A 71,147-nucleotide genomic window follows, 5' to 3' on the forward strand; every position below is an offset into this window, starting at 1 on the left:
ATTGTGTATATTTATGGGGTACAATGTGATTGATCTATGAATACATTGTAGAAAGTCAATCAAGCTAATTAACATATCCATCACCTCATCAACTTACCAATTTTTTTGTGGTGAGGATGTTAGAAAGCTATTCTTTTAGCAATTTTGAAATATACAATACATTGCACTGAATGGTGACCACAGTTAAAAGAGTTTCTTTTTAATACAGAAAGAAAAAGAGCAGTCATCATCAAGTAACAGAGTTTAAAAATACAACTCATGTTTTGTACCCACATAATTGAAATTGAAATACATTAAAGTAACAGAAAAAATATACAAAATGCTGCCATTGTTTACTTATGTCATGTGTGGCCTTCAAATAAAGGCAATTTTGTGTCATAGTGAGGAGCTATCCGCCAGACAGTGACAACCAGTTCATGTCACTTTTGACAAAACTCTGTGTAAATTCTGTAGGTTTGTGGTATAAAAGGAGACAGATTAACATTCCTTAAATTCAGTCTCAGTCTTAGAAACATGAAATGCTGAAAAGTTATTTTTTAAGCCCAGGAATCTTCTCCCACCCATTAAGCTATCAAAATGGAAACATCCAAAATGACCAGGTGTATTTGCTCAACTAAAAAAAAAAGTGTTTCAGTTCTGCTTACCGCAATGACAGCTTGTAAAGCCTTCATCAAAGGAGGCTTTACAAGTTACAAAGCAAGGCTTTGTAAGTTGCTTTTTCAAATTATGATTAATGGGCCTACTCTTTTCATAGCCAGTTTCCGATGGAAAGAAGATTCAAGTAATATTCTCCGTGCTACTGTGGTCTGTTCTTAGTGGTGACTACTACAAGCCTGACTCAGTCAATTTAGATTTAGAAAAAATAATAAAGCTCCAGTCTCATGCCTGTGAATGAATGGGGAGTAGAGAAAGGGATTTTTTTTAGTACCTGAAAAGTTCCAGCAAAACTAAGCCTCATTGCCGAGGGTGTGTCAACTGTTCAGGGCAACACCCTTCCTGCAGTTAGGGAGTACAAGAGCACAGACGTCAAGTATTATTTGGTGACAAGAATAGAACATTATTCTGAGCAAAAAAGTGTTATTCAAATTCTACCAAAGCACACAGATGCTGTGACATGGTAATTATTCTAAGAGTGATTAATTTAGAAATTACCTAACCTTTTTGGTTTCTATTTTCGATGACATTTGTAATCTAAATGAGCAACAAACCTGTGCCTCTCTGGCTTTTACAGCAAACTCCAAACCTGATTTCCACTTTTATTTTAGGATCAGCAACTCATTTATTAGCATCAGTCTGTATCTCAGAGATACAAGGCCATTCTAGGGCCAGGTGATCTGCAGACAAGGAATGGAGAAGTAAAAGAAATTACTGCTATCGTTTTCGAGCAAAGCAGGAGAGTAACACGTCATCATTTGACTGTCGCCTTTCTCTCCCGTGCTGCCCCTAGAGGTCTGAGCAGAAGAGGAAGTCATAGAATGGCTGATCTTTGCTGAGTGTTGGGACTTTGGCCTCTTCCTGTGAATCAACAAGATAATCAATCCAGCATTGGTTGTACTTAATTAAGTTTTAGATCCTCAGCAGATCCGCTTATTAATCCATTCTTTTAGCAATAATTTTTCTAGCACCTGTCTCTACTGGGCTCTCTGTTAAACTATGGGTATACACAGAATCATCAGAAAGGGGCCCCATTCTCAAAGAACTTACCATCCAGTGATACTGGTATTAGTTTCAGTTATAGGAATAAGCAGCATGCATTTAGGAAATGATTGACAGGAAATATGTACAAATGATCATAATAGTTAGATGAAATCGTGGGTAATTTTTAAAACTTCCCCAAATTCCTACAATGTTATCATATTCCTATAATTATATTCATCTAATGGTTTGAATTTAAAAATACAACAGTAATCTCAAGCCCTAGTATTGAAAATTGAGTGACAAATTTTGATTTCTTCAAATAAAACTACTTTAAGTAATATAACCTCCATTATAAATTGTAAAAGTTACTTTTTATAAACAGACATCAACTATTTAATCATAACACAGATTCTATCTATCACAGCATAACACAGTTATTACAGCAAATCCACTTAAGTCTTCCTGGGACAAGGGAAAAGGGCATATGTGAAAACCACAGAATAAAATATCTTGGACTATTTTAGGCCTTCCAATGACAGCAGTGAGATGAATGGCCCTTTTTAACCTCTATACAAACCATGTTGTCGTTTACCATGCACCTATGATGTAGTGGCTAGGCTTACCAGAAAACACTCTTAAGCAGCCTCAGAAATGTTGAGTCATTCGTACATGTAGTCTACCTCATAATACTGAGAAAACTACTTGAAATGTCTCAAAAAAGAGAAGTATTAGTATAAACTTGTAACAGCTACAGTGGTCATCAGACCTGGACCAACTGTAGTCAATGGTTTTACCCACAAGCCAACTTGTGAGTCAGAATCCCACTTGTTTTCAGCTGAAAACACAGGTGATAGGAATTCAAGGCCTCTACTCAGTGCTATGAACACTATGAGTACTCTCCAGATGGGAGCTATGGGTATTGTCCTTCAAAGATAGTATAGAATAAATGTTGAGGTGTCGTTTTGACCATGAAACCTGATCAGTTCTATCCTTTAGCTACATGCCTTTCTGATGCCTTCAGAGTATAAATACCCAGATGGTTTGAGTATTTAAAAGGAGGCTTATCAAAAAAAAAGAAGGGTTGAAAAGAAAAGGCACTTATTGAGTTCTTCAAAAACAACAGTTGAAGTGAATAAACTGTCATGGGTGCTTTTAATATGTAAATTTGCAAAGTCATATGCTTATTTCTGTTATCAGGAAGTAAGTGAAAAAATTCCTTTTAAATTCACTGAATCAATGCAGATATGATTTGTTTTGTTTTGTTTTTGGGGGGGTTTTTTTTGACACAAGTTCTCGCTGTTGCTCAGGCTGGAGTACAGTGACACAATCATAGTTCTCTGTAACCACAAACTCCTGGGCTTAAGCAATCCTACCACCTCAGCCTCTCAAGTAGCTAAGACTACAATGCTATGCCACCAAGCTCAGCTAACTTTTGTATTTTAATTTATTTTATTTTAATTTAATTTTATTTTTTGGTAGAGATGAGGTCTCACTATGTTGCCCAGGCTGGTCTCAAATTCCTGGACTCAAGCAATCCTCCTGTCTCGGGCTCCCAAAGCACAGGGATTATAGGCATGAGCCAGCATGCTGGGCCCACAGATAGGATTTTTATAGACTTTTCTCATTTTTGTCGTTCCTGTCTCTGAAGTTTTGAACTTTCGTTTATTCAAGCATATTTACTGATTTCCTACCATGTGGCAGACATTGATCTGGTGCTTAGAATACATCAGTGAACAACAACAGCAAAAGATCTCTGTCTTTATAGAGGTTACATTCTAGGTAGAAGACATAAAACAAACTATAAACACAATAAGTAAATAATTTCAATAGGATATTAGATGCGATAAATGCTTTGGGAAAAGGAAATGTTAGACCAGGGTAAGGCATCAGGAGTGCCGGCTGTGGAGAGGGAAGGCAAGTCCAGTTTCAGCTAGGCAGCAGGGGAGGCCTTGCTGAGAAGGTGAGAACTGAGTGAACAGATGATGAGGATGAGGGGTGGGTCATGTGCTGTGGGGGAAAGTATCCCCGGCTGAGGGAACAGACATAGCTGGGGCAGTTGAGGAACAGACATAGCTGGAGTGTTTGAGGAACAGTCAGGAGACCAGTATGGCTGGCATGGAATGAGTGAAGGTGAGGTTAGCAAGAAATGAAGCCAAAGAGGTGATGAGGAGTTGGTCATCTGAGTGGTGTAGGCCTTTGTAAGGACTTGTATTTACTCTGAATGAAAGAGGGCACTATTGTGAGTTTTCCAGCAGAGGCATGATATGATGAACCTACACATCTGAAGCATCTCTCTGACCAAATCCCACAGTGTGGCAAGGGTAGAAGTGGGGAGACTTGTGAGGAAGTGAATGTGATCACCCGAGAGAGATGACAATGGCTTGGAACAGATTGGTAGCAGTGGAGGTAGTGAGAAGTGGTTGGATGTGGGATATATTTTGAAGAGGAAGCCAACAAGATTCGGATGTGAAAAAAGAAAAAAAGAAAGAGGAGTCCAGAAAGACTCGAAAGGTTTTGAATAGAGTCACCATCGACTGATGGGGTGCAGACTGGGAATGGAGCCAGCTTCAAAGGGAAGAACAGAAGTCCAAGTTTGGACTTGTTAAGTTTGATACATGAAGCAGGCAGCTGGATAAAGCTCTGGAGTTAAGGAGACAAATCTGAGCTGGAGGCGCACATTTGGCAGCTTCCGATGATATTTAAGGCTATGAAACCAGGTGAGATCACCAAGAACGTGAGTAAGGAAGAGAACAGGACTAAGATTATGAGGTCAGAGGGAAAAGGCGGGACCAGCGAAGGAGTCTCAGAAGGAAGTGAGGAGGAGGAAAATAAAGAAAGGGTGTGTGCTGGAAGCCAAGTAAAGAAGCTGTTTCAGAGACAAGTCAGTCATCACTGTGTCGGATGCTACTGACATACACCTCAGATGTTGCCTGAGAAGTGAGCAATGGGCTTAGAAAAGTGTAGGTCAGGCCAGGCGCAGTGGCTCACACCTGAAATCCCAGCCCTTTGGGAGGCCAACGTGGGCAGATTGCTTGAGGCCAGGAGTTTGAGACCAGCCTGGCCAACATGGCGAAACCCTGTCTCTACAAAAACATACAAAAATTAGCCGGGCATGGTGGCACATGCCTGTAATCCCAGCTTCTTGGGAGGCTGAGGCAGGAGAATCACTTGAACCCGGGAGTAGGAAGTTGCAGTGAGCCGAGATCATGCCACTGCAGTCCAGCCTGGGTGATGGAATGAGAATCTGTCTCAAAAAAACAGAAGAAACGTGTAAGTCATTGGTGACTTTGAAAAGACAAGCTTCAGTAGAGGATTCATGGGAGAAGAACTTGTTTGGAGAAAGATTAAGAGGTGATAAAAAGAGAGAAATTAGAGGCAGCAAATATCGATAACCATTTAGAAAAATTCTGCTTTCAAAAGGAGATGCAAAGAATTGGGGCTGTAGCCCCATTTTTCTGAAGTGTTTTTGTTAGGCATTAGCATGTAAAATTAATACTTGCTAAATGAATGTCCTGTTTTTTCAGACAGGCAAACATGTCTAATAAGTGTCTACTAAATACCATGTAATTAGTAGAACATTATGGGAAAATTAACAATTTACAATGGAATTAACAAACTATGAATTCTCTTTTCTGTACAAGGTCTTTTTAGAGATTATAATATCATCTCCATTATAGAAGAAATTGTGCAGGCCGAGCACAGTGGCTCACGCCTGTAATGTCAACACTTTGGGAGGCCGAGACGGGCAGATCACTTGAGGTCAGGAGTTTGAGACCAGCCTGGCCAACATGGTGAAACCTTGTCTCTATTAAAAACACAAAAATTAGCCAGGCGTCTTGGCATGCGCCTGTAATCCCAGCTACTTGGGAGGCTGAGTCAGGAGAATCGCTTGAACCTGGGAGGTGGAGGTTGCAGTGAGCTGAGAATGCCACTGGACTCCAGCCTGGGTGACAGATCGAGATTTCATCCCGGAAAAAAAGAAAGAAGAAAGAAAAGAAGAGAGAGAGAGAAAGAAAGAAAAAGAAAGAAGAAAAAAGAAAGGAAAGAAAGAAAGAGAAAGAAAGAAAGAAAGAAAGAAAGAAAGAAAAAGAAAGAAAGAAAGAAAGAGAAAGAAAGAAAAAAGAAAGAAAGAAAGGGAAAGAAAGAAAAAAAAAGAAAGAGCAAAAGAGGCCTTCTCAAATTGATATATGTTTTAGGATCTTCACTCCCATCCTTCTCAAAATGCTACCATTTATCTCAGCAGGAGCACCTTGTGAAGCATAAGCACAGCAACCTTTGCTACTTATACCCAAGACCTTGCAGCTCTTAGCATCCAATGTCTTACTTCCAATAATACTGTACAATGGGGAAAGGCAGTGAGTTGGTATGTGGGTGCTGTGGGTGTGAGGAAAATAAAGAGAGAGGAGGAAGAATGTCTTAAAAGTCAGATATAACTCCAGTGACTAATTTTGACTGTAATTTTGGGAACAAAGGCTAACTTCAAACCCAAAGGTGCATGCATGTTTGTTTGTTTTTAAGACTTTTCTTTTTTGGAGAGGTGAGAACAGCAGGAATTTTTTGCTATTTTGCTTTTTCTTCAAACTATACCTAAGCCATATCCTGGTATCTAAATCACTGGTAATATCCTGAAACTTGCATTTTAAAAATCTGATTTAATTTAAATAGCTCTGAAAATATCCTCCAAAAGAGATAACATTTATTGCACCCACAATCATAGTAAAGATCATCTCTAAGTAAAAAGAACATGTTCTATCTTATGCCTTTCACTGACACAGATCATTCCTCACCTAGCTGTATAAGTAGTTTCATTGTGCAAGAATAAATGTTGAAATTATGTTTAATATACTACAGAAAAGAATGTATTCCTAATGTCTGTGTGAAACTTATGTCTGTGTTAGCAACGTTCCAATTGTAATATAGCAGAATGGTTAAGAACACTAGTTTTGAGACCTGCAATGACAGTGATGGCCCAGGAAGTGCCGATGAAGAGGGAGGCGTGCCCTCCTGAGTTCATCTGGGCACTGGAGGGACAGGTATTGCACAGGGTTGGGTCTAGGAGGTGGCAGAAAGACAGAACATGAGGAGGATGCAGGGCTTCCTGCTCCCATGCAGCGCTGGCTACCATGGGGGCAACAATGCCTCCATGCAGCAGAAAAAGTATTGCAGGGAAAGCTGCATCCTCAGGCCCTGGTGACCTGCAAGTTGAAGAAGTTCCAGGACCAAACAACCCAATGCACCTGCAACAACACAGTCAAAGAATTGATGGATATGGGGAGCAAGAGTGTGGATGAGCACATAAACCATATCCATGGTCAAAAATATAAAGGGTTCCCTCTCATCCACTGGGAAATAAGAATCTTTGCCCATGACCATCAGGGGTAAGAACAAGAACTATTTAAAAGAATGAAATATTTTGTCTTTTAAGAAAAATTAAGGAATGAAGAAATCAAGAATTGTATTAAGTTCAAATAATATGTTAACTTGCCACTGGACATTTGGCTCCATTTTACATTTTAATCTATAGGAATAGAAATTGAAGAAAGTGATCATAAATTTTGGGTCAGAGGCCGGGCACGGTGGCTCACACCTGTAATTCCAGCACTTTGGGAGGCCCAGGCAGGCAGATCACTTGAGGTCTGGAGTTCGAGACCAGCCTGGACAACATGGTGAAACCCCGACTCCACTAAAAATACAAAAATTAGCTGGGCATGGTAGCGGGTGCCTGTAGTCCCAGCTACTCGAGTGGCTGAGGCAGGAGACGCGCTTGAACCCAGGAGGCAGAGGTTGAAGTGAGCCAAGATGGTGCCACTGCACTTCAGCCTGGGTGATGGAGTGAAAGTCTGTCTCAAATAAATACATAAATAAATTTTGAGTCAGTAGTAGTGCAAGATTTTTCTAGAGCCAGATTTCATGCAGTAAGAGCTTGTTTTAGCAGTATGGGTTTCCCTGTCACACCAAGCCAGAGCCCTCTGAACCAGTTGTTCTTGGGACACAGGTAGAAATGAACTAGAAAATTCCCCTAATCTACCTGTGGTCTGATAGAATTTGAAGAGGATAATTCTGTTTGTGGCCAAACTCCCATATACCAGGAGGTGCCACCACACCATTTTCCACAGGCCATGAAGAAACCTAAATGACGTCATTTCTAATTTGAAAAGAAAAAATATTTTCAGAGTATTTTTGTATGGTTTGGTTTGATTTTTATGTTTGTTGTGGTTTGAACGTGTCCCATAAAGTTCATGTGTTGGAAACTTAATCCCCTGCCCAACAGCATTGAGGAGTGAGATCTTTAAGAGATGACTTTAAGAGACAGGCCCCCTTCCTCACCCTCTCTCCTTCTCACACTGTCTTGCTCTTCTGCCTTCTGCCATAGGATAACACAGCACACAGGCTCTTGCCAGGTGCAGGCCCCTGACCTTGTACTTCCCAGCCTCCAGAACTGAAAGAAACCTGTTCTTTATAAATTACCCAGTCTCAGGTATTCTGTTATAGCAGCATAAAATGAACAAGGACAACATTCAAGGGATTGAAATTGATTAAGATGTGGCACTTGGAGAGAAGGGTAAGGATTAGAACCTGGACAGACTCCTGATGGAAGTGCCTTTCTTGCCACCAAGACACAGCTGTGCTTTTCTCAAGGTTCTTGCACACTACATCTTTCAGCCTGGACCCCGTGTGATACATGAGAGGCATACATCATACTAGGCATGGGAAGCAGAACTTTTCTCTCACCTCCGTGATGGACCCTGGTGCTTCCTTCCCCTGCTCTTCTGCAGGAGAACAGTGGGAAGGGCAGTGACACTCTGCTTTGAAGGGAAAAGGGATTTTGATTATAATGTGTACCAGTGACTGGGCATAAACACTGAAAGACAGATCCTTGGCTGCTTAATTATGAAGTGTTGCAAAGTACTAGATTTGGGAAGACTTGTTTTTTTCTCAAACAGAATGGGATGAAAGCCTAAACCTGGCGTTGCTTGTTTAGCCCTCTCTAGTTGCAGAGCCACCACTAAGAAGATGCCTTGGAAACAGTGAAGATAAGAAAACCATTATCCCCTTTAGCACAAAAGAGGGTCAGCACCCCCTTTTCCAAATACCACTTTTGATCAAGCCAGGGGCCTCTGGGTCGCGCCACGCTCCTTCCCTGGCCTGGGCATTGTGCTGAATAGGATCTTGCTCTCTTTCTACCACCTGATTATTCGAAATGATAACAGCCTGGGTATTTGCAACTTCAAGGCTATGATATAGTTTCCTAGTGATTAAAAAATAAATAAGATTTACTCCACTCACCTACCCCCAGCCATAATAAAGCTACAACTATGAATCAGACCGACTGATATTTGAATCTCAACCCCTTGACTTACTAGTTAGGTAGGTTTGGGCCATTTTTTGTTTGTTTGTTTGTTTGTTTGTTTGTTTTGAGACAGAGTCTCACTCTGTCACCCAGGCTGGAGTGCAGTGGCGCGATCTCGGTTCACTGCAAGCTCCACCTCCCGGGTTCACGTCATTCTCCTGCCTCAGCCTCTCGAGTAGCTGGGACTACAGGTGCCCGCCACCACGCCCAGCTAATTTTTTGTATTTTTAGTAGAGATGGGGTTTCACCGTGTTAGCCAGGAAGGTCTCGATCTCCTGACCTCATGATCCGCCCACCTCGGCCTCCCAAAGTGCTGGGATTACAGGCGTTAGCCACCGCGCCCGGCCGGCAGGTTTGGGCCATTTTAACCCTCCAGGGCCTTGGTCTTCTCACTGTTTTTGTTTTGTTTTGTTTTAAATGGAATCATTTTGCCTGCCTTCATGGGTGAGGATCAAGTTAAGTCAATGCAGGTAAACTATTAGGCAACTAGTCAAATCTCAACATTTGGTGGTTATCAGAGTTCACTATGTGGATGAAGACAATACAGCTAGGAGTCCTCCTAGACAGACCCTGGAGAGGAAGAGCTGCTGCAAAGTGTGCAGGAGACAGGGGGCACCAATGCAGATTTTGCACCCCCTTTCCTCAGGAACTCCCAGGAACAGCCAGGTCACTCCCCATGCTGCTTCCAGCACCCCCTCGTGTATGCTGGTCACTCCTCCAGTGGAAGTGAAAATATTTAATACTTGGAGAACTTTGCAAAGGTCAACTGTGGCTAATAATCCATCCCCCTGAGAACCTCATACCACAAGAACACAGACACACGTGCACACACGCATGCACAGACACTCATCTGGCTTAAGAGCATCAAGAGTCAAGGAGGTAGAGCAATTCCAGAATATTATTTTCTCTAGATGTCAACTTCCACAGAGCAGGGCCAGAGAGATTCTGGGACCTGTCCCCAGGGGAATTATTTCTTATACCCTTGATAAAATGTACAAAGCTAGGGTAGGAAGTAGCAAGGTGACAGCAGTGGTTAGGTGGAAAGGTTCTCTAAGAGAAAAAACTAATGAATTCATTCAACTGAAGCTTCTTTTATATATTTATTCCTGTCACCTTTCAAGTCAGCAGCTTTTTGCAGGTGACATGGCAAAAGGGCCTGGCAAGTGCACAGGGTTAAGCCAAGGACTATCAATACTGCTCCCTAAAATATTTTCACCTCTGGTTTTGGGGATCTGCTTCTTCTCGGGGTCTCTCCCGCTGCTTTCCTGGTAATAGCACCTAAAAGACCCATGAAACAAATCCCCAATTCAATACAAAGTAGCTGAGTAAATATGAGCATAGACTTTAGGAATCCACAGAATTGGAGCTTTGCTTAATACCAGCCGGGAAAATGTGGTTGTCAGTTAACCTCTCAGAGCCTCTTCGAGGCTTGGTTTGCTCATCTGTTAAATGAGTCTGAATAAGCCCTACTCCTCCAGGTTGTTGCTAGCATCAAATGAGAAATGTATGCAAAGCCCCAGTGCCATGGCTGACACACAGGAAACTTTCAACAACTGGTGCATTTTCACTAAGTAAAAGGAGTAATGATTTCTTTAGTGGTTTCTTTTAACACCGGAGTTTCTAACCATCCCAAATAGAGGAAAGATATTCTAATAAAACAATCATTTATGTGATTTGTGATTACACCGTACAACTCAAGTTCCTGTGGAATGTTTAGTATAATCAATCCAAAGCTCTCAGCAAGCTCCCTGGGCCTGATTTTCAAATCCAATGTTACTGTAGAAAAGAACTAAAGGAGGGTGTAAAAATACACCCTCCTCCCCTTTTTCCTAAAGGCTGTTTGTCCCCTTCTCTTGATAACTCTTCAGTTCCCAGAGAGCAGAGACTCTTGGGAAACAGGAAGTAGCAAAATGCCAGTGAGAAAATCCCCAGATGAAGAGCAGCAATAAGTCTCCGGGCAACAGTGTGGTCAAAAGGGGGAAATCCCCCCATCAGCCCTCAAAAACAGTCCCTCAGGAAAGCTTAGTGAAGGTTAATTTGGGAAATTCCCTCAGAGGCCATAGAACAGAAACGGAAAAACTGCTGTTTAAGAGAAATCTGAACGGAGCAAGCCGGTTCGTGGCTGCCTGGGGTGCTGTCTGCGTAAACCATGCTGCTGCTCCTCCCTGACTTCCCCCTTCTCATCCTGATCCTGAGGGTAACCCCGAAGGGGTCCAGTTGCCAGAGCCACTTGACACCCACCCTGCCCAGGCTCCCAACCCAGGAGAATTAATGCCGTAACACCCAGCCTCTTGACATGAGCTGCTGCTAAAGCAGATTCGCCTCCCCGTTAGGACCTCCTGTGACCCACCCTTGCTCCTGTCCCCATGGTAGGCTAGCAAGCCACAGTCATCATACTGTGAGTGTCCCTCACAGTCACTTGCTATATAACAAGTCCATCAGGTTTTACTGGGTTTTAATCTAAATGTGACCTTAGGATGACATTTCTTAGTGCTGCTAAGCTCCAAGAGGCAGGGAGGAATCCTCCCCACAGAGAAGAAGAAAAAAAAAAATCACATAAACATTGTCCCATGAAAGGCTTAGAATGGAATATCCTCTGATCAGCTGAAGCGGAGAAAGCGTATAAACACTGCTGGAAAGGGGCCTGGGTCAGGGGGAAGTACTGGCTCTACGGAGCCCTGATCTCCAGGTGCAAGCTCTATGGGAGGTTCCCTGCTGCAACCAGCTCTCCGTGAATCATTTCCATTCCCATAGAACTTCTATTTGGTGTTTTGTTTTGTTTTTTATATGTGACTTAAAATGACCATTTCAAGAAGATGACAAAAAGGAGATTTCAGTAGAAGAGAGAGGAAAGTAGACTCCATCGTGACAGCCTAAATTCGTTTTACTGTATACTTATGCAAAATAGGTATCAAATTTTGGAAAAGAGATTTTAAAGGAGAAAGTACTCTGGCTTTAAAATTCTATTAAAAAATATGCTCTACTAGAGCGTGTGTGCCTTTTTTATGTAATCGGGACCCACTGCTGTATGAGTCACAATTATAGATTCTACTTTCAAATATTTTTTGCCTCCTAGAAAACAGCCCTGACAAAAACCACTTTTCTGATGTCTTCAAACAAACAGGTTCTTATTCACTTTCATTCCTGTGGTTTTGTTAAGATTCTTTTCTCCAAAAATTGTAAAGATTCTCAGCCACTTAGTTTTTCCTATGCTTGAAAAAAAGCAATAAACCTCCTCTTTAGGTTTGCATGTTTCCTAGCCATTAGAATAGTCCTTAAATTCATTTTGTATACACAAATAATAATTACAATCATTACATTTAAGCTACTTTCAAAGTCTCCTACACTTGAAAATTCTAGACAGATTGTCAACATACTCTCAAGAAGTATTCTTTCCATTTTTCATCTAGGAAACTAGCAGGTATTCAATTCTTAATTCCTAACAAGGAATATTTTTTATTTCAGGGAAAATTTTTCCCTGGCTTTCAGCACCACTATAGTTGTGAATGTGAAATCAATTAAACGAATATGCAGGTCAGCAAAAAAAAAAAAAAAATCTCTTTAATGCAGGCACAGATGAAACAGATTCCAACATGGGGCTGAGAGTAATAAATAAACTAATAAAAAAAGGAAAGCACGGAGCAACTTTGATAGAAGTAAGCTGTTTGCCTTTGCCCTGGAAAGTTTATAGTGTTTTAAGCAATTGTAAACATGTCAGTATACGTGGATACTGTTTCCATAGCAGCATAGCAACAGTTAGGAGTTTCTCCAAACATATCCAAAGGAAATTAAAAATAGTCTGTCTTTAATATCAAAATACATACGTATACATAATCAGACAACACTACACAGAATGATGTGTAATGAGAAGTTCTGCAAACACCAACCTTTCACAAAAGTACATCGCGGATAGTTTTAAAAACCATTGAGTTGAGTGTTTTTAGAAATGGAGTAGAAACCGGAGTCTGAGGGAAAGCCACATGCCAGGTTGAATTCTAAGATCAGAGGTCCTTGACAACAACTGCCTTCAGCCATTGCTTTGACTGCTCTACCCGACACTGCTTTTGCCCTTAAAGACCTCTGTGCCCTATTCATCTTTGGCCTGTACCAAAACTGGAGTTGAGTATATGATATGATACATACTCTGATCTCCATTTATTGCAGTATTCTCTCATCTTCCTAAGTTTTCTAGCCATTCATTTCTTCTTCCCTATAGAGATTGGACAGCAGCTGCATTTTGTAAAACAATGTAAAACCACAACAAAAATAATGTGAACCAAGTTCACATTTTCCCAATGAAGTGACTTAAACTGACGCTCAGTGACAGAAATAGTGATTCCAAAATGAAGACAGTGTCAAGTACATTTTTGGTCCTTCACTGTTTGTACTTTTTATTTATATCCAAGAATTACAAGTATTTTAAAAACATCATCTAGTGGGAAATATTATTACTAGGATATATATAATTTATCATCTAAAAAGGAACACTTGAGAGTGAAAGGGGGTGCTATTTATACATACATTGGGAAAACAAGTGTAAACCAAGACTGTCTCAGGAAGGCCCAGATGAATGGTCACACAATGTTACACATAAGAGTGTAAGTGTCTTGAGGGCAGGAATGTTTTATTTATTTTTGTATCTTCAGAATCTACTTCAGTGCTTGACACCTAGAAAGAATTCAACAAATGCTTTTTAAATAAATAAATTTTATCATTGGATTATGTTTTTGTAAAACTTTGAAAAGTATTTCTTATACATAATACTAAGCTGAATATATTTCTTTTTTTAGGTCCATAGTCCACAAGTTAGGGTAAAATAAAATCTTATGTAGCACTAAGGGTGAATCTTCTTCATCATCTGATCTTCTCCCTGAAAGTAAAGAGGATAAAAATGGCAAAGTAAAATATATCCATGAGTCATAAAAAAGATAATTCTATCAGTCTGGGATGGTTTATGAAAGCACTAAAGAAAGGTTAGAATATGAATTCAGATAGGAAGCAATTTTATAATCTGATTTCTATGGCTATGATCCTGGTTTTATTTTTCTTTGCCAGGAATTTTGGCCCCTAGGGAGAAATGCAGAAGGAGTAGCAAATGAGCACACTGACTGGAAAGAATGCTATTTGTCTTTCACTATGTGGAGTTCAGAAGAGTACTGGCCATTGGGGAAGTCCCAGCAGTGAAGGTAAGAGCCTCTTCTCTTTCTGCCCCTATCTGCCAGTTTTGCAAGGAGTGCCTTAACACAAATCATTTTTCCATTTGATGGGCCTCTAGTCAGTTCTTGGTTTTGTTCATTTGTTCGTTTGTTTTGTTTTGTTTTTAGATGGAGTCTCGCTCTGTTACCCAGGCTGGAGTGCAGTGGCGTGATCTTGGCTCACTGCGACCTCTGCCTCCTGGGTTCAAGTGACTCTCCTGCCTCAGCCTCCCAAGAAGCTGGGATTACAGGATTTCCTCATGTTGGCTAGGCTGGTCTCAAATTCCTGACCTCAAGTTATCCACCCACCTTGGCCTCCCAAAGTGCTGGGATTACAGACATGAGCCACCACATCCAGCCCAGTTCTTGGTTTTTAAACCACACCAGGCAGGGTGCAGTGGCTCACACCTGTAATCCCAGCTACTCGGGAGGCTGAGGTATGAGAATCCCTTGAACTTGGGACACAGAGGTTGCAGTGAGCTGAGATGGCATCACTGCACTCCAGTCTGCCAGGTATGGTGGCTCATACCTGGAATCCCAGCACTTTGAGAAGCCAAGGCAGGCGGATCACTTGAGGCCAGGAGTTTGAGACCAGCCTGGCCAACATACCGAAACCCCATCTCTACTAAAAATACAAAAAAATAGCTGGGCGTGGTGGAGCATGCCTTTAATCCCAGCTACTTGGGAGGCTGAGGCAGGAGAATCGCTTGAACATGGGAGGTGGAGGTTGCAGTGAGCCGAGATCGCACCACTGCACTCCAGCCTGGGTGACAGAGTGAGATTCTGTCTCAAAAACAAAACAAAACTATAAACCACACCAAAGGATTGCTGGGGGAAGTTATCATTACATTCAAGCAAAGCACTTAGTGATCCTCCTATGAAAAGGGTCTTGCTATCAATCTGCTACCCCTTAGTGGAGAGGCAGCAGAGTTTGGGAGATGGTATTACCTGTCCTTATCATCTCAGACTCTGCAGTCATTCTGTTTGTTTGGGTTTGCAGCCAGATTATTCTACAGGATGTTGCCTAGCATATCTGGATCCCAGTTTCTTCATTTTTCAAAGGGGAAAATAATAATAGTATCCCTTCTGGGGTTATTTGTGAGGGTTAAAAGATATCCATGTAAAACACTTGCGACATGAATCTAAGCTATTATTATTGTCTAGCTCTATATTTCTTTGGACATTTAGCAAGAGTACTACTGAAAAAAATATGTAATTAAAGGCAAAATTTGTACTTTCATGTTTCTAATCCAAATCAACCCAAATGTATGTAACCTAAGGTCAGAAGGAATCCGCTAGGCCTTAGACCACTTAAGGACTAGATCCTATTTTCATCTCTTTGCCAAGAATTCAATTGTTTATTGCTCTCACACCAAGGAGACTTGGCGTTTTATTCTTGTTGTTGTTGTTATTCATTAAATTCCATCAAATTCTAGCCAGTTTGTATTCCGGGCCATACATAGCCACATCATTTTAGGGAAAGCCGAAGGCCTGTCCCAAAAGAATGATATCTCTTCTTTAATACCTAATTTAGAGGATAGGAACATTCCAGATAAGTGAGTTTATTTACAGAATTATGTAAGGCTTTACATTTCATGAATTTCTGATGTCTAAGGGTAGGAGCAGGGGGAATAGGCTCCTTATAAATACCAAATCATGCTGTTATCTACAGTGTGTGTGCCAGTTGGTTATATAGAGCCAAATTCTGTTCAGTTTGATAATTACTAAATTTGACATTCATAGAGGTTCTTTTTAATTCTGGGAATAAGAAATCCACAAACTCATTAAATTATGAAATGTTTCAACCCTATTATCCTAATACAATTACCCCACAGACTACATTGCCACAGGAAGTCTTTGGGACAGCTCCTAAGGGTTAGAAGGCTCATGAAAAGGGATTTGATTCACATAAAAGCCACCACCATGTGTGTGTGGTTTTTTTCTTTTTTTGACAAGGTCTTGCTCTGTCACCCAGGCTGGAGTGCAATGGCACGATCTGGGCTCACTGCAACCTCCACCTCCCAGGTTCAAGCAATTCTCGTGCCTCAGCCTCCTGAGAAGCTGGGACTACAGGTGCACACCACCACGCCCAACTAATTTTTTGTATTTTTATTAGAGACAGGGTTTCACCAAGTTGGCCAGGCTGGTCTTGATCTGATCTCAAGTGATCCACCCACCTCGGCCTCCCAAAGTGCTGAGATTACAGGCGTGAGCCACCATGTCTGGTCTGGTTTAAAAAATAAAAGTGAACATTAATCCACCAGATATAAAGTTATGGTTAACGATTCTAAAGAAAGATATTTTTACTCATGCCCAGCAAAGAGTCTTTATCCAGTAAATCTACACTGGCATTCAAAGTGACAAAGGGCAAAGGAAACAGGATCCAAGCTTCTTTAAGAATATTTGGGGGCAGGAAACTTGGCCATACATCTGTTTCTTTTGAGTAACAATAGCAATAATTTACTTATCTAGTAGTATTGCCATTTATTCCTTAGCCACATCAAGGGAAATCTAATTATTTCCCACAAAATGGGAACTTCTAATGAAACTTTTCTTATTCAATTAATTTAATAAACTATAAAGGTCTAAATAGCACCTAGATTTTCTTAGCACCCTGACTTCTCCAAACCTCTCCTGAAATGTCCACGTACTATGAATGGGACAAGTGTGGCCGAGTGGAAGTACATGAGACTGAGAATAGGAGATATAGCTTCCTACCACAGTCACGGTTCTGTGACTTAGTCGCTATGAAACTGGGTAAATCTTTTGGCATTAAAATGTTGTCAGAAAACAGGAAATTCACATAGCTTCAAAATGACACCCCAGGCCGGGCTCAGTGGCTCGCACCTGTAATCCCAGCACTTTGGGAGGCCGAGGCAGGCAGATCATGAGGTCAGGAGATCGAGACCATCCTGGCTAACACAGTGAAACCCCGTCTCTACTAAAAATACAAAAAATTAGCTGGGCGTGGTGGCGGGCATCTGTAGTCCCAGCTACTCGGGAGGCTGAGGCAGGAGAATGGCATGAACCCGGGAGGCGGAGCTTGCAGTGAGCCGAGATAGCACCACTGCACTCTAGCCTGGGCGGCAGAGCGAGACTCCGTCTCAGTTGCAAAGAAAGAAAGATATCTACACAATGGAGAAATTTGTCCTTCAAAATTAAAGTTTATTCATATAAATACTCCCAGTGGTGGCAAAGATACCTCCTTTAAGGTTGAGTTTGTGCTTAAATGTCACCATTCCCATTCCAACCCAGCCTACTTTTCTCTTCTTGTTATTTCTCTAGCTCAGTCCCTTATCTGTTGCCTTCATACCTCTTATCCCAGCTCTGAAGTGTTTTATTAATTTGTTTGTTAGATGTTGTGGCGGGGTGGTTTTGGTCTGTCTTTCTTATTATATCAGCTGCAAGAGAGCAGGAACTGTTTCTGTCTTATGCATCACAGAATCCTCAACTTCTAACACAGAGCCTGACATGCAGGGGCATTCAATGAGTACTTATAGAAAAAATGAATCTATGGATGAATGAGTAAATGAATAGATTTAATTTTTTTAAATATCCCAAGTTATTTGGAGTTACATCTAGAAGGGAGAAAAATAAGTAATCAATCTTCTGTGTCGTGGCTAAAAATTGAAATAAAACACTAAGTATTTAGTCCCAAGTGGTCTACAGACCCTAACCTTGGTTCTGAAGGCAACTCTAAGATAAAGAGTTCCAAAATGCTTTGCAAAATGATGTCTTTACTAGGATAAGTTCATATCTCCCACTATGATTCCTGGAAGAATAACACTAATTTGAATGTATAAGCTATGCCATCTTTTTTAGTTGTGTCATTTTTTAAAGCAAACTGTATTCCTTACCTCACAGTCCTACATACCCCAAATATCTCACATAACATATGGAGAGGAATTTTCTCACTATAAGTCTCACTTTAGAAAACTCCCTGGTCGTCAGCTGACCCCATGAACAAAGCGTCCTTTCAATGCTGAGAGCAACCACAGCTGAATAGCAGATCGGATGAACCAATACTGCCATGGCTGTAATGACATCCTTAGAAACGCAAGAGTCCTCACTGAAAGAACAAAGATCAATATTTAGTTTCTTGTGTCCCTACAGGCTGTTCATCAATTTTATAGCCTCCTGTTTTGCCACTTCCCTCACCTCTAACTCCAATTTGCTCTTCTAGGAAAAAAGAAAGGTCAGGCTGTAAGTACATAATAGTAATACGAATGCAAAAACACTTCCAACAAAATCCAAAGTTTGAATTACAATAATTGTGCTATGTTGACACCAATATTTGGTATTTTTTAAAAAATAAATCTTTTGCTGTATTTTAAAACATTTCAATGCATTTTAAAAGAATAAATCTTTGGCTGTAGTTTAACACTTTTAAATGCATTTTTGGTAGTAACTAAATGGACTTTATTAACTACCTTACAAATGAAAGAACAGAAAGAAAGGGGCAAAAGTTATCGCCTAGTTGTCTCTTTTTTTTTTTTTTTCAGAGTCTCACTCTATCGCCTAGGCTGGAGTGCAGTGGCAATCTAGGCTCACTGCAACCTCCACCTCCCGAGTTCAAGCAATTTTCATGCCTCAGCCTCAAATGATTTTCGTGCCTCCGCCTCCTGAGTAGTTGTGATTACAGATAGCTGCCACCTTGCCCGGCTAATTTTTGTGGTTTTCTTTAGAAGAGACAGGGTTTCACCATGCTGGCCAGGCTGGTCTCGAACTCCTGACCTCAAGTGATCCACCTGCCTTGGCCTCGCAAAGTGCTGGGATTATAAGAGTCAGCCACTGTGCCTGGCAGCCTAGTTATCTTTATATCCGTTTTATTCCCTGAAGTCCGCAATGCTAAGCATTGCACGGTCTGACTCTTGGCCTCAACCATTCCCAGACATAGACTTTACATGCTGCTGCCACGGTTTCAACTCCCATGATACACTAACCTCCTAATTTTCATACATTTAATTTCTTAATAAAACAAGGAAGAAATTAAGACTAGTCTCGTAATAATATAGTTAACTTTCCACATAAATTTCTTCAAATAAAGTTTGGAGCTGATGGCATGGTTTGGGAGTATTTTTGATGATCAGCCAAAATGGGATGTGATATGATATGCAGTGAGGAGCTAAGCCAGGTCCTTGTCACCATCCACCTTTCCTGTTTAGAAAACATCCATTAACATCACAAAGAGGCTGCCAAGTTAAGTAATCGTAAAAGACTGTCACTAGGGTAAAAATGGAAGATATCTGCCAAATGGAATATGTTGAATGAATGGCCAGTGTCACCCAAGTGAAACCACAGCCAGAGTATGACGTGACAGAGCCAACCAGATTTTTAAAAGAGCTGGGTAGCACTGCGTATGACAAGACCCCCTCATCCCACATTCCTGTGGTGGAGAGCATGGAGGTGACTGAGCTGTTGGTGGCAAACTCATGCCTTCTGCAACTCAATCAGACATCACCAAGGACATTATTATTCTCTAGCTTATGAATAACTATTTTTATGTCTTCACTATTTTTTATTAACTTATTGTTTGTGGAAATAAATTCCCTGGTCATAATGAAATATAGGAAAAAAGAAAAGAATACGACAGACTTTTTTTCAACCAGCGGAGCATATTTTCATTTTTTTTTCTTATGACACCATTTTTAAATTATTTTTTTAAATTACTCATCTCTTATTCATAACCATCCTGTTGATCAAGTGAGGGATAAGAGTAACCTGCCCAAGGTCCCCAGGTATTAGCTGATTAGGGCCTCTGGGCAGTTGTATCACTTTGGTTCCATCACAAGCTTTTCTTTCTACCCCTTCCCACATCCCATCTCCAGACACTCACCAGGTATGCCATCTCCAAGTGTTCTGGAGCTCCAAAATGACCCTGCCCTTTTCTTCAATAGTTAGTCCCTGTGATGGGTTCAGTCTCATGCAAAAATGACAAGTTTAAATGCATCTTTGTTGCATCACCCTATCTGCACCCTTCTGGTATCCTTCTCCTGTGACAGTCCATGAAGGGAGTTGTGGGCAGAGTCAGGTTGTACTGGGGTTGCAGAAACAGAGGAATCTTTATAGGATCATCTCTATGTTTAGGCATCAATCCACCCACCTCTTCAGATTCTACCAAGAACTTTCAATTGGCAGAAGTCAGATAGCTCCATGGAGCCAGAGAGTGGTCCATTACGTTAATGTTGCATTATTCAATTTGTGCTTGAAAATGAATTTATTGGTCTGCCGTTTTACCAGGTTGTGATTTGTCAATTAATATTTAATAATTTTTTTGAGACAAGGTCACACTTATCGCCCAGGCTGGAGTGCGGTGGCACAATCAGGGCTCACTGCAGCCTCAACCTCCTGGGCTCAAGTGATCCTCCCACCTCATCCTTCTGAGTACCTGGGACTACAGGTGTGTGCCACCACACTTGGCTAATTTTTTTGTGTTTTTTTTGTAGAGATAGGGTCTCGCCATGTTGCTCAGGCTGGTTTACTATGACTTTTAATTCCATTAGAGTATTTTGCATTTAATTGTACTTTAAAACAAAAATGTTTTATGATATCTTGTTCGCTGTTACCCACTCCCCAGTTTACCACACACTTAATCCTTCTAGTTTGGTAGGGTAACACCAAATGCTAGCCTAGATAACTATTAAAATGTCAGCGGTTTAGCACAATCTGTTGGTCAGCTTTTGCTAGGTTATTCTCCTGTGACAAGCAATCCCCATATCAACCGCAAAGGTTTATGTTTTGCTATGGAATATGTTGGCTACGTGTCAGTCGCCCCTCTGCTCCACTTGTCTTCTTTATCTGGGATCCAGCCTAAATGCCCCTTCTGTATATGGGATCCAGGCTAACTGCTGTTCTAGAACAGGAGAAAGGATCATGGTGGAGTCATGCAATAGCTCTTGAAGCTTCTGCTGGAATGCGGTCTACAGCACGTCTGCTCACATTCCACTAGCCAAAGCACGTCAGATGACCAAGCCCAACATCAGTGGACAGGAAGGATGCTCTTCCTCCAGAGAAGCTCACCACAGAAGACCCATGTAGCTCTACAGGTAGCAGATACAATTTACCTAAAACTAGAATTTTGTTTCTCATTCATGTAATACTTCAATGCAAGTGTGCCTGGTTTGTAGGCAGCTTTCCTCTGTGTGATTATTTTAAAAACCAGGCTATTTCCATCTTGTGGTTCTCCCCATCTGCATCCAGCCAGCAGATGGGGAAGAGAAAATGAAGATGCCCCCACTCGCTTCTTAAAAGTCTGGACCTAGAAAAAGAGACATGCACACCTTCTGTCACATTTTATCGATGACCACCTGGATGCAGGGAGTCAGGAAGGTAGGACATGCTAAAAAATGTAGCCTCCATCTTAGAAGCCACCTCCCAGCAATAACTCCACTATGAAAAGAGGAGGGTAAAGTTTTGATGAATCATTGGCCATCTCTGCCATACAAAACCTCAAACTCGATATCCAGGGTGTGCCTAGGCTTTATTTCTAGACCCATTTATACTGAAATGGAATGGCCAAAAATATTCCAGATCTTGTGATTTGGGTTTTTGTTGTCGTTGTATTTTTTCATTTTTAATGTAGACCCTACTGAGTCAAATAACAAGGCATAAGCGACTTAGAAAATCACCATGTCCTGGCCAGGCACAGTGACTCACGCCTGTAATCGCAGCACTTTGGGAGGCTGGGGCGGGCGGGTCACCTGAGGTCAGGAGTTCGAGACCAGCCTGACCAACATGGAGAAACCCCGTCTCTGCTAAAAATACAAAATTAGCTAGGCATGGTGGTGCATGCCTGTAATCCCAGCTACTTGGGAGGCTGAGGCAGGAGAATCGCTTGAACCCAGGAGGTGGAGGTTGCGGTGAGCTGAGATCACACCATTGCACTCCAGCCTGGGCAACAAAAGCAAAACTCCATCTCAAAAAAAGAGAAGAAAAGAAAATCACCATGTCTTTTGTCTAAGGAAACTTTCTACCCCATCTATCATGTTCCAAAAACCAAATAAATAATTTTATTTCTTGATAGTTCAGAAAGAAAACATTAGTAATGATTTTCACAGTTGTCTCTTAGTTTTTCCATTTCCCAGTTTGGGGTTACGCAACCACTAACACCGTTGTGTTTGCCTCCAAACCCCTGAATTTGCACATGCAAGCTTTTTGTTGCTTAACTGCCCAAGTGAAAAGAACAACTGGTCATTTACAAGCACAAATTTGTGAGTAGGAAGAGGGATTTCACCAAAACTAGGAATGCAAATACATAAACTAAAATTGAAAATTGACCTCAATGATGACAAATGACTACTTAGAAGTAGCTGCTTCTTCAGTCAATGGAAAACCTCTCTATCACCAAATCCCCCAACTACTTCCACCTGCTCCCTAGCATAGGCCCTTCACTTCTGCCTTCTCTAACATCTGATGGTGGCCCAAATGCACAGGATACTGGCTGAGAGCTCATTTGCAGCCATAGCCTCAGGCTTCCAGAGAACTTTGTTTTTAACTTTTTAATAGCACAGTCACATTCTGTCTTGTATCTTAGTAGTTTGTATATAGCTCTCTCTCTCTCTCCTAGATAATAATAAACCCCTTGAAATCAGAATCCATGTCATATTTGTCTTTCTATTTCCTACAACACTTACCTGGCACATAATCAAAGCTTACTATTTTTTTATTTTGAATTAGGTCAAGTTACAGCTTAATCTGGGCTCAAACCCTGCAACTGAGGCCACCTTCAGATGGTGCTTCCACTAAGTAAGCTGTGGGATGCCTATGTTGTATTCATTAGGTCAGGCACGTCAAGGTCGCTAATTCCTCTCTTGTAACCCCTCCACTTCTGTCTGCCTTTTCACCAAAGATGCTGATGTCATTGAATCTTGCTTTTAGAGTTTCACATGCTAGAAGAGGAACTCGAGAAGGAAAGGGAAATCTGTCCTGCCCTCACCCCTAGCTTCCTTTTTTCCTTACTTAGTTTTCATGTTGGTCATGCGGCAGCATAGGAAGATGTTTTGGGGTTCTCACTCTGAGGCTCTTGAAAACATAGGAAAGCTGTCCTAAACCTCTGGTCTCCTTTTTGGTCTCTCCTATCCCCACTCCAATTCATAAGCCAAAAAGGTCATCCTGCTTCTTTTAATTCTTCAGGAAATTGGAGCCTAAACCCAGACAGACCTTTCAGATTTTTCTATTGTAGATTTAACACATCTCAGTAATATCTGTGAAGAAACCATAATCCTGACTTTACCACAAAGGAAGAAGGAAATGGAGGAAGTGTCCTGGTGTAGTAGAAAGAACCATCCAGCAGCCTGGGCAATATAGCAAAATCCCATCTCTACAAAAAATAAAGAAAAAAATTAGCTGAGCATAAGTGGTGTGCGCATGTAGTCCCAGCTACTTGGGAGGCTGAGGTGGGAGGATCACTTGAGCCCAAGAGGGAGAGGTTGCAGAAGGCTGAGATCTCACCACTGCACTCCAGCCTGGACAACAGAGCAAGCAAGACCCTGTGAAAGAGAGAGAGAGAAAGAAAGAGCAAGAGAAAGGGAGAAAGAGAAAGAAAGAAAGAAAAAGAAAAAGAAAGAAAGGAAGGAAGGATCCATCCAGGTAGGAATCAGAAGACCTTAGTTTTGGGCTCTGGCTCTTTTCCGTTTCACCTGGCTGACCCTGGACAAACCATGTTATGCCCCTCTGGATCTCACTCCTCAGTATAGATGAGCAGGCTCGATCAGGATACCTTTAACATCTTTCCCAGGCCTGGAAGTAGGAGTCACTAAGATGGCAGGTTGACGCTATTGTAATAGAGCCACCGTTTCCGATCTGCTAGAGATATGATTTTCAGCCCAAGCATTCGCCATCTGCCTCCTTTGAGTCTTGGCTGGTAATCCATCAACTGTGCTAGATATAAGATCTTATCCAGTGAATTAAGTGATATTTCTTCCATTTTTCCATTTAGAAGAGGCACAAAAGTACATATACCATCCTAATAAAACAGACTTCCATTTTTTAAAAAATGTGACTAGCAGCACAATACTTTCCTAGCATACCACCTGCCATTATCTCTCCAGGTGTTTACTGTGGGCAGGTGGCTAACAAGGCCTAAGCTTCCTCTTCTACTTTAGAGCTCACTAAAGGAAATAATGACCCCAAGTGAAGAAAAAGCCCCAATTTCCAGCTCCAGTTCTAGTTGGGGTAGAGGGTTCTGTTGTTTGGCAAGATGTTCTAATGGGCTTCTCACAGCAGGAGTTAGGGTGTTATCTGGCAACAGGAGAAAGGGAAATGAAAGTGTTCTGCATAAAAAATGTAAAAGTCTATCTCCATTGTGGGCACAGGAATTTGGACAAATACTCCCAGTTGTATTTAGAAAAAAAAAAAAAAAAGGTTTCTATTCGGTCTCTGAGAATTGTTGCTTTTTCTTTGTGCATGCTTGCATGTGTGTGTTTGTGGTGTCTGTGTGTGGGGAGGGAGGGGTGGGGAGGGAGAGGGAGGTGAAGGAGATGTTCTCATATTCACCCACCCAAAGCTTGCAGGGAGAATGAGAAACTTCTGCACATCTCAGCAGTGAAGAAACCCTGAGGGGACCTTTCCTGAAGGGTTGGAGCTTCCCATTGACTGTCCTGATAAAGTCCCCATGGGGCTATTCTTGACTGAATAACTCAGACCTTGGGCAATGCTGTTGTGGTATCATTAGACTACCTGGTCAGACAAAAGGAGGGAAGCATCTGGTACTGATTTTAATATAATTTCCCCCTTTGGCAGAGTTTCATCCCTGAAGTCAGTTGGTAAGGAACTAAGAAGGAAAACAGAGAGTTGTAGATCTCTTAGGTGGCTTTATTGTTCCTCTATCACTTTCTAGACCTGAGGGTAAAAGAATGGGATGGAGTTTTTCTAAAAACGAGAGCAGCAGAGAATCAGCACTAAGAAAATTGAAGAATAGGCCATTCTCAGACGGAGGAGACAAGAGAAGCCTTGATAACACTGGAGCGAGATTGAGAAGGGCAGTGTGCCTACAGAGGAACCCATGAACAGTTCCCATTGTTTACTGATTTTACCTTGCTTGACTAGAAAATGCATTTGTCAATAGGAATGTTATCATCTGCAAGGGGGCAAATATTGGTTCTCGGTGGATGAACAAAATCTTAGATATTATAATGGCTTGTGGCCCTCCAAATGGCCACAGTAAATAAGCAAATATACAGTGTATCTGTGGAGTTTAAATTTCATGAGTTGAGTAAAGGTTGGGGTGGAGTACAATTAGGAAAACAAAATGTCTAAAGGTCTCCTTTGGGGGAAGGGTGATAAGGAAAAAAAAAAAAAGGTTGAGGAAGAGTGTTCCAGAGCAATTATATTTAGTTTCAGTTTCAAATTAGTCACTCCTGCTTGTAATTCCCTTTTGTTCTCTATCCTTTCATTTAAAAACATATATGTTATGTGCTTGAGGGGGTGTGGGGAATTAGGCCTCCTGCACCTTAGCTCCCAGCTGGGAGCTCCCAGAGAGTCCTGGGATCCACGTGGAGACAGGCAGTGAAGGAAGCAAGAGCCCAAGGCAGAGATGAAGGCTGTGGGTGGATCCATGGCTACGGGGGCAATTCAGAAACTGACAGGAGGCCAGTTCCGTCTGTGGGTCTTGAACTGTGGTGCCTGGACCAGCAGCAGCAGCAGCATCACTGGGAACTTGTCAGAAGTGCAAATTCTCAGGTCCCACCCCAGACCCGCTGAATCAGAAACTCTAGGGGTGGGGCCCAGCCTCCAGGTGAGTCTGATCCTCCCTCAAATTTGAGAGTCATTGGTTTAGAAGTGAAACAGGTGACCCAAGGAAATGAGGAGCCACACTTTGGGAGAAAGGAAAAAGAAAGCAGAGGTTCAGTAAACTAAAATTTCCTACTCTCTAGTTTTTTAATCATCTTTTAAATTTTTTTTTTAGACCTTAGCAATATAAATATTGCTTGTTTCCACCAGAGAGGAAAAAAACTCTGCTGTCAAATTTGCTGAGCACAAAATGAAAGGAAGTCTGCAATCCGTTGGCTAATTAAGACCCATGTAAGTAATCAAGGCAGACAAGTCAAGGACAATGAATCTCAGGCTTGTCTTGGCTGATTCTGCCAACTTCACCAATCACCTAAACCAAATAATCAGCAATCACTTTATTTTGTGTTGTGTAAACACAGTAGAAATGTTCACAAAGTATTCTAAATGTGTAACAGAAAGATTATTACTTACTCAGCTTCCTATGTAGGGAAGCTAACTTATCTATTCAGGATCACACTGTTACTGATGGCAAGATCCAAGCTCCCAGGTTCTGATCCTAAACTGTCAAATGATAGAGTTCAACTTCTTTTTCTTTTTAATTCTCTCCTTCCTTATGAACTACGGCAATTTGATTTGTAACTTTAATTTTTTTTTCTATTTATGAAGCATTAGCAATTATTTGCCCTGAAAACATTTTTAATAAGAAGAAAACTAAGGTTGAATGCAAACAATTTAGTAACAACCCACTTCAGTTTGGTCCTTCTGCGCCTTAGGCCACTGCCAGGTGTATGAACTTGCAAAACCCTGGATTAAAACCCAGGTTCTTCACAGCGCTTTTTGCAGAGTTAATTTCTGTCAGAGACATATTAATGATAGACTTTAGAAGAAACACCAAATAACAGTGACTTTCCAGTAACTTCAGTACTAGTCCCACCCCTAGGTTACCCTATGAAGCTAGACTCTAGTGAAAATATGCCAACGATTCTTTTCCTGACCAAAACCATAACTGAGTCTCTAGAAAAATTTGTTTGCTGTGATTTGTATTTTTGATATAATAATTATGCCTCCATGCTATTTCTGGTTTATATCGAAAATGACCTTGTACCAACTGTTTTGACTACTCTGGCAAGGAGATACCTAAGATTAACCCTAAACGGGTTAGCTATCTCATAAGGAAATAAGTCCTCACTCCCTTATGATTTAAATAATCCAAAATACATTTTTTAAACAGTATTGCCCTCCTTCTCTTACTGAACCAGTTAATGTATCACCTTTACAATAACTTTTGTCTGTGTTTCTCAAAAGCCTGTGCTGGCCTTGATCACATGTCAAATTTCAGGTCCTATGAGTTCTTGACCGTGTAGTTATTTGGAAGCTCATAGCATCTTTCTCCTTCTGGTGGGTTCTTAGATCATATCTCTTTGCAGATTTGTACAGAGAGGTCTGTTTCAAACTAACACCCTCCCAACTCCCAGATGCAGGCTGAACTAAGAGCTAATGAGAAAGCATTCCTGCAGAAGAAAGGAACTGCTCTCAAGATATGCACAGCCTCAGTGTTGTTTTTTTTTTTCTTTTTGAAACTGAATGTTTTGTAAAGTTCTTTAATTGCCTTTTTATTTTTGAGCAAACCAGAGAGGGAGACCCTAAGTGTCCTATTATATTATCAAGTGAGAACATATGTAAGGAAAGCCTTTTCTTCTATTTTTTTTTTATTTGAAACACTGAATTAGACAAATAATTTACACTTAGTGGCAGGTGTAATCCTTCTTAAAGACATTTCTTAAGGATCTCCAAGCTTTCCCTGAACAAGCATACATTTTATTCAAACTATGAAGTAATACCCACTAGAGCCTCTCTGGGTATTCCAAAACACTCTCTGCATGTTCCAAAAGAGCCTTCTCTTAGTACAAACTGTAGGTAAACTAATGAAACCACATCATAAGAGCAAGCCTGAGCTACATGTACTAAAGGCTAATGTTTATTGAGCACTTACTATTTGCCAGGCACAGACCTGAATGTTTTACATGTATTCATTTGGACTTCACTAAAAATCTGATGACCTAGGTAGACTTATCATCCTCATTTTACAAATGAGGAAATTGAGGCCCAGAAAAGTTAAGTAACATGCCCAAGGTCACCCTGCTGGTGAGTGGTCAGGCCAGTAAACAAGAGCTCTCATATATGGCTTGGAAGATCTTCCCCACCCCCAACCCCCACTCTTTTATCCCACTGCTTTCCTCTCATCCTCCTTCCCACTTGCCTCTTTATGCATTTTATACTGTGGGGTTGGTTAAGCTGGAGCTCTGGTTGCCTTCAAATTCCTTTCTTTCCTTAAACCCTGTCTTAACCTACCCGCAGCCCTGCCCCTGACTGGAGTCACACAGAAAGCCTGAACATCTGACACTCATTGGTCATGCTTCCTCCCACTAGGGACTCATTTCATGCTGTGCTTAGAGATGCATGCAAAAGCATTATCTTCTGCTGCAAGCAGCAGCCCCTAGGATATACATGTGCTCTCTGCTCATGGCTAAATTTGGGGAAACTAAGGCACTCTAACACAGCAGGAGCAACTTAATTTCTCAACTGCTTATATTAAAGATGAGACCAAGGATGAACATAGTTGGACTTTTTCAACCTGATGTTTCATCTATCATGCTGCCCCTCCTCCCAAGACTTTCTCTTCCTGAGGACCTCTTGGTGAGAAGTTGCCCACCCCACACCCAAGCCAAAGTGGAATGGCAGAGCCCTGCCAGAAAACCAAGCAATGTTTCTATTAAAGGCAGGTGGCTACTGCTCCTTCCTCTTTCTCCTTATCTGAGATGATTAGAAGTCCAAGTACAGAGGACCTGACCCATGTGTCCTACCTTGAGGACCCTGCAGTATTAATTAGTTATCATTGTCTGCAGAATGAAAAAGAAAAGAGCCCATCCATGAATAGCAAACAACACCCTGTCCTCCTCCCCACCCCACCAAATACTTGTGTCAAGAGCAACTGGAGGCAGCAATTGTTCTATTCAACATTTGTCTAGTTGAGACCATTTTGGGGTCTGCTTTATCTCTGTCAGAGTTCAAATCCATGGGAAGTTTTAGGAGATGCAATAAGAATATTGGAGCAGGTTTATATTTGCTGCATACAACTTGGATCATATCAAGGTTATCATCCAAAACTTATTTGAAGAATGTTTCATATAACATCCAGGAATTTGAGAGCTTGTTAAGGGAAAGCTTTCAAATGTAAGAATAAACACAAAGTCAGACTCCTGGTATGGCTGAACTGTGGCAGAGATAATTTCTCTCTCATTTCACAGTCAACACAGGTTTATGGTGAAAGCCGGAGACAAAGATTCCTGTCCTCATGAGACTTTCCAATGGCTTATTTTGGGAGATTCTTGGATACCAGCTATTTACTTTCAAAAAGTTCAGTGGGAATTATTTTAATGTAAGAATTACTCATGACAGCCGGTTCGGGGGCAACTTTTCCAAACATGCTGTAGCAAAATTGGCACTTTTAGCTAAATCACACCCTGTTCTTCAGACATTTGACTCAGATTTTTCTTTACTACAGTAAATCTGTACTTGGATCATGGAAGCTTGTAGGGACTAGCCATGCCAGTCCCACCTTAAAGACAGAGTTCCAGGCTGGATTGCATTTTCTAGAACAAATCCTTTAAATATTTTCATTCAAAGAGAACAGTAATGACAGCTTCCAATAATCAACCTGAATATTTTAGTAGAAGCTTTTCTAGACATTTGTATTGGGATAACTAATGGAACTAATAGATTTAGGAAATGCCAGAACTCCTAATTAAGCCCTGGATACTGCCTCAGATTCTGAATGACTGAATATACTGGGCATTTTATGCCTCATCCTTCATGTAATCCAACAAACACCTATTCTATATTTATTCTAAAAAACTTTACTAAAAACTTTACTAATATTAAATTTTCTAAATACTTTCTAAAACTTTACTAATATTAAATTTTTTACTTAAGATCTTCAGAAAATTTTCCAAATTTTATAAATTGTATACATTTTTGATGCTGCTATTGCTATAGATGTCTTCTGGAAGTTGAGTTGTGCCTTTAAAATATTTTCCTACTACATCACTGGAATGAGTGTTACAAAAAAAGTCTCTGTACATGCTACATGCCTTGATTAAAGTATTAATTTTCTACCAGATCACTATTCCTATAAGTGTTTAAAATAAAAATGAATATGGTCTTCAAACATTCATTCTAATACTATTTACTCTCCCACTTTCAAAAGCTCCCAAATACTCAAAGTTGCATATTTCTCAGATTCTGTTATATATGATTGCAACATCAGTGAATGATTGAAAAACATTTTCCCTAGAGTTTTAAGTCCTTTTCTGTGCGAAGTTTCAACAACAAAAAAATTTTTTTTTAATAGAGACAGGGTCTTGCCATGTTGCCCAGGCTGGTCTCAAACTCCTGAGCTCAGGCAATCCACCCGCCTCAGCCTCCCAAGTGCTGGGATTACAGGTGTGAGAGCCACCATGCCGGCCAGTTTCAAAGAAATTATAATGAAAGAAAGTTAGGCAGCACAGTAGGAACAAAGAATTCCACTTCCATGTCATAAAAACTCGGGATCAAGTCTTCTAGTTAGAGCCCTAGCTCTAACTAGCTGTGTGACCTTGAGCAAGTTATTTAATTTTCTAGACCTTAGTTTCCTCATGAGCAAAATGAAAATATTAACACCATCCTCAAAGTTACTGTGAGGACTAATTAAAACAATACTTGTATCCTGCTTAATCCAGTGCCAGCACATAGTAAGCTCTGAATAAGTGGTTGTTAGAATTATTACCAACACATGGGAGGACCAACTTTACATGAGAGTCAGTGCTGGGAGGTCTCACATATGCTACCTCATTTAATCCTTCACAATCCTGAGAAGCAAGGAAAAATTCTTTCCATTTTTATGGATTAGGAAAGTAAGGATCAGAGAGGCTGAGTAACTTATTCAAGGTCATATAGCAAAGTGACAGGGCTGGAATCTGCAGCCAGGTCTGCCTGACTCTAAAGTTCATTTTTACATGGAAGTTCATCCTTTCCAAATTTCTTTTACTATTTCATGCAAAAATAGAGATTTCCATTTTCAAGTTTGTGTCCTTTAATACATAGCTACATGAAACTGCTTCTTTTATCTTATATTATCATAAATAACAAATATATCTTCTGCCATATTTAGTTCTTTCTTCATTCAATTCAAGATAAACATATTTTGTCTAAAGGTTTTATTGGCATTTGGAAGAAACTCAAAGTCTGTACTTAATTAAGATCTGTAAACAGACGCCAGATCAAATCACAGAATAAAGAGATTTCCAGTGCTGGGTATGGATCTATCTTGATCTAAATTTGGATTTCAAACATTGTAACCCATCTTTATACATTCCTTCCTTCATTCAATAAATATTTATTGAATGCTGTATGAGTTAGTCATAGAGCCTGCCTTCAAGGAGCTTAGGGTTCAATAGGAAAGAGAGATATACAAAAAGACCTATAATTCCAGGCAAGAAACAACTGTAGGTGCTAGAAGAAAAATAGGGAGAAAATGCTGGGGAGTCTCAAGGGTGGCCATTACTTCCTACTGGGGAGCAAAGGATCAAAGAAGGCTTTGGGGGAAAAGTGGCCTCCTCTATTAACTGCTCCATCCATGTGTAAACTATTCACAAATTTGTTTTAAAATGCAGCAGGTCCCCGGATAATGTCGTTTCGTTCAACATTGTTTTAACGTTGATGAGAAAAAAAAAATGAACTCTGCGCCAGGGCCCCTGTCTGTGGCGTCTGCATGTTCTCCCCATGTCTGCATGGGTTTTCTCTGGGTACTCCTACTCAACTTTCCTCCCACATCCCAACATGTGCACATCAGGTAAACGGGTGCATCTAAATGGTCCCCATGTGAATGAGTATTGGAGTGTGATGCACTCTGTGATGGGATGGTGTCCTGTCCAGGGCTGGTTTCCATCTCTGTGCTCTGAGGTACTGACATAGGCTCCAGTCACCTGTGACCCTGAACTGGAATATGCAGGTTGGAAAATGAATGAATGAATACAAGTTATTACACAATAAAAATCTGAAAAGTGTTCAATAATCATACAAATGCACAACAATAAATGATGCAGCACAAAAGCACTTAGCAAGGCTACCAGATTTGTCCTTGTTTGATTTTGAACCGTATTGGTGGGAGAAGATGCTCCTTATGATTTGTACTTTGCAAACATTTATTCTTTGATTTAACCCACTACCTCTATGACTAGCATCACTCAGTGACTCACCAAAATTGGGTAATTATCCTGTTTATATTAATCTTCCTTAAATGTAGGTATAACTCACGTTTATTTCAGTGTTTAATATTATAAGTGTTTAGGGTCTTTATTTATAAGTCTGGTGATGTTTCTGTGATCAGAAATATGCCATAGAAACTTAACTCTTTTTAAAAAATGTTATTGTTATACATTTAGGGGGTACACGTGCAGATTTCTTACATGTATATAGTGCATAGTGGTGAAGTCTGGGCTCTTAGTACATTTTCAACCCTCACCCCTCTCCCACCCTCCCACATTTTGGGGTCTCCAGTGTTGTTATTCCACTCTGTATGTTCATGTGCACCCACTGTTTAGCTTCCACGTGCAAGTGAGAACAAGTGGTATATGACCTTCTGTTTCTGAGTTATTTCACTTAGGATAATGGCCTCCAGTTCCATCCATGTTGCTGCAAAAGACATGATTTCATTTTTCTTTATAACTTTATTCCATGGTGTATCTACACCTCATCTTTATCCAGTCCTCCACTGTTGATTCCCTATGTTTGCTATTGTGAATAGTGCTACAATAAACATGTGAATGCCGGTATCTTTTTGATGTAATGATTTATTCCCTTTGGGAATATACCCAGTAGTGGAATTGCTGACTGGAATGGTAGTTCCATTTTTAGGGATGTAACTCTTGTTTATGTATCAATTACCCTATGACAAAATTGGTTGTCTTACACGTTGTTTCTCAATTTCCAAGAACCTATAGATGAAGTTAAGTGAAGACTTGCTGTGTAATACAGAAAGTGGTGAATAGGTGGGGCTGTGAATGAAATAGGACTGGCCATGAGTTGATCATGTGAAAGCTGAGTGATGGCAGTACATAGAACTTCACTACACCAGTGTGTCTGCTTTAGGATATGTTTGAAATTTTGCATTATAAAAAGTTAAGGCCAGGCGCGGTGACTCACGCCTGTAATCCCAGTACTTCGGGAGGCCAAGGCGGGTGGATCACGAGGTCAGGAGATCGAGACCATCCTGGCTAACACGGTGAAACCCCGTCTCTACTAAAAATACAAAAAATTAGCCAGGCACAGTGGCGGGCACCTGTAGTCCCAGCTACTCGGGAGGCTGAGGCAGGAGAATGGCGTGGACCTGGGAAGCAGAGCTTGCAGTGAACTGAGATGGCACCACTGCACTCCAGCCCGGGCGACAGAGCGAGACTCCATCTCAAAAAAAAAAAAAAAAAAGTTAAAATATTCTACCAGCTAACTTACCTGTAGGACTTCCACAAGTCATTTACATGTACACATGTAAGTGGCTACAGAGTGTATGATAATGGTTTGGGCCTGGAGGGACATTAGTGACCACCAGAGTGAAATGAACTGAATCTCCCTGCCTCCCGCTCCATACACACAAGCCTACTCAACAAGATCTCTTTAATGTAAAGCCACAAGTCAGAAAGGGTGAACACAGAGTAATAACCCAGGGACTTGCCTAGAGGCAATGCTTACCTCTGGGCAAGGACTGAGCACATATCCTAATGAAAACAATTCGTGTGTGTTTGAAAGAAAATTGAATTCAGTACAATCGATAATGTTCAGAGGCTTCAGGGGATCTGCAGATGTGGACTCATGGAGCAGCATCCTATCACTCCTATCACTCATGGAGATTTTACACATAGGCCCAGGGAACGACATGGTATCAGTTTGTCTCGTGTGGGTGAGACAAAAGCATTCAATACTGCGTCGACCCAAGAGTTCTCACTGGCTCTATGTAGCACATACCCCCAGAATATTCAGGTGTGTTATGTAGTGGTTTCTATTGAATGCAACATAATTTTGTTATAGTTGTTATGTATGTCACTTAATTCACATACTCTCAGGCATACCAAGAAGGGAGAAGAAAGGGTGAAGGATAGAGTTCAGCCACCTGGCAGCATTCCATAAAAACTGGGCAGATTCATGAAATATTACAGTGGGGGAGGTGCTCAAAATAGTTTTTGCATGCTTTTGAAGATAAGAGAGTATATCTGTCTTAGATATTCTGCCTGGATATGTTACTAGCATCAGGATGTTTTGAGGAGGCAGGCAAAATTAGAGTGTCACGCGGCCAGGCGCGGTGGCTTATGCCTGTAATCCCAGCACTTTGGGAGGCCAAGGCGGGTGGATCAGGAGGTCAGGAGATCGAGACCATCCTGGCAAACACGGTGAAACCCCGTCTCTACTAAAAAATACAAAAAATTAGCCGGATGTAGTGGCGAGTGCCTCTAGTCCCAGCTACTTGGGAGGCTGAGACAGGAGAATGGTGTGAACCTGGGAGGCAGAGCTTGCAGTGAGCAGAGATTGCACCACTGCACTCCAGCTTGGGCGACAGATAAGACTCCATCTCAAAAAAAAAAAAAATTAGAGTGTCACATGCTACTTTAATTCTGTGTTGTGGTACTTCAGTGGCTTCTCATTTGAAAGTGCATAATTATTTTCAAATTATCATATATCATTTCATGGTTAAATTAGATTATCAGCTAGAACTTCCAGGGGGGTTGGAATTCTACATGCAAACTAGATTTCAATCCCTATTTATGATCATTCTGGACAACTTTGTTTCCTAAACCCTCAGATCAACTATTTCCCGGGATAACCCTAAGGCACTGGGAAATATCTGAATGGAAGAGATCAGCGCTGTGTTTTATGGCATGTTTGCAAGAGACATATTTTGTCTATGTCAGAAACCCAGCTATTCAGTAGGGATATATTTTTCCAAGAACATCTCAAAATATTTCTTTAAGAAAATGTAATTCATCTGACCACTTTCCTCTTAATTAAACCCAGCTGCGTGCGTGTGTGTGTGCGTGTGTGTGTGTGCGTGTGTGCATGTGTGCGTATATGTGTTTTCTGTACCTTATTTCAATAACAGAGAAGGAAGCTCTTAAGGGCACCTCTGCCTTACACACTATGAGTCAAAATGAGTTGGAAACTCCCTGGCTGTACTGTGATCAGTTGTTCAAATTTCAGTTTTGACAGCTTTAATAATTCTAAGCCACCATGCTCCTGATATTCTTCTTTCTAAAGAGAAACAGTTGTTTTGTTTACATATGTAGTCAGTATGATAATTATCTAAATTTATTCCTACCAACCTTGTTTGATCTCTGTAGTGTCAACTGATAAAATCCATCCATTTTGTAGAGCCAAACATCTTTTAGATCTCAGGTCAGAGGTCATTTCCTGGGGGAAAATCAGAAGACTTTAAAGAGGTTGCAAAGCCTGGACTTCCTCACAGAAATCACCACACAGGATAATCTTACAACCTTCAGTTCTTCTAATTTCTACCAGCTGTGTGATTATTTGATTGGTATCCATCTATTCCATGAGACTATATAAATTCCATGAGAGTAGGGCCTTGGTCAGTTTTGCTCACCATTATGTTCTCAATGCCTGGAACAAAGAAGGCCGTCAATAAATATTTGTAGAATGAATAAATGAATGTAAAAATATATATAAATGTGTCCATGAATAAGTGAGTAAATTACAGAAATTTCACAAAGAGGTTTATCAATAACACTTTAGAACTGCACTGTTCAACACAGTAGCCACTAGCCATATGCGACTATTTAAATTTAACCTTAAATTAATTAAAATTAATAAAACTAAAATCCAGTTCCTCAGTTGCCCTAGCCACATTTCAAATGCTCAATAGTCACACATTGCTGTTCACTACTATATTTGACAGTGCACAATATACAGCATTTCCATCGTTGTAGAAAATTCTAGTAGCACAACTCAAGCAATTCTAAAATTCTAGGCCAAAGACAGCATTATTTTTTCCAAAATGAGACAGATCATTATTATTGGTGCCATTGATAATATTAATTGTACAACTTAAACCTCTTTCCCCTAAAACTATTCCCCCTGGATGACTGAGCTTAAACCAAGTATTTCACCTCTTTTTCTTTCAAAATATATAACAAATAATTTGTCTACTTTGATTTGTAAGGGTCTATATATAGTTTTATATACTTTCCTGAGTACTCAAAAGAATCCTTGAAATTGGGAATATATACTTTTCTAAAAGTGCATTTTTTACACAGGCCAGGCCTCTATGCACTATACATTGGATAAAAATGGGAAAGATATAATGTGCTCTAGAAGCCATCATTAGTATATGAGGAATTGGGATTTGTATGAATTTCCCTAATGATGTTAAGTGCGTGATTGCACACATTCTGGAATTGTAATTATGTGTAAATTGATATAGTTTTCCAAATGAATAATATTCAATATGTTTGGTGAGATCCTTTAATTTCAACAATTAAGCTTTTTTTTTAAATCGAAGACTCTAGTTACAGTCATCTTATTCTGTAAACTATAAACAAGTATTTTGTTTGTGAAAGCAAAGATCAGAACGTTGCCAGAGTTAGGAAAACAAAATTATAACATTTATACTTAATTTAAAGCAATAATTTGATTTAAATACCCATACAAGCAAAAGCATCTTTGATTACATAAGTCTGAGAAAAAGCATAAGAGAATGGTGAAGATATAAAGGAATGGGGCAGATGCTCAGATTCAGGTACACATACTAGGAAACTGAGCACACCAGGAGAAATTTGCAAATGTAAATTCCTACAAGCCTTCTCTTATAAAGAGCAAGGTTTTATGTCTCCTTTTAGCAAGTTAGACTCTATAATCCCATTTATCTCCATATCTTCATAAAAAAGGAAGATTCTATTCAATAAATCTATGGATACCTTAACTACACCCAGGTGTTTTAAATTATGCCACAAATTTTTGTCAATCTTTACCATAAAATACCAAATTCAGCTTTTGCTTGTCAACATAGCTAAAACATTATCATTTATCATATTCTAGTACCTTCAAGTTTTCATACCACATGTGTTCCAAACTCTAGGAAATTAAATATTTCCCTAATACCACACTTTAAAACTTCAAGCCCTACAAATTGAGAAGTACACAATTAACCCGTTTTCAAGTGTATTTGCAGAGATTGCACCTGTGCCTACTTATGAACAAATCCTAAGTTTTCTGTTTCACTCTTTCGGTGCTTAGTCAGCCTTTATGTCTCAGGATTTTTCATTTACAAAACGCATGTCACATTTGACAAAGGTGAAATTGTATGATTTCAACACTTGGTTTTTTGAACAATTCAGGTCTTGATTCTTAGAAGGTAAACCTAGCAGTTGTCAGAATGCCACACAAGTTTATCCATAAAGAACTTTCAGGAATGAGCTGAGAGGGAAGGGGTCAGATGAGTAGAAAATCAAATTGGGAAGGTTCATGCCCCTTGTCTCTGTTGACTTCCATGTGGAAATTCAGGACCAGCCAATCCCTTTGAAATCTGTCCTAGAAATCATGACTCTGCAGGAGTTGGAAGCTCACATGCCTTCTAGATTGAGGCATGTAGCATCAATAAGTGAAGGAAGGCTGGGAGACAGATAAGGAGAGATGATTAGAAACTGTGATAAGCCCCATCTGAAAACATTTAGATATGCTTTCTTATTCTTTTTTAAGTTTTAAAAGATTGCACAAGCCCACTCCATGCAATCTGTAGAGCTGCCAATTTGGAGTTTCTGCTTTAGGAGACAACTCGAGCTTAGGGCTAGGGTAAGAGAACTACTGGCTGTAATAATTTAAGGAACTTTTTGTTCCAGTAAAAGTCACAGACCATGCTTTAAAAGGGCCTAGGGGTCTATTTAGAGCAAGTTTTTCATGTTTTATGTTGTAAAACTGTATCTAATTATGAGCCAACTTTAACCTTTCTTCAACTTTTCTCCATCTCTCTTCCCAACTACTTCTACGTTTTGTTGGCTTGAGCAAGGCTACTTTGTCAAACACTGCCTCATACCAAGTTCTTTCTGACCACTGGTCTTATTGCAAACCATAGAGGAAAGATTTATAATTTGCCCAGATTTTGTGTGAAACTATAACAACAAAAAAGGAACTCTAAGATCTGCTGTAAGTTTTGAAGGTGCTGTATTTCTGAAGATAATCTTCCTACAGGAGGTATTCCTATTCTTAACAGAAACAGATTATTTGAAATCGTTGGGTTTACATTACTCCAGAGTAAACTGGCACTGTGTTTAATCCTGTGTAATTTGGGGGCAAGTAAATAATCTCTCTACTTCAATTTCCTCATGTTTTAATGTGAATGATGATGGTCACAAGATTGCTATAAGTATCATGTGTGCTAAAGCATTTAAAAGTACATTGTATGTTACCTACTAAGTACTCAATAAATATCTATTTTATTGTTACACATCCCACAATCACTCACTAATTATCATGAACATTGATGATACATACCATGGCAATGACACTGATAAATTTGGTAATAGTGCTTAGGTAGAAGAGTATCATGAGAGGAAATGGATTGAAAGCAAAGCATAAATGACAACATTTATTGGGTGCTTACTATGTGTCAGACTGTGAATAGTGCTTTCTTTGCATATATTAAATCTCATTTATTTTTCACAACATCCCCATGAGCTATGAACTCTGAATAACTACATTTTTAAAAACGATTCACGTGGTGATTTTTACTCCCTCAATTAGTTAAGCTAGACCTTCTCCAGAAGGTTCTCCAGAATCCTCTCCCCAATATGATTCTGAGGTTGATTTTGCCAAAAGTAGAATTTGCAGGAGATTTGGAAGACAGAAGTAAAGCAGCAGCCATTACTCTCTGAAGATCGTCATCTTTCGATACAGCAATGGACAGACATAAAGGTGCCAGTGGGCTCCAGCTGTCTGCTCTCCTCCACTCCACGTCCTGCCATTTTGGGGGGCCTCTGGCATCAATGATTAATTGCAGTGCCACCTTATACTTGAATGTGAACCTTCTGTGGCAACAGCCCCCCATAGATTTCTCCACCGGCTCCCTATTCACAGTCCTATTTCAGCAGCTGGGCGTGTCTGCCTTCTCAGGTGAACTGATGGGTGGCCCCTCTGATCTTCTAGCTCCCCCTTCAGACCCTCTCCTCCCCAGTGCCTCCCATAGTAGCGGCTCTGTTTCTCTGGTTGAACCCTGATTGATACACATGTTTAAGATGAAGTAGCTTACCCCAAGATCACTAAGTCTGAATGGCAGAACCAACATTAGAAGCCTTAAGTAGCTTCCAGAGCCCATGCTCTTCATAACCACAAGGCAGCATTGTCTGAAGGAGAGGGGAGGAAGAAGGAGATAAGGAAGAAAGAAAACAGAGAAAGCATGAAGACTATAGAGAAAGAGGAAGGAAGCAGAAAAAAAAGAAAAGGACGATAGAGAAGGCAGGAGGGAGGACTAGATGATAAGCAATGGGGAGTGGGAGAAAAGTGAAGAGGAATAAAAAATAAAGGGAGGTAGGATAGTACATTGTCAGCTCTACTTGCTCTGCCAATGCTTTAGCACAAAGTGGGTAATTTTAAGCATGGCTAATATATGCCACAGGACTGCAGAGTTCTAGCACTCAGGTGTTGAGGAAGCAAGTGCCCTTTTGGTTTTACTCTTTTATTACGAACTAAATCTAAATTTTCATAAAAGTTTGTTTTGTTTTGTTTTTTTAACAGAAGACCTAATAATTTCTCTAAGTATTCCTCTTTTTTTAGCCATTTTTAATCTGTTTTTTACAACCTTACATAAGCCAGTGATAAATAACGACTTGCAAAGCAGCGATCTTTACTATAGATTTTACCCGAGTTGAAAAATCAAATATTTTTATGCAACAGAACAATGGCTAATAATTTAATTATAGATCATCATGTTCAACTGGGGTAGTTATCAATTTAACTCTGTATTATTCAACAACAGAGATGTGGCAAATTTTGCACATAATTCCAAAATAGAGGTGTGAAATATCATTTTCCCATGTGACTATTTGGTTTAACCTAGATATTTACTATGTATAATATTACAGCTGCCAGGGAGACATAGAAATTAAAAACAAGATAAAATCTTGTTGAGTTTTATTTTCTACTCTGAAGCAGCTAATTTTTAAAATATCCTGCCCAGGGTACAGGAAGTGCTCCTCAGATGTCCTGATGTGCATGGAGGCAAGAGGACATTATGCCTGATTTAAGAACAGATCATCTCACCCACTGTCATCCTGCATGACTGCTCATGCACTGCTCCTGACTTGCATTTTAAGCACTGGTCAGTTTGCTTTTGGCAAGAGCGTGCTAGAGCAGGTTTTATAAGAGGACAGTGATAGAAGATGTGACAATCTTGTCCCAAAATGCCCCTTCTCTCCTTAAGGACTTGTCTCTCCTTGAAGCTCCAAGATGCCACAGTCCCTGATCAAGGGATCAAGCTATAGAGGGAGAAAGGGACACCAAACTTGCTCTTACAATGGGTTACCTTCTTGCTTTCCCAAGATGGGGTTGGGTAGGGCAGGCCTGGCTCAATATATTATTTAAAAGGCAGTTATTTTAAAAGACTGTCATCTAAATTTACTTCACTAAATGGCAGTGAGTTTTGCCCCTTAAGAGGCTATTCCGGGCTCAGAATGGTATCAGAAGGCAAAAATTGGATTTTTAAAATTTTTATTATAAATAATATAGTGACAAATTATGATTATTATATATGCAACACATATAACTAAATATATAGTTATAGATAATATATACTATTATCTGTAACTATAATAGTAATATATACTATTATCTATGACTATATATTTTGTAATATATAAATATATTTTTATAATGATATATGTAACATATATCATATTATATAAATTATAACAAATAATTGTTAATTATTTATTATCACTGTGAATCAGAAGAGGCAATGTTAGTTCCCTGAGACATCTGGGTCTGGGCCTGGAGAATCACCCTCAAGCCCACTCCCTCAGCCATCACCACATGTAACTGTGCCCATGGAGCGCTAATACCCTCAGCCTTTGTCTTACTTCATAAACACCTTCCCACCCTCCTTTTCCTACCGGTTCTCAGTCCTCACAGATTCTGGCCTCCTGGTTTATTTTCTTCTCTGTCGCCTTGGACATGACTCAGGTTACTGCTGCTGGAGCCCAGGCCTTTCACTACCCTACCCTGCCAGAAGTTTCTCTCTGACTAGTGATGGCTGGGGGTGAGTTCTGTTAGGATTCTTATCCTTTATCCCAAAAAGAATGAAGGCTCCTCAAGCTTCAAACCAATTTCAGAACCACTTGGGGCAGAGATGACACATGACAGCCACTTGCTGCTGCTTTAGCACTGACTTCACACCATCCCCTGGCTATGAAAGGGAATCCAGATATGCAAATAACCTGTAATTATTATGTGGGTGGATTACCATAGCAATGGTTCTGGGTATTTTAGCTGCCTTAGATTATCCCCTAAGGAAGCATTTTACCCTTTGTTGCAACCAGCCTTCTCACTCTGGTTCCAGCCTTCTGCCATGAGCTGAAATTTTGGTTTCTGTGAGAAGCTGGGTTGAAGAGTGTGTGTGTCTTCAAGACAAGAAGTGGTTTGTCAAGGCAAGGCCTCAATCACAAATGGATATTATCTACACGTTTTCTTCTGAACCATCAACATATTTACTGAGGTCCTCTCCTTTACCTCCTCCTCAAGTCTCTGACAGCTTTGACCTCAGATTTGCCCCACACTGTGATTCTTCCATTTGCCCTACAGTAGTCAAGATTCTTGTATGCAGACAACTGAAATGGACTTTGTCTTAAGCAGATAAGGAATCTATTGGCAGACTAATAGGTAGCTCCTAGAATTGATGAGAAGCCTGAAGAACCAGCTGCAAGAAATGAGCCAGAACCAAGACAGATTAAGAGATCAGAACAGTCGGATCTACATGTCTGGTCAGGGTACACTGGACTGCTATTACTGACAACTTCTCCCCTACCTCCACAAGACATAGAAATGACCCTGGAAGCCCCATAGACACTGTTGTCACTAGACACTGGATGCTGCTGCCACTGTCACTTCTGCCAAAATGAGTTATTTCTAGACCTTGCTTCTCCAGTCTAGAGTTATTAGTGGTCTAGATCACATGGCATGCCCTTATTGCCACGAATATGGAAATTGAGTCACTGGCTTTGCACTTTAGTGATGGAAAGTGGGTCCTATAGCTACCAATTAAGAAAAGGGTCCGACATTGAACACTAAAGACAAAACTATTATATACCTTTACTCAGACACTCTATTTTGGCCCAATATTTAGCCCCAGAAGACTGCAGACTCTGATTTTGTGTTATGGACCAGGTTTGGGCATTCCACATTCCATGAAGCTCCAACCTGTGCCCATCCTGGTTTTCAGGGTTTACTACTCTAGCTAGACATTTATAGCTTGTAATGACTTTGTCCCAGTAGGCATCCCAAGTTAAGACTATTTTAGTTTCTGCTTAAAATGATCAGGTCAAATTCTGCCCCTAATATACGCTTAATTTATATTGAGGCATTTGAGTATTTTGTACAATTACCTAAGGGTTGAGAAATTATTTTCTTTTGTGTTATAGGGTTTGAATAATAATATTTATTAAAGGCCTATTATGTATAGACATATTATAATTGTTACTATAATCTTGTATTATCACTCGTTTTTACAAATGAGGAAACTGAGGCTCAGTGAGGTTAAGTGATTTGCCCACAAAACTAGTAAAGCCAAAATTTAGATTATATTCTGATTCCTCAGCCTGTATTTTCCCCACTGTACCATGCTGCCTCACCAGAAAAACTAAGAGTTCTATAGATACATTATTCCATATGCAGGTAGAGCTAAAATTATGCCTACAAATTTTGCTTCAGATTTTAGATGTGTGCTTACTGTTTCTTGCCTGACAATTTACTTTCTATACTTGCCTGACAGAGAAAGTAGCAGATGCACTGTGTGAGCAGAATAAAAACAAAATGTGTCCTCATGCCAAAGTCAAAATTAACTCTAACGAGAGGGAAAAGTTGAAGGCAATTTGCTTTGTGATAGGGTTTGCTTTAAATCGTCCATGTTTCTACAACATTTTACAAATCATAGATGCTATAGGGAATCTACCCTTAAAAAATTGTTTATTTAATGAAAACGTTTGCAAATTTTTTCAGAGTAATAATTAACACTTCTTACTTATTTGCTTACACTTTTTCTTTCCCTACTTGACTCTGTGATCCATGGATACCATATATCTTATTCATCTTTTTATCCCTAGTACCTGACAAAACGTAGGAACTGAAAATTTAATGATTTAGTGAAGGGAAGAAGGAATAACAAGCAAACTATTATCAAGGCAATAATAGTATAAAGGAGGTTGGGCAGTCAAGGCTAAGATCTTCTCTCTCCCAACCAGAGTTCTTTATAGTCCTCTGTCAATCTCCTTAATAGGACAGGAGTCTCTTTCCTGAAGTGTAAAAGGATACTTAAAAGGAGGTAGATTCAAATTCAGCTAACACCCACTGAGCACCTGCTGTGTGTCAAGAGCTTTTCATGTATGATATCTTATGCGAAACATCTAATAAGCTCATAGCTATTATTATCTCCACCTTTCGGATGAAAATGCTTGGGCTCAGAGAGGTTAAATGCTTTGCCCAAGGTTACACAGCTAATTAAGGGCAGGGTTGGAAGTCAAACCTGGTCTCAGTGAAAGCTCAGCCCTCATTCTACTCCCGCACTGCTCCGTCCCCACAGTGCATCAACCCATGTACAGTCATACGTTGTTTAGCAACCCGAATACCTTCTGAGAAATGCATCGTCAGGCAATTTTGTCATTGTGTGAACGTCATAGAGTGTGCTTACACAAAACTAGATGGTATAGCTTACTATGCACCTAGGCCATATGGGATAACCTGTTGCTCCTAGGCTACAAACCTGTACAGCATGCTACAGCCTACTGAATACTGTAGGCAATTGTAACACCATGGTAAGTATTTGTGTATCTAAACATAGAAATGATACAGTAAAAATATGATATTGTAATCTTATGGGACCACCATCATACATGCAGCCTGTTGTTGACCAAAATATTGTTATGTGGTGTATAACTGTATCATATTTCAGTAGAATTTTTGGCACGTCTTTTTCACAGCTTAGCAGCCCTGCAATAGAGATGAGTTTTATAAATAATAGTCTCTTAAATTATATGAAATACGGTCATGGTTTCCCAAAACATAGTAAGTCCACCATCCCTATTCTATACCATTACCTCTAACCAAGAGTTAGTGTTGGAGACCACCATTCTGTTTCTACTGTTAAATCAGGAATGACCTGTAATAATTTAAAGACTATTAGGAAGATATCTCTGATTTTAAAAAAAAAACTTTTTTTTTTTTTTCAGATAACTACCAAAACCTGTAGCTTAGTATATAGTCATTTAATTGGCTTATTTCCTGTAAACCCCCTAATGGAGATCACTTCAGAGGCAGCAACGGTTTTGATTGAGAGTTAGATGCAGATCAATTGGGGCACTGAAGCCATTTGAGAGGACAATGGAGTACTTTGGAAAATATAAAAGGTGCCCTAAAAGAAGATTAAACAAGAAAGGATTGGGTTGAGGAGTGGAATTTAAAATGGTAGTAAGCATTTTAAGAAGGTAAATAAATAAATATACACCAAACACAGACTAACTTAAATTTTAAAAAGTATTCATAAAGAGATGATAGCCACTAGGATGGTGACATTAAGAACAAAGGGAAGCTCTAATTTCACATTTATGAGTTAACCAAATGCCCAAGGTAAAGTGAAATAGTCCATAAATTATATTTTAACATCAAAACAATGTTAAGTCACTGATTATTACATTGTCCTAAGAAAAAACTATTGCCTTTTGTGCATATTATCAACCAAAAACATTCTCAAAGTTGACTATTTAGGTCATGACCAAGAAGTATCCAAAAGGCAAGAAATCTGCATTTGACCCTGGGTCATTGGGCCCAGTTCCTGTCTCATCTAGGAAGACTTCTCAGTTCAACAAAAATTTTGTCCCATCCCAGAAGCCACTGGCCAATTTCCAGGTCAATACCAAGATATTTGTATAACCAGTTCTAGGCCCAGCAGTTACAGTGACAGAATAATAGCCTCTCTGTCGCTGACCTGAAAAGTCTGTATCCCAGTTTACCGAACAGGCCAATATGGTGCCTACCATATTGACAGCTCCTGTCTAACAGGACTCCAACCCACAGCTCCTATTAGGAGGAAGAGGCCCCAAGCTTTCCTCAAGGATACATGGCCATGTTTTGTATTTCAGGACCCAACTCCACGGTTGTTGCTAATTGGACCAGGGGAAGGTAACTGAAAGAGCATTTTAGGTTCCCCAGTAGCCTACGAAGTACTCTGGTTCAAGAGAACTTTCTGATTCAGTATCCAAATTGTACTTACTGGGTTTTATCTGTCGGCAAGATATGTAAAATACAGCGATGCAGAAAAAGACAACTGGCAATTGGAAGTGGAAGCAAAAGTAGACACAGAAAGGAGCAGATCTAAAGGGAGAAGCTAAGTTACTTTAGTGGTGGAGCAATAAATCAACAATGATCCTAAATAACCTTCCAGCTCTATTTTCTAAGAGAGCTGGCTGTGTTTCCTGTTTTTCCTGAGATATATTATTTATTCAGATTTTCCTGAGTTCTTCTGAACCCAATGCATTAGTTAGAAGTGCCTAATTTTGTGGTGGTAATAAGTAACATGAATATTTCAGAGTTTAACACAACAAAAGGTTATTTCATTTTTGCAGAAAAATCTGCCCCAGGTCTGGGACAGTGTCTAGGGTTTACAGCCTTCAATATCACAGACCGTTTCTAGCTGGGAACTGATCACTGGCTCTTAAATACTTCTTCCTACGTGTGATATATTACTTCTACTCCCAGCCAATTGGCTGGAGCTCATCATGTGGTTCACCCAATTGCAAGGGAACTAAGAAATGTGATTTTCCAAGTACTGAGAAGAAGAAAACTGGATATATGGGTGAATCAGTGGGATAACTTGCTACCATCCTTTTAACCCTTCATTGTGACCTTATGTTAATCATTTTAGCTCCTCCTACACATCAGTGAAACCCATCAGGTAGTATTACATTCATGTGATTTACTCACCTTTGATTCACTCTGAGACACACCTAGACACACACCTCTTGCCACTAGCAAATTTGATGCCTCATGATAAATAAAATTTATAGCAAGCAGGGACTTGCATTGTTGAGTAGATGATTTCGGCTGTGTGTTTTTTTCCTTCTAAAATCAGAATAGTAACAGAGAATGATGAATTTCTGCCATGTGGGGGAAAGAAAACATTATGAGAGCTATTGAGATCATCTCAGTAGGACCAAACTACTATAATTTATTTCTTTGCAAGTTATTATAGATGGGTAAATTCAATCTAAAAAGAAGAAAAAGAGGAAGGAAGCTAAAATTTACTGAGTATCTACTATATGCCATCACTTTACACAGATATTATCTCATTTTTTTACCACCAGGCAGTATCTGTGGGCTAGATAGTGCTGTTTTTCAGTTAATTAAACTGAGACATGAAGAAGTTTTATGATTTGGCCAAAATCACACAACTAATACATGGTGCTCCAAGAATTCAACCCAGGTTGCTAAATCCAGACCTCCAAATCCATGCTTCTCATAATTTCATGAAGCATGAAAAGCAGCAAACCTAAAATACACCCTAGGAGAGATGACCCAGATTTTCTGGGGCTATTCCAAAAAGAAATAATGTTCAGGAAGGGCTGAGCTGATTTTAGGAAAGCCCCCAAAGCTTTTGAAGATGGAAATCTCTCATGCATTCATTTATGCTTTCATTTATTCAAACAGATTTAATGAGTCAGGGCAAAAAGGAAATAAGGATAAAAAGACAAGATTGAAATCCCTGTTCTCTAGTTTCCTCACTATATTTAGGCATAGACCCATAAGTAAACAGACAGACAATTATGATATGGGTCGGCGGGTGTGGGACACATAAGAGCTGTGATAGGAGTAGGCAAATGGTATTAAGGGTCCTGACCCAGTGCTGCTCTTCAGTTCCCTGGGAAACAGAGTCAGAGGGATATTTGTGTGCAGGAGGCTTGCTTTCAGAATTAGCACCTATAGGGTGAAGTGAAAACAGCTGAATTGGGCAAAAGGCAAAGTGGGATTATGATGTGGTTGCCACAAAGTCCTCAGCCTTTCTATGGGAGAATTATGGAGCTAGGATGGCCTATAGAGTTGTCCCCACTGGAGCAATGGGACCAGGCTTATAAAAGTATAAACTTCTGAATCAACTAATAATTGTAGTCATTCCTGGGCTGGCTCTAGGAAGGAATGCGTGATCTTAAGCTCTCTTCAACCAAGGGCAATCTCTAGAACAAAATGTTGCCAAGATCTATCTGTTACCAACACTCCCAGCAGTTAGTGAAATCTGTGCTTCAGTCCCAAGGACATAGAGAAATGCAAGCAGCACATCATAGCATCCACTACACCCACCTCCAAGGAAGATTTCCTGGAGAAGATGGCCTTGGAGCTGAGTCCTAAAGGACTAGTAGGAGTTGTTCAGGAGAATGCCACATACAAAAACATGGCGGGTCTGAAGAGGGTGTGTCCAGGGAGGTTTATTACACCTGTGGAAGCACATAATGCATAAAGGAAAGTAGCTAGTGCTGAGGTTGAAGAGGTGAGCAGAGGCCAGGTCCTGCAGAACCATGGCATGTTCTGCTAAGAGGTTTGGATTTTTTCCTGATGGCGAAGGGAAGGCATTCAAAAACTATTCAGAAAGAGACATAATTGGATTTGCTTTGTAGAAAGATTATTCTGGCAGCAAGTGGGGATTATGTTCGATGGGGATAAAACTGAAAGAAGAGAAGCAGACTCATTAGGAGGCTGTGACAGTAATCCCAGAAAAAAAGAATAATACTTGAGCTGACAAGTAGCAGTAATGGTGAGAATGGATGGATAGAAAAGGACAGATTCCAGGGATATTAAGTGGGTAAAACCGAGAAAACTTAAGAAATCAACTGCATGTTATGGGTAGGAAAACTTAGACTTAGGAGTGACTCAGGTTGGTTCCAACCATTTATTGATACAAATCTCGAGGGAAAGATGGTAAGTTCAGTTTTGAACGCCTTGTCTGTGGAAACTTCATGTAAAGATCTCCAGCAACCCTTTCCTGAAGCTAAGGAGAGAAATAAGAGTTGGATAAAAAGTCAGAGTCAATACATAAGTGGTAGGTGGAAGCCACGGGAACGGATGAGATCACTGGAGGAACATATACTTTTGAGTGTACAGACACACAGGAGAAAAACAATGTTTAAGGTGGAGAGGAGTCCACAAAAAAGTACTAGAAGTGTACAAAAAAATGTTAGAAATGTAGGTAGAAAATCAAAAGAGAGGAAAATTAGAAGTGAGAAGAAGAGAGAGTATCAAAAAGTACCAAGTGCAGTTAAATGCCACTAAAAGAAAAAGGAAGACAATTTTCCAGAATACTGAGGAAGTAGAGGGTCATGAGTGACCTTGGCAAGGAATGTTTCAATGACATGGAGAAGACACGTCATAATAAAGAGAATAAAGAAAACATAGACGAACCTTGAAGACATTCTGCTAAGTGAAACAATCCAGTCACTAAAGGACAAACTGCATGATTCCACTTTTAAGAGGCACTGAAACTTCTCAAACTCATAGAGACAGAAAGTAGAATGGTGGTTGCCAGAGGCTGAACAGAGGCAGGATAGAAAGTTATTGTTTAATGAGTAGAGGGTTTCCATTTGGGAAGATGAAAAAGTTCTGGAAATGGATTGTGGTGATGGTTGCAGAACAGTGTGAATGTACTTAATGCCACAGAACTGTACATTTAAAAATGGTTACAATGGAAAGTTTTATGTATATTTTAGTACAATAAAAAAAAGACACTAAACAAATGAAAGAGAGATAAGAAAATGGAAGGACTGAATGTAGCCCCCTCTCAAGAAACTTGAATGGGAAGAGAAGGAGAAACAGACTAATAGCTAGAGAAGGGGATAGGGTCAAGGAGTGCATTTTTGGGAGACAGCCAGTGGAGAGGGAGATATTAAATGTACAGCAAAGAGACATGAGATGCAGTACTGTGAGCTGAGCAAGACAAAATGATGTTGAAACAGGGCCTTGAGAGCTGCCTCTGAATCCCTTTCTAGTGAACACTGAGGGAGGTAGGATGACATAATGGAAGCATGATCATAAACAATGGCAAAAGGTCTTGCTCTGCCTAGCTGAACTTAAATTGGAAATATTTAAGAAATCACTAATGCTCTCTTTAAGTTTAAAAACAATATCCCGTTCATTGTGACTGTTTTAAACCCCGATAAGTCACCTACACAAGTCATTTAAAGATAAAATTGATCAATCACATAATGTAGTGCCTCATGTACAATGAATACAATGAACAATATTATCATTGTTTCCATTGCAATATGTAAGTTTTTATTTTCCAATTACATGTTAGATGATGTTTTATTCAAGAAAAGGAAAAAAATTTATGAATTTTGAAGCTCACTATCAAATTTCAAGAGAAGAGTGCTGTGTAAACGTGGCATTTTTTTTTTTTTTTTAATGGAGTCTCACTCTGTTGCCCAGGCTGGAGTGCAGTGGCACAATCTCGGCTCACTGCAACCTCCGCCTCCCGGGTTCAAGCTATTCTCCTGCCTCAGCTTCCTGAGTAGCTGGGACTACAGGCGCCTGCCACCACACCCGGCTGATTTTTGTATTTTTAGCATAGATGGGGTTTCTCCGTGTTGGCCAGGATGGTGTGGATCTCCTGACCTCATGACCCACCCTCCTTGGCCTCCCAAAGTGCTGGGATTACAGGCGTGAGCCACTGCACTCAGCCAAAACGTGGCATTCTTAATTAAATATTTTTCTAATTAAATTTGAATTTACTGCGTGTTATTTTTATGGTATATTATTTAAAATGCCTACAAGAAAAATATATACAAATCACGGAATCCTTTAAGTCAAAGAAAAAAAATATTTAAATAAAGGAGTAAATTATTTTTTCCAGAGTGAGAAAAGTGGGAAGGAGTTTCTTTAGAAGCACCACATCTAATTCACGTATTTTAGGTCTGTCTAAATGGTCCCTGCAAATTATCATCACACATATGAAAAATAATACTCAAATACTGCACTGTATTTTCTTCTGTCTAGACATAAAAGTTTAGGAATTACAAATATAGGAATCCTTAACATATCTATTCATGAACATGCACATACACTCAAAGTGCCTGTGGAAGATTTGGCTGTTGGTTATGGTTAAATGAATTTGCATAATTTCTTAGTTATATAAAGATACAAGGCCAGGAAATCAGATACAAACAGAAATGCTCTCAATTTCAGAGCCCTTACATGAATTGAGTGTTGGGCTTTCTCCAGCAACCTTTAGAATCCTGTTTCAGATACATGTATGATCTCCTCATTAAAAGAAACCTTCAGAGTCATACTATGAGTCTGAATAATGATACTAATATACACATAATCTGTGCAACTGTATACATTAATCCCAAAAAATAGGTAAATTTAAAAATCCTGATTTTATATATAAGAAGTATGTCACAACCGCCACAAAATATATGTAACCCAAGTATTACACAAAAGCAAGTATGTTTTAGGAGCCACCTATATTGTGCCAAAAGAATAGGCATTAGGATATTAAGGATATACCACATTAAAAATGAAAGCTGGCATTGTCCTCTGAGGTCTAAAACATATGAACCAATTAAAAGTTGTAAGAAAAAAGGAAAGGAAATTAAAAGATTGGTCTTTTCTAAGAGGATGTCAAACAAGTGAAGATAAGGTCTCCTTTCAGCATTTTCTTTAATAAGCAAGAAACAGGGATGTCCTGTATTTACACCATTACTGCTAAAATGCTTCCTTTTCTTTAAAGGAGTAGAAAACAAAACATTTTGTTCTTTTAATGAGTCTACTATCTGAGCTTCATCAAGGTGTGCAAAGTACTATTCTAGGCCAATTACTTAATTGTTGCTTTGACAAGGCCTGTCATACCGATTCAATATTTAAATAATTATTTTCTTTTTCTTTTTCTTTTTTTTTCTTCTTTTGAGACAGGGCCTCATTCTGTCGCCCAGGCTGGTGTGCAGTGGCACGATCTCAACTCACTCCATCCTTCACCTCCTGGGCTCAAGCAGTCCTCCCACTGTAGCCGCCCAAGTAGCTGGGACTGCAAGCACATGTCACCACACCCAGCTCACTTTTGTTTTATTTATTTATTTACTTGTTGTAGAGACGGGGTTTTGCCAAGTTGCCCAGGCTGGTCTCGAACTCCTAGGTTCAAGCAATCTGCCCTCCTCAGCCTCCCAAAGTGCCGGGGTTACAGGTGTGAGCCACCATGCCTGGCCTAAATAATTTCTTAGAAAATATAATTATAGGCTGGGTGCGGTGACTCACACCTGTAATCTCAGCACTGTGGGAGGCCAAGGTGGGTGAATCACCTGAGGTCAGGAGTTCAAGATCAACCTTGCCAAAATGGTGAAATCCCATCTCTACTAAAAATACAAAAATTAGCTGGACGTGGTGGCGCATGCCTGTAATCCCAGCTACTCAGGAGGCTGAGGCTGGAGAATAGCTTGAACCCAGGAGGCGGAGGTTGCAGTGAGCCGAGATCGCACCACCACACTCCAGAAGAGGTGACAGAGTGAGACTGTCTCAAAAAAGAAAGAAAGAAAGAAAGAGAGAGAGAGAGAGGGAAGGAAGGAAGGAAGGAGGGAAAAAATAATTATAATAAATGTTTTTTAAAAGGAGAAATATATTCTACATTGTTGAAATACTGTCCTAGTAATAGATGATAAACTTTTTCTAACTTACATATTAATCAGTATATATGTGCTATATGAAGCCTTAAGTTGGAAGAAAGAGCTTTCAAAGTAGTTCTGGCACAATGAAGCTTCAAAAATAGGTCTCTCTATGGTTTTATAAACCCAGACCATATCTCATAAAATTTCTGAAGCCAATGAGAAGGCCTATCCAAAGTCAATTACTCTTTGTTACTCAAATATTCTAAATTTTTTGGAACCCACCTTTGGAAACTCTCTGATATTACATTTGGAATCAAAGTAAAAGTAAGATTTTCCTAAAATTGTCAGACTGTTACCCCCCATGGTGTCCAAACATTTTGAAACAAAAATGAAAGTGAATGGTTTAATATGGTTTCAAAACGTAATATTAAAATTTGAACTGTCTTGAAAAATCTGGAAAAAGTAGTTGTAGCTATATAGCCTCCATCCATCCACCAGAAAAGTGCCTAGGAAGAAAATAATGTTTTTCTTTCTCTTGTACATTAAACTGCACTCACTTCTTTGATTTTTTTAAAACAACTTCCCACAATTAGCAAATAGGCTTGGTCAAAACTAAGCCTATTGCCTAATTACATTTTTGTAATCAACATAAAGTGCCACTTTCCAGTGCACATATATTCGGATCTAAATTAAGTAATTATCTCCAACACAAAGTTTTCTTGCAATACAATTAAAATGTTAGAACTATTCAGTATCAAATGGTATTTTGCTTGAATGTTGTCTGTCTATGATCATTTACCAATTGAAAAATTCTTACTATTTTTAAATTGTTAAAATTTTTTGGCTGTGCACAGTGGTTCATACCTGTAATCCCAACACTTTGGGATGCTGAGGCAGGCGGATCACCTGAGGTCAGGAAATCAGGACCAGCCTGGCCAATGTGGTGAAACCCCATCTCTACTAAAAATATAAAAATTAGCCAGGCGTGATGGTTCCCGTGATGACCATCCTGGCCAACATGGTGAAACCCCGTCTGTACTAAAAATACAAAAATTAGCTGGGTGTGGTGGCGCATACCTGTATCCCCAGCTACTGGAGAGGCTACTGGAGAGGCTGAGGTGAGAGATTGCTTGAACCACGGAGGCGGAGGTTGCAGTGAGCCGATATCAGGCCAATGCACTCCAGCCTGGGTGACAGAATGAGACCCCGTCTCAAAAAGAAAAAAAAAAAATTTTTTTCATTAAAAATATGTCAAACTCCTAAGCAGGACATAGGACTTTAAAGTCAATGGAAGTCAGTACAAGTAACTGTGCAATCAATGAAAACACGGTTTTCTTATATTTCTAGGAAAATTTTCCAAAAATTTTTTCACAAAAATTTTTAATCCCAGCAGTCTGGGAGGCCAAGGTGGGTGGATCACAAGGTCAGGAGATCGAGACCATCCTGGCTAACATGGTGAAATCCCGTCTCTACTAAAAATACAAAAAATTAGCCAGGCGTGGTGGCATGTGCCTGTAATCCCAGCTACTCGGGAGGCCGGCAGGAGAATCACTTGAACCTGGGAGGCAGAGGTTGCAGTGAGCCAAGATCGCACCACTGCACTCCAGCCTGGGTGACAGAGTGAGACTCCAACTCAAAAAAAAAAAAAAAACTAAAGAATTAATAATTAATATTTGAGTTATCTGAAAGCTAGCGGATAAGCAATAATTGACTAATTTTTAAATATGGAAACCAAGGCTGAGCACAGTGGCTCACACTGGTAATCCCAGCACTTTAGGAGGCCGAGGCAGGCAGATTACAAGGTCAGGAGATCGAGACCATCCTGGCCAACATTGTGAAACCCCGTCTCTACTAAAAATACAAAAATTAGCTGGGTGTGGTGGCACATACCTGTATGCCAGCTACTCGGGAGGCTGAGGCAGGAGAATCGTTTGAACCAGGGAGTCGGAAGTTGCAGTGAGCCGAGATGGCACCACTGCAATCGAGCCTGGTGACAGAGTGAGACTCCATCTCAAAAAAAAAAAAAAAAATATATATATATATATATAGAAATCAAATATATTATTCTTCAATTGCAATGAATGTAGTTTATCTTTTTGTTCTTTTGTAGCTTAGAGGACAGAATGTATATCATGATTATCATTACGGGACCAATCATCAATACAGTAATATAGATGGGGAAAGTGTAGGAAATGGAGTTAAACATGCATTAAAGATGTAAAATACACATTGTTCTTTTAAGTAAATGATTTGCTTACTTGGCTGAATACATGAATTTTAAGTTTGGAGGTTTTCTGAAGAACATCTCATGTCCTTTCTTTCTCACCAAAGTATACTGCAGGGGAAAATCCAATTATTTCACCTTTCTAATAGTTTGAATCCCTGATAAATTATAATTTCTTATAATTTGTAAAAACATTTAAAAATACTGTATGATTCATCATTAACACATAATCTAAGTTGGTATTAAAGGGCTGGGACTACTGTTGTTTTATTTTTTATTTTTTCTAGGAAAACATGAAACAAGGAGGGACTATTTTTTATTGGGCCCTTATTTATTTTATTAAATAAAGGTTATTTGGCCTTTATTTTTATTGGGCCCTTTATTTATTTTATTAAATAAAGGTTAACACAAAATAGCATAAACCTTTATTTAATACGTCTATTTGTACTGTTTCTCTATATTGAAAACTTTCTCTGGTATCATTAGAAAGTAGATATTCCACATAGAAGAATTTTCTAGGTACTTGAAACTCATCCCTTTAAATCCACAAATTAGTTTTATTTTAACCATATCTATTTTTAGACTTTAAAAATATACCATACATTACCCTGTTTTCTTAAACGGAGACTAACCAACAGAATGCAGTTGTTTCTCAATTATTAGAGTCTTAATTTTACACATTCATTATAGTGCCATTTTTATATTCAACCATTTATGCATTCAACAAAGCCCTCAATGACTAGCGTAGTATGTTCAGTACTGTTTCCTTCTACACAGAGTGGCCCAGACTGAAATGTTTTTTAAGCGCTCTTGTGTTTGTAGTTTTTTGTTACAGTAGTGAAGTATAGTGAGAAAAATTAAGCTTCGGTGTCAGACAGACCTGGATTCAAACTCCAGGTCCACTGTTTACTAATTGTGCAATTTGGGGAAATGTATTTGACTTTTTAAAGCCTTAATTTCTTCATCTAAACAATGATGATGGTAACTTGCAGAATGGTTGTAAAGAGTAAATGAGGTAATAACTGTAAAGAGTCCAGTGCTCCCCAATCTTCAGCTCCCATCCCTGTTGTTCTGCTCTTCACGGTTTTTGCTCCTGCCATTTCACGGCTCTCTCTCTTTTTTTTTTTTTGAGACGGTGTCTCACTCTGTCGCCCAGGCTGGAGTGCAGTGGCACGATTTCAGCTCACTGCCTAACAGGTTCAAGCAATTCTCCTGCCTCAGCCTCCTGAGTAGCTGGGACTACAGGCATCACCATGCTGGCCAGGCTGGTCTCGAACTCCTGACCTCTTGATCCACCTGCCTTGGCCTCCCAAAGTGCTATGATTACAGGTGTGAGCCACTGCGCCCCGCCATGGTTCTCTCACTGTTGCCTGTTGCTTCTCAACCGTGAAAACAGGAACCTCTGCTGCTCTGTTCATTGCTGTGTCCATAGACCCTGCTGTTTGCCAGTAGTACCTGAAAGTGTGGACACCAGTAGAAAACTTGTGTTTGAATCCTGATGCTACTACTTTCTACTGTGTGATCTTGGCCAAATTAATCAACCTCTCTCCACCTCAGTTTTCTCATTTGTAAAATGAGGGGAGTCATAATACTTACCTCAGAGGATAAAATCAGTTGCTTGTGGAATTATCCCTCACACGTAGTTAACACACAATAGATGTTAGAATCTATAATGAATGGAAAATTTTTGTTGTTTCTAATCTTCTATGGCCCGAGGAATGAAATTATCAGGTTTATTTTAATGAGTTTAAAACATAATAAATTTTTCTATTAATCAAGTTTCTGAGCTTCAGTATATAGCTTTTTAAACCTTTTCTTTTTTTTTTTAAAGCAGCTCAGAGGTTTTACTTTGACTTCTGGGTTAGTGAGTCCTATTTTGATTGCTGGATAAAGATCTCAAGGTAATTGGGATTTTTACCACATAGAACTGCGAGACAGCCTTTTTTTCTTTCTTTTCCTTTTTGTTCTGTTTTGTTTTGAGACAGTTTCCCTCTGCTGCCCAAGTGGGAGTGCAGTGGCATGATCAAGGCTCACTGTAGCCTTGACCTCCCTGGCTCCAGCAATCCCCTCACCTCAGCCACCCAACTAGCTGGAACTACGGGCATGTGCCACCACACCCAGTTAATTTTTTTTCTATTTTTTTAGAGGCAGAGTCTCACCACATTGCCCAGGCTGATCTGGAACTCCTAGGCTCAAACAATCCCACCTTGGCCTCCCAAAGTGCTGGGATTACAGGCGTGAGCCACCATGCCTGGCTCTTTTTCTTTTTTTCTTACTATATGATTGGACTCCATTTTTTTCTGTTCCACTTGTAAAGATAGATTTGCAGTTTTATGCTAAGCCAACCAGTTTGCCTGTGTTCCCATGTACAAATGTTTGCCTTTTATTCACGGATAGCCAACCGTATCAATAGCCAAGTCCACAGTTCACCATGTTATCAGTAAAGCTGTGATATTTATAAATCTTAACACCTAACTCATTTCATAATCTACTAAAACATCAAATATTTACATTATATATTCCATTTCCTTGTGTCAATTATCACCTGTTTATCTTCAACTACTAGCCCAGTCTAATCCTCTAGCTGAATAATCTGTTGGAATTTGGAAATGGAGAGTAAAAGATGAGGGTAAATAGCTATTGTTGAGTAGTGAATAGCAACAACTTGTTTAGGATAGCAAAATTATCTCATAAACGTTACATATTCATGGTTCTAATTGAACAATGAAATCTAGTAATTGAATAAACAAATGTTTTAACTGAACCTCAAATTACGAAAGGGCTTATTTTCTTATTTTGTATCAGTTTCACTGCTCTATACCTATAGAACAAGGTTTCTATGGTTCCTTTTTATGCTTATTTATCAAGACATAATATGACTATTGATTCCAACATTAGTAGAATTCTAATGGCAATTTTTTCTCTCTGTTGTGTCAAAAGTCATACATAAACATATGTATCTATGCTGTCATTCTCTTCTGTTCCCTGGATATTTTTGGTTACCCAAGCAATCTAAGGCACTGCTTGAATTACACATTTGTTAGGGTTGGTTGGCCAGGATTTAGGTGTAGCACGCTAGAGACTAGAAATTCTGAAACTTTCCCACACAATGGAAGACAGCTTGGGGGTGAGGGAATTCTTGGCAGTATCAGACTTTCCCAGAAGGCATTTGGCATTCACTCAGTGATTGCAACACAGCAGACACTTTTCCAAGGGGAAAGGTGAGATGCAATAATGACTGCCAGCTAAACACCATTCCCAAATCTTGACATTACACACAATCACTAATCTGGCCCTTCGTTACCTCTCAAAGCTGTACAGGGGGACCTGTCTTCAGAGTAATTTGACATGTTCTGATTTTATTATAAAGTATCAACTAACAATGGTCTGCAACCCCTAGCCCAGTCTGATACTCCAGTTGAATAATCTATAGGAATTTGGAAATGGAGAGTAAAAGATGAGGGTAGATAGTTATGGTTGAGAAATAAATAGCAACAAATTGCTCAAGATAGTAAAATAATGTCACAAGTGGTAATATATGATTGTAATAGAAGAATGAAATTTAGAAATTGAATAAACAAAACTTCAGGCTGAACCTGAATTTATGACAGGGCTTAGTTTCTTATTTTATATCAATCCTAGTACTTCTATGAACAAAACAAGTTTTTCACTGAATTCTGTTTTATTCTTATCAATCAGTAAAACTACTTCTGAATGATGGGGCTTTCTTGTATGTCTAGTCTTCTAAGAGAAAAAAAATTACTTCTCACAAACTTCCTAAATATTAAGTCCGGTCAGTGAGACACTAAAATGTAGGTATATATCATAGTGATGACAATCTGATTAGCCAAGTTGCTTTCTTTAAAAATACATACTGGTGGGCTTTTCAACACCTTTTCTCCCTCCATATGAAGGGACTTTTTAAACCGTCTTCGTATAGTCTTTGAAGTTCTTATATCCAGATAGAAACTGGTGAGTGCAAGCAAAATATCCAATAAACAAAGAATTGAGACCCAGACTGTGGCTTACGGCATGCTGTTATAGGTTCTCAATGTAAGAGCATCTTAGGAGTGGGGATCGTAGGAGAGCTTTATAGGAATTATGGTTTGAGGTTGGGAAGGAGACTGGAATCTGTCAGCATAGAGATGTAAGTATTGTGGTCAAGGATCCCAAGATAGTGGTAGGATAGCTCTATGACTTGACTCCAAGAAGTATCTTAGGTTGAGTATCTGAGCTAGAGGGAAATTTTAAGGGTGAGAGTGGAACAAAAGTCAGGTGACTTATTTTCTGTTGTCATCGTCAAAGAGAATAGTAGTAGAGGTTAGAGATTGGAAAAGGTAATTGTGATGCTAATATTTGGAGAATATGATCTTCATCTTATGCATTTCTTGTAGTATGCCTGATAATGTTCTTCAGTCCAGCTCTTGCTTAGTAAGTCAAATACAGAGCAAAAATATATGATTACAATTTATAAAGATCTTGGGGGGCATAAAATCTATTTTCAAATGTAAATCACAGATAATTAGTTTTTTTAATACAAATTTGATGTTGATAAATTAATTCTTCAAATTCTTAATAAATTGTTCTCTAAGGTACACAACCAGGTTGAGACAATTTCCTTTACCCATATTCTGGAATCACTTAGTCTGTTCTTACTAGGCCTTCCCATGCATATACCTTCAATTCCAGGTCAGGACTATTTTCCCTTTCATTGGTGAGGCAACGTCATTTCTGTTTGTGCCCCACCTCTACCTCTCAGCTCCCAGGTAAAACTGATTCTTGCAGTCACCTGACATCTGCATTAGGCATGTCTCTCATTTTCCATTCATTGAAATACCTTAGAACTGCATGCTTTATCTTTATTGAGTATACAACTATCAGTCTCCTCTTTTTTTAAAATCAGGTTTTTAGTTAAACACTTTTACATTTCTCTTTCTAGAACACATGTCATTCCTACCTCTATATATTTTTTTCTCACTTTGGCAGGAATCTTTGTTAGTAAAAATGTTAGCATATCTAAAACCCAATTTATTTATATTTTCTCCTCTCACAGTGAGTTATGGTTACCCTTACATCCACACATATTTTGGGGCAGGATACCCCATCAAGCCCAAGTCTTCTGGAATATAGTCCCATCAAGTTTACTGAAGGTAGGAAGCTTATTCTTCCTTTTAGTTTCCAAATTTCAAGGCAATAGAAATAGATGATAACCTTGTTTCATATCTGTACATATGTGCAGATGCTTCTTGACTTACAGTGGGGTTATGTTCTGATAAACCCATTGTAATTTGAAAATGTAAGTCAAAAATGCATTTAATACACCTAACATACTAAATATTATAGCTTAGCCTAGCCTACCTTAATTGTGCCCGGAACACTTACATTAGCCTACAGTGGGGCAAAATCATCTAACACAAAGCCTGTTTTGTAATAAAGTGTTGACTATCTCATGTGATTTATTGAATACTATACTGAAAGTAAAAAACAGAATGGTTGTATGAGTACTCACCATTAACACACATAACTGAAAGAACACTGGGCCTCAAGAATGTTTGAAGTATTGAACTAAAATTAATTGCTGGATGATGAGGATGCTACATCAACAGGGTCATCAATTTCTCTCTCTTCTTTTTTTTATTATTATTATACTTTAAGTTTTAGGGTACATGTGCACAATGTGCAGGTTAGTTACATATGTATACATGTGCCATGCTGGTGTGCTGCACTCATTAACTCGTCATTTAGCATTAGGTATATCTCCTAATGCTATCCCTCCCCCCTCCCCCCACCCCACAACAGTCTCCAGAGTGTGATGTTCCCCTTCCTGTGTTCATGTGTTCTCATTGTTCAATTCCCACCTATGAGTGAGAACATGCGGTGTTTGGTTTTTTGTCCTTGCGATAGTTTACTGAGAATGATGATTTCCAGTTTCATCCACGTCCCTACAAAGGACATGAACTCATCATTTTTTATGGCTGCATAGTATTCCATGGTGTATATGTGCCACATTTTCTTAATCCAGTCTATCATTGTTGGACATTTGGATTGGTTCCAAGTCTTTGCTATTGTGAATAGTGCCACAATAAACATACGTATGCATGTGTCTTTTTAGCAGCATGATTTATAATCCTTTGGGTATATACCCAGTAATGGGATGGCTGGGTCAAATGGTATTTCTAGTTCTAGGTCCCTGAGGAATCGCCACACTGTCTTCCACAATGGTTGAACTAGTTTACAGTCCCACCAACAGTGTAAAAGTGTTCCTATTTCTCCACATCCTCTCCAGCACCTTCTGTTGAGGCTGGAGAATCATTGGTAGAAGGCACTGGGGCAGAGACACTTGTTGATATTAAATTCAAAGTACGGTCTCTACTGAATGTGTATAGCTTTCACACCACCATAACGTTAAAAAATCATGTGTTAAGCCATCATAAGTCAGGAACCATCTGTACATATGCTGATACACATATGTACAGTTGCTACTCATCATTAATGAATTCAGTATTCGTGAATTTGCCTGATCGCTAAAAGGTATTCATAACCTCAAAATCAATACTGTTGTGGTCATTCATGGACACTCACAGAGTGGCCAAAAATTGAGTCACCTGATGCATATGTTCTCAGATGAGGTCGTGCTCTCTACCCACTTGTTTCAGCTCTCATACTGTAAATAAACATCTTTTTTTGCAGTCTATTTAGTACCATGTTTTTTGTTTTTTTTGGTGATTTCACTGTTTAAAATGACTCTCAAGCATAGTGATAAAGTGCTGCCTAGGGTCCCTAATCACAAAAAGGCTGCGATGTGCCTTATAGAGAAAATACATGTGTTAAATAAGCTCAACAGAATAAATATATTGTAGTAGTTATAGCAATGAAAAGAAACAAACTAATCCAACAACATGAATAAATCTCACAGATATTATAGTGAGAAGCAGCTGGATGTAAAAGAGTATAAAGTTGTGGAACAGTCACTAATCTAAGGCTAAACAGAATCAAAACACTGGTTGCCTCTGAAAGAGTAAGAGACACGAGACAATCTTCTGGAGAGATGAAAATGTCCTGTGTTCATGATAGCATTGTGGGTTACATTAGTATATCCATTTGTCAAAGTTGTACAACTAATACACGTTACTTCAAAAAAACTGTTAAAAATAACAATTGAGTTGGGGAGTGGGTGAAGGTATAGATGATGTAAGAGTGATAGACAATTGATCATTGTTGAAGCTAGATATAGAGTACATACATTATTCTGTTTGCTTTGTATATGTTTGAAACTTTCCATAATGCAAAGGTTTTTTTAAAAAAGAGAGAGATAAGAGATACATCAACCAATGTCATGTATATTCTTTATTTGGATGTCAATTTTTAAAAACTGGATATTTGACAGTATTGAGAAAATATTTGGGGTTTTTACTTTTAGGTGTGATAGTGTTATTTTGCTTATGCTTTTAAAAAAAGATATCCCCCCTTTTAGAATCACATATGGATATACAAAATAAATTTTAGGGCATCTGGGATTTGTATCAAAATAAACCAGTGGGTGTGGTGGAGGTAAAGATAAAACAAGATTGACAAAGAATTGAAACTATGGAAGTTGGATGATGGGTACATGGGGTTCATTAGACTATTCTTTCTCCTTCTGTGTGTTTTGAAAGTTTCTATAACAAAAAGATTTTTAAATTGTGCATTAAAAAAAAAAATCTCCCATCAACTGAAAAACTCCAGGCTGGCTAAGTCTAGCCAAATGGATAGAACTGCACTTATGCTAATACTACATGATACTGATTTTATCTGAGAAGAGACAAGACGCAGGGCAGGAGCCTGAGCTGGTAACACTAGAAGGGGGCGTGGGGTGACTCAGGTCGGGAGGCTGGAGCCTGGGTGCTTTTTATGTTGACGCAGTGGGGTGGAGTTGTGAAGAAATATCCCTGAGAGGTAACTGTGGAGGCTGAAGGAGCAGGAGGAGACACAGGATGATTAAGGCAAAGCGTGAAACTGCTTGGGGGGATTATGTGAAAAATATTAAAAGCAGTACCATTCGGGAAAGCTAGTTCTGAGGAATCAGTCTCCAAAAGGCAGAACTCAAATAGGAAAGTTTAATTGGCAAAATCCAGGATTCCTGTACTCAGGTCTACAAAGAGATTTAAAACAAAAACTGAGGCGTTTAGGGCATAACTTGCTACTTTAGTTTCTAGAGTAACTTGGAGAACTAGAGGAAACTAACGAGAAAGGATTGGGTTATGTGGGCACCCGGCTGGAGGGACGAAATAGGGAGAATTAAACTGAGCTTTATGAGTTTATATTCTTTTAATTTACCAAATTTAAATATAGTTGTTACCCGAAGCCCTCTCCCAACCCTGTTCCAGATCTCCAGGATTCTCTAACAATGTAATAAGAGTTTCTACGTTACAAATCTGGAGATGGGGATGCCTAACAAACAGTACGTTTCTTTTCTACTTAAACACGAATAAAGTAGCCTTTTAGAAAGTCAGATGTGTTCTTACAAGTATCCCTGAAATACTTTTAGAAAAAGAGTAATGTAGGTAGTTATGGCAAAGTGTCTGAAATAATTTTCAAAAATGAATGGAAAATAGGTTCCTACATCATGGCAGACTGAGCTAATGGAAGCCACCTTTTCTGATACGAATATGTAGAAACGCTGGGTAAATATAACCACTAAAACAACAATGAAATACATAACTGAGCTTGAGAGAAAGAAAAATTCCTGTTATCAGAAAAAAAAAAAAAAGCTGGGGATGGTAGAGTAGGGGGTAGGGAGAGACTCAAAGCCAGAAGCCTGAATATATGCCCTGGCAGCTGGTAGCCAGGGTTTTAATGCCCACATAGGGACAAGACATGTGCTCTTGCATCTGCAGTGCAGGGGCTACAACTGGGATTTCTGCTAATTCCAGGACATAAAGTCCTATAAAAGCTACACGGTCAGCGAAAAGGAGCCAGAAAAGTTTAGTCTGTCACACTGGACAAGTACCAAGCAGTTTGTTGTCTGCCCTGAGCTCTAGAGAGAGATAAAGTATTCTCCTGGGAGAAATCTAAACCCAAAGTTGCATAGCTGGTAAGTGTAGGGTCTAAATTTCCATTGCCTTTATGGTAAGAGAATCCCAAGTTGAGAAACTTAGATAAAAGCTAGTCCAGGTAGGAGAAAATATTACATATATATATATATATATATATACACGCATACACAGATACATATTTGATGAATGACTGGTAACTAGAATATATAAAGAACACCTGTAAATCAATAAGAAAAAAAAGAAAGACTATATAATTTTTAAATGGGCAAAATTAAACAGCCTCTTTGAAGACAGGATTTCCAAATGGCCAACATTCTTATAAAAAGTTACTCAGTTGCACGCACAATCAAGGAAATGTAAATTAAAACTACAGTGTTGGGGATGCGCACAGTGGCTCATGCCGAGGTGCAAGGATCAGTTGAGCCCAGGAGTTTGAGACCAGGCTGGGCAACATAGAGAGACTCTGTCTCTACAAAAAATCAAAAAATCTTATCTGTATATAGTAGCACAAGCCTGTGGTCCCAGCTACTCAGGAGGCTGAAGTGAGAGGATTGCTTGAGCTTGGGAGGCCACTTCACTCCAGCCCGGGCACAGAGCAGGACCCTGTTTCCAAAAAATAAATAAATACATAAAACTACAATGAGACACTGCATACTTACTAAAATGAAACCAACAGAAAATAAAATGTTGGTAAGACTGTAAACACATGAATATAAATAAGCATTGACTGCAAAAAGCAATAAAAAGTTGCTTTTCCTCTATACTAATGAATAACTATAATATATAATGCCCAGCTACATGACCAGAAACCTCCAAATGATCCTTCCTTTCTCTTTCCTTCACCTCTTACATCCAATCAGCATATTAAGCCCTATTCATTTTATCTCTTGAAACATCACTGGTATCTGCCCCCTTCTTTTGATTCCCCTCACTTACTTGGTTTGTCCATCATCTCTCACCTGCATTACTGCATATTCTCTTAGCTAGTCACTCTGTCAAATACTAGTATGATTTTATAGCACTCCTCTGCTGAAAATCTTTCAACAGTTTCTCATTGCCAAACTCTTTGTCATGACATGGCATATACGACTTCTATGATCTGGTCTCAGAAACTTCCTGACCTGGCCCATGTCACACCCTATGATCTGGCCATACTGAACTGCTTGTAGTTCTTTAAACGGGCTGTTACTTCACTCTTCCCATGTCTTTTTTAACATCACAGGCTCTGCTGAAATGTCTTTGTTCAGCTTGTGAGCACCTACTCATTTTTTAGGATTCAGCTCAATTGCCACCTCCTCTTTGAAATGTTTTTCTGACTTTATTCTCATGTAAAATTGATTATTCCCTTCTCTGCATTTCCCCTTTCCTAAACATTAAAAAGCTTAGGACCAGCTGGGCGCAGTGGCTCACGCCTGTAATCCCAGCACTTTGGGAGGCTGAGGCGGGCAGATCACGAGGTCAGGAGTTCGAGACCAGACTGGCTAACATGGTGAAACCCCATCTCTACTAAAAATACAAAAATTAGCTGGGCGCGGTGGTGGGCACCTGTAATTCCAGCCACTCCGGAGACTGAGGCAGGAGAATTGCTTGAACCCGGGAGGCGGAGGTTGAAGTGAGTGAGATCGTGCCACTGCACTCCAGCCTGGGTGACAGAGCAAGACTCCATCTCCGGAGAAAAATTAAAAAAAAAAAGCTTAGGACCAAGACTAATCTTTGTATCCATAGTCTGGCACCATAGTATGTGCTCAGTAAGTATTCCATGAAAGAATACATGAAATTTGAGATACAAAAATTTAAGTAATTAGTCTATCAGCAAATACATCTATTTTAGGGATGAAAACACAATCTAAATGGTCTCTTCATGGGTTTTCCACTTCTCTCAATTCACAGTATTATTTAAAATTCCAAAATAACTGCTTGTGTGTATGTTGACTGCACTAATACTGAGAATTTATAGGCTGCATTCTTTGGTGTACAAGCAGACTCCTTTAAAACATTGAAATTTTAACTGGCTTGTCTTTGACATTTTCTAAATATATCTAAAATGTCAGAGCCAGCATTTGGGGCCTACAAATCTTTTGAGTGAAAGCCCAGGCCTTCAAATTATGTGCCATTCACAGGTTTAAAATAGGAACATGTTCTATGTTGACTATGAGCTATTTGGAGACTTTGAGGACATTAGGAGAGAATAATTTTATTTTTGGGAGAAATATTGGAGGTAAGAATTCTGAGACATAACCTACTTAAAATCTGAATATTAAACACATACACACATGCACACACACACACACAACTTTATCACTCTCAAATCCCAAGAATGTCAGTAAGAGTCCAATAGGCAGTCTAGGGTCAGTATAAACTGAAAAATTTGGACTCAACATGGGAAGATATATTCATTTGAAGTGGATGAAATATTTGCAGTGAAAGGAGAAAAATAAGTTTGCAGCAGTTTCTTCAAGTTATAAGAAAAGATGTGTATCTAATTTCCTCTTCCTCATTTACTAGCAAATTATATTTATTTCATGTTGTTTTAGAAATGACATCAATATTGTGATTTTTCCTTATGTTCTTATCCCAAACACTGTTTTCATGTTTGTTTGAGGAAAGAGTAGAAACACAGTTTTAGTTGATTTTGATATAGTCAGATTGTACAGGAAACTTGAAGTTTACTGAGCAACATCCACAGATCAAAAACCTTTTAGAATTTAAGAGATCCAAAAAATTTTAGTTCCCCAGGATTCACTTTCTTACTGAAATGACTAGATGGCTGAATATACCAAATTGGAAACTGCAGGTAAGCAACAAAAGGATAGCCCCTCTGGTGAAAGAAATGTAGGTATTTAACTAGATATGTAGACTGAGCATGTGGTAATTGGAGGTGCACTCATTTTCCACGACTGAACTGTCCTGAATTCAAAGGACTGTAGATTCTGAAGAACTGTACAGAACTGTATGGTGGAGGTAAAGTCACAATTTCACAAAGGAATCTACAGATTTTGATATATAAGTGAATGTCACCATGATTTTCTACACCTGACTTTGGAGAACAAACCCAAACATATGTCTAACCTGTGGGCCACCTACCTTATTATTGTGGTTTGGTTTCAAAGTACTACATATTGACTGAGCATTTGCTGCATTCCAAGGCTGGGCTAAGCACTTTACATGTATTTTCTCCTTCAAGAAAAACTAATTAAACTAATAGTAAATGATGCCCACACGAAAGATGCTGTATCCCTGGAATTTTAGTGACAAATATAGTAACCTCAGAACTATGTTGAAATGCTGGCAACACATGGATCTACCTGATTCTGAGAAATATACTCTATTTCATGAAACTTCTATAGGCTTGTGAGTCTGATTAGGTTCAGCTACACGTAACACAGTGCAAAACAGCAATGTCTTTATACAACATAGAAGTTTGTTTCTTGGCTGGGTATGGTGGCTCACACCTGTAATCCCAGCACTTTGGGAGGCTGAGTAGGGAGGATTGCTTGGGCCCAGGAGTTCAAGACCAGCCTGGGCAATATAGCAAGACTCTGTCTCTATTTTTCTAATATAAAAGATTTTTAAAAATAAAAACAAAACAAGTTAGTTTCTCACTTAAAAGAAGTCAGGAGGTAGAGTCCAGAGCTGGTATGTCAGCTCCACAGTCATTAGGGACATAGATTTCTTCCATATTTCTGCTTCTCCATTCAAGCTTTTTATTTTTAAGATTTCATTTTATCTCCACTATTGACTTCTTAGCCATATCTGTTTTTTTCATTTTGACGACTGCTCTAAGGTTTAGCTTATGCATTTTTAACTCATCACAATTTACCTTCAAATAATAGTATAATACTTCGTGTGTAATATAAGACCTTTCTATATAATTCCACTTCTTCCTTCCATCCTTTGAGCTATTGTTATCAAACTTTGCATGTTTGAAGACTTCAGCTAGAATTTTGTCCCTTATATATAAATGCTGACAGAAATCTTTAATTATGAACCTGATAATACAGTCTTGTCATTTTTATTTTAAAGTCAGTTATCTTTTTTAAAAAAACTTTAAGTCAGGGGGAGAAGTTTTTTATAATTACTCATATATTTATCATTTCTGGCACTCTTCATTCTTTAACATAAATCCAAGTTTCCAAGAAGTTGCTTTAGCATTTCTTGCAGTGCAGTTCTGCTGGTGACATCCTCACAGCTTTTGTTGTCTTAAACTTCATTTTTGAAAGATTATTTTCTCTAACTATAGGATTCTATGTGTCAGGGTGTTTTGTTTGTTTGTTTGTTTTGAGACAAGGTCTTGCTCTGTCACCTAGGCTGGAGTGCAATGGCGCGTTCACAGCTCACTGTAGCCTCGACCTTCTGGGCTCAAGCGATCCTCCCACTTCACCCTCCGGAGTAGCTGGGACTACTGGCGTATGCCACCACGCCCAGCTAATTTTTGTATTTTTTTGTAGAGACAGGGTTTTGCCATGTTGGCCAGGCTGGTCTCAAACTCCTGAGCTCAAGGGATTCACCCGCCTTGGCCTCCCAGAGTTCTAGGATTATAGGTGTGAGCCAGCATGCCAGGCAGGTTTTTTTTTCAGCACTTTGGAAATGCCTTTTCATGGTCTTCTGACTTGCACAGTTTCTGATTAGAAGTCTACTGATATTTGGCCGGGCGTGGTGGCTCATGTCCGTAACCTAGCACTTTGGGAGGCCGAGGTGGGCGGATCACGAGGTCAGGATATCGAGACCATCCTGGCTAACACGATGAAACCCCGTCTCTACTAAAAATACAAAAAATTAGCCAGGCATGGTGGCGGACGCCTGTAGTCCCAGCTGCTCTGGAGGCTGAGGCAGAAGAATGGCGTGAACCCAGGAGGCGGAGCTTGCAGTGAGCTGAGATGGCACCACTGCACTCCAGCGTGGGCGACGAAGCAAGACTCCATCTCAAAAAAAAAAAAAAAAAAGGTCTACTGATATTTTGTGTTTATTCCTCTATACATAATTTGCCTTTTTCCTCTGGCTGCTTTTAATATTTTCTTATTATTGGTTTTCAACAATTTAATAGTGATGTATTTTGCAGTGGCTTTTGGGAGTGTGTGTTTACTCTGCTTAGGGGTCATTGAGCTTCTTGAATCTGTGGGTTTATAATTTTCATCAAACGTGAAAATATTTTCAGCTATATTACTTCAAATAATTTTTCTGTCACCCCTCTGACCCATCTCTCATCTGGAACTCCAATTACACAAATATTAGAGCACTTGGTATTATCCCATAGATCACTGAGACTCTGTTTTGGGGGGTATTTTTTCGTTTTTTTCTTTGTGTGCTTTCTTTTGGCTAGCTTCTACTGCTATGTCTTCAAGTACACTAATCTTTTCTTCTGAGTGTCTAATTTGCTCTGTGCCTAATCTGCCTCTGAGTGTTAATCCCGTCCAGTGAAATTATTTCAGAAATTGTCATTTTAATTTCTAGAAATTCCATTTTTTATATCTTTGATTTCTCTCTTTCAGCATACTGAGCATACTTATCATAATTGTTTCAACATTGTTGACTGCTAATTCTATCATCTCTGTCATTTGTGGCTTTATGTTGACTGACTCTCTTCCTGGTTGTAGATTACTTTCCTGCTTCTTTGTATGTCCTAGTTCTCTTGCTACTTCCCAGGCATTTTCACAATCTTCCTGCCTGCACCTTAAGTGCTGATGTTCTCTAAGGTGCTATTATTGACTCCTCTTTTTCTGCTGTGCATACTCTCCATGAGTGATCTTATCCATGGCCATAATTTCAACAGCCATTTATATGATGGTATATTCCAGTTATATCTTCTGCTGCCCAAATCTGTCTCCAGGGCACAAGTGTCATGTACATAACTGATTACTAGCTCATAAGCACACAATCCAAAAATCTGGGATCCATCGTTGGCTTCTTCCTTGCAGTAGACACTGTGGTCCACTTCTCAGACTCCATGCTTCTTTTTCTGAGTAATCAGCTCAATTTTCACTGGGATATTTGCACCTCCTCGTCACAGCTTTGGTAGAAGCTGACTTCTATGGCTCTAAGTGTACGCGCATGTCTTCATCCTAAGATAATTATCCTTGTGCCATCTCCTGGCAGTCATTTTTGGTTTATGTAGGGAGATGTGACTAAATCATTGAGGCTTCTGGGAAAGGAGTTTTCTTTCCTTTACAAAAGAGCTTCCAAAAGTGAATCTTTTTCTTATTTCTTCTTGGACCTAAATAGCAAAACTTAAAGCTACACAAGTTGTTGGCAACTGTCGTTTGACGATAAAGCTAATACTAAAGAAGAAGAAGCAATTAAAATGAGGAAAAAAAAGTGCCTTTAATGACATCTCTGATTTGTTGAATCAGTCATCCCTATAGACTGCCTTTTTCCTGAACTTTCTAGCTAGATGGTTCAATAAATCTCCTTTATTGGTTAAACCAGTTAGAGTTGGGTTTTCTGCTGCTTTCAACCACAAGCATCATAATTCATAACTTTACTTTTCCCTTCACCCCCAAATCTAGGCAATTAGTCACTATGTTCTATATTCTATCCCCTGAATAGTGTCTGATTACCCTCAGTTTTCTCTTCTGCCACTGCCTTACCTTAGTTCAGTCTCTCATGGTTTTTTCCCCTGTAATACTGTAACAGGTCCCATACATGCCACACTCCATAGAGTGATCTTTTTAAAATGCCTATCTTATCAAAATTTCATCTGCTTACAATCCTTGTGTGGCTTCCCATTGTTTTCAGGAAAAGGTCCATGTTCCTTAGCATATTGTGCAAGATTCTTCATTACCTAAGCTGTCTCCCTTACCTTTTTCAGTGTCTCCTCTTGCCACTCCCCCAACTCCATTCTACTGCCAGCAATGCAACTATTTGCTGAACCAAAATACGTTTGGGTCTCACATCTCTAGGTATTTGTACTTGATGCTCTCCCCAACACCACCCCCAATGCTCTCACCCACCTCTCTCTTCCTCCTCCCCTACCAAAATACACAAACATGCTAATTCCTAGTTATCTCAAGTGATCTTTGAAGCATTTCCTGATTTTGCCCACATCTGTGGGTAGCTGTGCATTTTCCTATTGTAGTACTTCTCAAATTAAGTCTATTTACCTGTCTCCTCCTTTGCATAGTAAGCACTCTGAAAATAAGAATGTTTCTTTTACATTTTTGTATCTCTATTTCTGGGGCTCAAAACAGTGCCTAGCACAAGTAGACACTCAACAAGCATTTTTTGAATGAGTGTATAATTATATAGTCTGTAGATATAAGGATTTCTGATCTTGAGACTCTCTGAAAGCCTTGCTCCAGAAGTGTGTCTGATTCCTAAGCATGAACCTTTTTCTTCCAGGGTGTGGGGTTCTAGGTAGGCGGAGAAGGAAAACAAAAGCGCTCAGGACGCGTTGCCTTTAGCTCTCTGGAGAGCCAGTAATGTGTCCTGCCTTTTTCCACCCTCCTCCCTACCACCTATCCACACCTGGGTGCCCAAGATGGGTGTAGACTTAGCTGACCAGCCTAACAACATACTCATACCTTGGTTCAGACTTCTCTTATTACCAAACTAAAGTTGGCCAATACACATAAACAATTTTCAACTTGTCTTTTGAACGTATACTTTACGAAATTTGTATGTCTTAAAAATTGTAGGCCTTAAAATGAACGAACCCGGATTCTTTTATAGTAATCAAGTAAAATATAGGGGTCTTAATCCTGTACTTTGCCTTTGCTAATCTTAAAGTTAGATGTGACTAACTGAGCAAAGTAATTAATTACGGGATTTTGATAGTGGTGATATTCCTAAGTTTTATAACCTAATTGTTCAATTACTGGAAACAACTACATTTCGACAAGTCTTAGGTAAAGAAAATTGAATTTAGACAGAGAGGATTCAATTGAGGGAAGTGAGGGACAGAGGTATTTGTGATTTAGGGTTTGTGGAAGATAAATTACCCAGCAGGGAAGACTGAAATATGGAGAGAAAGTCAGACCTCACTGGGTACTTATGACTGGTGAGGCTAGGAGTTCGGGGTGGAGAAAAGTAGGAATGACC

The 71,147-nt window shown here is 39.5% G+C and overlaps 2 long non-coding RNA genes across 3 annotated transcripts; one reads left to right on the plus strand and one right to left on the minus strand.

Annotated features, from left to right (window-relative positions):
- The first annotated feature begins 9,934 nt into the window (after positions 1–9,934).
- On the plus strand, positions 9,935–30,142 carry LOC112132044 (uncharacterized). Its single transcript, XR_002913883.2, has 6 exons — positions 9,935–12,113; positions 12,315–12,410; positions 14,045–14,175; positions 22,861–22,963; positions 26,090–26,205; positions 29,480–30,142. It is a non-coding gene; the product is annotated as an uncharacterized LOC112132044 (long non-coding RNA).
- On the minus strand, positions 26,596–41,392 carry LOC129057690 (uncharacterized). 2 transcript variants are annotated; one of them, XR_008522402.1, is made up of 4 exons: positions 41,118–41,392; positions 35,603–35,619; positions 35,322–35,409; positions 26,596–26,766 (listed from the first exon to the last, which is right to left on the minus strand). It is a non-coding gene; the product is annotated as an uncharacterized LOC129057690 (long non-coding RNA). The 2 variants fall into 2 exon arrangements; XR_008522403.1 differs by having other exon boundaries at positions 35,493–35,619.
- Between the last annotated feature and the right edge of the window lie 29,755 nt (positions 41,393–71,147).

Source organism: Pongo abelii, chromosome 12 (genome assembly GCF_028885655.2).
Source record: "Pongo abelii isolate AG06213 chromosome 12, NHGRI_mPonAbe1-v2.0_pri, whole genome shotgun sequence".
Classification (NCBI taxonomy): Eukaryota; Metazoa; Chordata; class Mammalia; order Primates; family Hominidae; genus Pongo; species Pongo abelii.